Source organism: Lutjanus erythropterus, chromosome 2, assembly GCF_056507025.1.
Source record: "Lutjanus erythropterus isolate fLutEry1 chromosome 2, fLutEry1.hap2, whole genome shotgun sequence".
NCBI classification, from domain to species: Eukaryota; Metazoa; Chordata; class Actinopteri; order Lutjaniformes; family Lutjanidae; genus Lutjanus; species Lutjanus erythropterus.
Genome location: NC_139318.1, coordinates 47,871,244 through 47,943,332, shown reverse-complemented (window position 1 = coordinate 47,943,332; position 72,089 = coordinate 47,871,244). Strand labels below are relative to the sequence as shown.

Here is a 72,089-nt window from a genome sequence, read left to right as displayed (position 1 = left end):
CTGTTAGGTATTTTTGTCTTTTTACATGCTTTATTTTTTCTTGTTACATTTTACATTTGTCTTTTTTTGTCTTGGTGCTCACAATAAAAACATGTCAAACAAACAGATATGAATACATAATGTGAACCAAATGGGCGATGCTGGACGTAGGACATGGTCATAGGAACTTGCAAGATGTTGTCATCGAAACAAAGTCCACATGCAGCTTTTTTTTTTGTTTTTTTTGAATGGCACAGATGCTTCATCTCAGCGCTGTGGACACGAGCTGTGCAAGCAGCTTACTGCCGCCCATACTTAGGTTTATTTTTAAGCAGTGACGTCTGGTGGCTGTAATAATTCTGATAGGTACAACAAACAGGAATTTCACCCAGGTAGTCTGACTCACAGGATGCACGCTGCAGGTATAAAACCTGCCAGGTTTTCAGTCCCCAAGAAACAACAACAACCTCCAGGCTGCAACCTACACCCTGAAAATGACAAGTTAGCATCTGGGAGGCTAATGGTATGAATGTAAACTAGCTAACATCTGTTACCTTTTCTTTTGCAGAGCAGAGCTCACCTCCCACTGTTCCACCAAAACAAGTTCCCTCTCAACACTATTTTTCAGCAGCACCATCACTCTATCCTGGTCTTTGTGCCACCGAAGATGTTTGTGATTGGTTTTAAGAAATGCAAACAGAGCAGGTTACTGAAGTTATGTTCTGTATGTGAATGACAAATGTATTATACGCATTTTAAACCAAACCATGATGTTTTCCTAAACCTAACCAAGTAGTTCAGATGCTGCAAACATTTCACAATGTTAACCGTGTGTTTAATGTCGTGCTGCCGCTCTCCAGCAGTCGTAAATCTAAGTATGGGGTCATTGTAAATCAACCTATTGTGAGGATGTGTTTTTTTTTTTTTTTTTTTTTTTTTACCTGCTCATAACTCTGAAGCCTTTTGGATCATCTGTGTCATGTTCCTGTCACCATGCTCTCCTTTTCTTCAGGGTTATTTTTTCATTTAATACCCATTAAGATCCCCATATTACATGGAACCCAAGTGAGCTGAACTTGTGTGATAACACTCCCTCTCCCACTTTCTCCCGCTATCTCGCGGCCTGGTGTGTGTGTGTATGTGTGTGTCTGCACGACTGAACCTGTGTCGGGGAAGACGGTGCCAGGGAATGATGAGCATGCTGCCTCCCCTCTCAGCCTCCCTAATCCGCCCCAATCTAATTTAGATTAGCCCTGAACATTCCCCCAACATTCTCTGAGCTGTTGATATTACAAACATACCACACAACAGCCGGGTGTGTTCACACAGAATGTCAAGATGATCCAGGCTTCAGGGCTGGGGCGTGTTGTGTGTGGGCTTGTTTGTTCATGTCTGTCTGTCAGTTGTGTGGGTGTCTATAGAAATATGTGTGTGTTTACAGCATGTCTGTTTGTGTGAATTATTTTCTTTTGTGTCAGTATTTAGTGGACTGAACATCCACTGGCACCCTGAGGAGTTTCATCTTTTAAATGCATAAAATGTCATTTCTGCCATCAGGCATCTCTCATATTAAAACAATAACTAAAGTCACAGGCATGAAGGGGTGTGGGATCATGGGAGTTGTTGTCTTCATTGTTAAACGACCACCACTGCTGATGAAAATCTATCTGACATCACTCAGGCATCCAGCTCCTCTTTCATTCATTCATCACCATGTGTCACATTGAACTGGTCAGGGTGCACATGGTGGCGTGCTGCACATGCATGACGCACACGTGTTGTCTGAACACACTCAGACACAGACAGCACTGCAGGTTGTTAGTTGTTAAAAAAATGTAGTCTATGAATCAGTCAAAGCAAGATAACTAACGATTGCTTTCTGCTAGCCAAGAGCGATGCACAGCAGGGACAGCCAACAAGCTAACTGTAACCTAAAGTGGGGTTTTCTGGCTGGCTGTGACTTGGCTACACAGTGTGGATCTGGTCTTGAATGCTTCATTTTGTTGGCTGATCTGGAGCTTTAATCTGGCCTGGAAAGCTGAGCCCAAGCCTGACAAAATTTTGTCTGAAGCCGACCTGAACCAAACCCTCATTAGCCCGAATTATAACCTCATCTTCCCTCTACGCATCATGACTGAGGCGACACTTGGCTTATAGTGAACACACAAAATAATCATTAGACCAAACAGAAAAAATACAAAAATAAATAATTATGATAATAACACAGCCCAAACCTGCGGGATCAGACAGGTTCAGGTCAGTTCCGGCCTTATTTCTCACATATTTCACAGACTTCAAGCTCCAGGCTGTGCTCTGCTCCAGGAGTGATTTGAAAACAGCGAGCTGGTTATGAAATCAGTGGTCCAAATAAAATGTAGGAACATTACAGGTAGTAACATTATTCTAAATATAATTCATATAATTCAGCATTCAGTGTTTATTTCAGCACTCAGTATCATGTACGTCATGCTAATGGTTTCACCATTAACAATGATCCTTTGAAAGCTACACACAGAGCATCTGAACAATGAAACATGTGTGTGTTGTACATCAGTGTGACAGAGTGTTAAAAGTGGATGAGATCTTCTACTTTTAAAGTCTGAAATTAATTCAAAACATTTCCTCCTCCTCTTTGGTGCTGGCGCCCTAAAAACAGCCCTGAGATGTGTGACACACTCCACTTATTGGTGAATTATATCACTTGTTCACATAAAGTATATGTTTATCTTTTCCACTGCATGTTTGTGTGTGAGTGTGTGTGTTTCCATCAGGGCATCTCAGCCTGAATAATCTCTCCGCTGACCTTGCTGCTGACACAGAACAAACCATTCATAACTCTGTGTACTCATCGTATCTTTGTGACCACAAACACCTCTGCTCTCCTCCTTCTCCTCCTCCCAAACTTCCATCTACTCCCCGCCAGCTCCTCCCTACGTCTGTTTGATCTCCACCTCCCTGTTCCCTGTCACCTTGAGTAGAACGTGCAGAACAGTATTTGTTATGAAAACACAATCACATACCAGTCCAGCACGTTCCCACACATTTTTGGCGTTAAACAAAAACACACAGAGCCTTCCATCCTTGACATCCTGGACGTACGTGCCGATCACATGGCTGCTCTGGTCCAACATGTCCAATGTGCATGTAAATACTGCATGATAAGTTTTTTTTATTTTGCTCAGTCATTGATATTGGTATGGTACAATAAACATGTGAGTGACAGTCACCTACATCACAATAATTATTAAAGAAAGTACAACTAGAGCGCATTTCATGATGAGCTCACACACCCTTCAGGGGGCGTAACACACATTCTACTGGAAATGCCAATCGCTGTCCCTCTTTTGCTGCCTGTTTTTACAGGAAGAAATGTGAGTAATGAGCTCTCTGCCACCTGTTTCATGAAAACTTTAAAATGAGCACCCACAGGCAAAACCATGAATCAGCACTGATGTCCTTGGAAGAGTTTTTCAACTCTTAATTTTATCTAAAAAAAAAAAGAAGAACAGCTAACAAATAATGCTTAAAGAAAAAAGTAAAGCCTTGAGTCTAGGAGCAGATTGTCAGTGATTGACGTCACTCAGTCTGTTTATTCAGAGTTATATTGTGTACCGAGCGGCGGGCTCATATCTGTCATTCTCCTTTACTCCCCGATTGTCTGCATTTCCATTGTTTTCTCTGTTATATTGCTGCTTTCTTTTCCTTGTTTTTTGCTATCCTCCACCTCATCTCCCTCCCTGTCTTTTCATTTCCTCTCCCCTCCTCGTCTCTCCCCCTCCGCCTCTCTTATCCATGGCTGATTTGAAAGCCATATCGGCAAAATGTGACATATTATTATGGTTTAAGAAAAGATATCTGATCCCATAAATGATGACCGTACATCTTAGAAATTACAGATCATTGTGCTTTCCGTGTAGGGATTAATGTCAATAGACTTGCTCCCCTCGTCTTTTCTCCCTATCTCATTTCTTTTGCTTCCCTGTTCGACCCACCCCACTTCTCTCATAACCTCTCCTCTCTGCCATCTCATTTCCTCTCCTTTTCTTTTCTCTCTCTGTTGTACTCATCTTTTCTCTCAGTCTCTCTTTTCCCTGTTAAACACGTCTGAGCCTCTTCTCTCCTACTTCATCTACCAGAGTGAAAAAGAGATTATTCTAAAATATTAAAATGTGGTGTTTAATAATTATGTGTCTACCTATAACTGATGATCATTAAAATGAAATATGCACAGATTTGAAAAATAAAGATTCCTGACCGGAGCTTTTAAATTTTTTCCTTTATAAGATGTAAGTGCAACATTGTCCACCAAAGCATTTTTTTCCCAGCCGGAAACACCAGGCGCTCCTCTAATGACATCCTCATGTAAATACTAATTATGTGAATAGTATTTAGCATGTAGGAAAAAAATTCTTCACTTCTTGCACTCTACCCTGCTCGTCTCATCCTGACCACCCGAGACCAGAACGTGACACTCAGCTTCAAGCACTTTAGAAGTGCAGGAGTTTTTCAGCTGAGACACTTTGGTTACTATGAAATGGAAAAGCTGTGAAGGTACCAGTATTTGATGTGTTGCCAGTACATCATTTTGCATGTACTTTGTACTGAATGTACAAATGTTAGCACAAGGTACACAGGTACTTTTTTGGCCCTAACTGTGGATGAACAGAAGGCTGAAGCATGAAGGGAGAGAGAGGAAGGATCCACCAGAACAAGGAGAATGAGCAGAACACAGTTTGTGGTATTTGTCTTCCACCTCTACTGTGATTAGACGACCAGCTTGTTTTCATTCCCATTTCATTAAATTAAATACCTACATTTTGTCACCACTCCTCGGTGACTCATACAGACGTGCACTGTGTCTGTTAGTGGCTAGAAGAGACGCGCGGGGTCGTCGACGTATGAACAGAGAGAAAATCCATGTATGGAGGAGGTGTAGTGGATGGATGGCTCAAATAACTTTCACCCGGGAGACAAGGGTCACATCCCATATGATAACAAAATATCATTAAGTACATAACTTAGTGTGTCATGTGACTTTTGTCTTGTCACATGACGTATACAGCAAGTACTCATTGTAACCCCAAACATGTCTTTATCCAAACCTACCCCAAGTAGTTTCGGTGCCGAAACGACGCTGACAAAACGTTGGGAGGAAATTCCCAACTATGACTCTCAGTGCCTCGTCATACTGCTGCCATTTGTAGCATTGTGTTAATATGCACTGTTCCCATTGAACATGACTGAAAAAAAATACTGGGACCACAGGAAGAACGCTTTGATGAACAGAGTCCAAACCCTTCAGACTAGACCTTTAAATGCAAATTATATGTATAGAATCTGTAGTCGTCCATAAAGGATATTTATGGTGGAATATAGGAGTGAGTTTGCAGATTGCAAACATGTCATCCAGTGCAAAATGTGCTTGGTTTATTTATTTTGTGCTATTGTAGAAACAAGGTGTTGCAGCATTGCAACCTCTCTGATTATATACCACTGAAAAACACTAAGGCTGCAACTAATGATTATTTTCATAGTCGAGTAATTGGTTGATTATTTTCTTGATTAATTGCTTAACAGTTATTTGATTTAAAATGTCAGAAAGTGGTGAACAATATCAAGCAGTGTTTCCTAAAGCCTGCTATGATGTCCTCAAATGTCTTGTTCTCTTCACAACTTGAAGACATTCAGTTTCCTCTCAAAAAATACTCATTTATATATTTTAGCTATATAAAAAAATTACCCATAAATCTTGCACACTTTTACTTGTTGTTTCTCTGAGCACGGATCGAATTAGTCCTCCACCAAACTATCACTGCATGTGCAGCTTTCCTCATCCTCCTCTCTTTGTTGTTTCTGTTTTGACCTTTGCATTTCTCTTCAGGTTTCTTCAAATTCAAGGCTGGATAAATAACTTAGTAACCTATAATATATTTATACACAATAGAACTTTTCAGAGGAAAGGTTGGAAATTTCAGGCATTTATGTCGCAATTAAGCACAAAACATCTAACAGACAGGGTTGTACAAGAGCAACAACAGAGCAGCAGATAACAAAAGAGAAAATATGAGGCCTACATCATTTTTAAAAAGCGAGTAGTGGTGGATACAGTAGTGTTTGTAATAGTTTCAAAAAACAAGCACAGTATGTCCCTCGACAACTGCTGCTTTCTTGCTTGTATCGAACAAAGACGTCCTCCATGTGCAGCTGATAAGTGGGAATCAGTGTCTCAGACTTTGATTATACGCTGTTAGTCAAAGGAAGGCGGCGGAGGGGGAACAGAAGATATGCTGACGGGCAGGAATATGGAGACAGGCAGTGTCAAGATACTGTAGATGGTGTGTCAGCCTTTCTGTCAGCCTGTACGGTGGTTTGTAGAAGAGGGAAAATGTTGACTCTTTGTCTCTAGACGGGGCGACAGGCAGCGAGCGAGCAGGAGAGATGAAGCAGAGGCAGATGGTGAGGGAGCAGACACACACTTTTCTTTAAGTGTCTCTAAATGAGTTCTCAGTCCCCCAAACTGCAAGCTGAGGCTCAGGTAGGTGGTTGTGAAACACCTTGGTTGCATCGTGGGCTTGAACTGTGAGTCACTGCGATGCTGGCCACTACCTCCTCATGAACGTGTTAATAAAGACCCTTCAGTGGTATGTCAAGGCCTGAGCTGTGACTCATCGTTATGTCATTTTTTATCATGTACACATTAATGAAGATGTAAGTCAAGGATCAAGTCAAGTTGGTTACATCACAATCTGACCGCCAACGGAAGTGCTTTGTCTTCTGCTGACACTGACGCACTTACATTGAAATATGCACCAATGCAGGGAGAGGAAGGCACTTCTATCCAGTGGTGGAAAGACTTCTGAAAATCTGCTCTTGCAATATTTGTCCAATCACAGCAACTTTCCTGCAAATTTGACAAATCACTGTAGCGTCCCACGAATTCCACCAATCACAGAAGCTCCCCACGCAAATGTACCCAATGTTTGAGAATTTATTATTATTTGTTGTATTTTTAACTTGTCAGAGGTACTAAAAAGAAAAAACACAGCGTTTGTCACTGACATCAGTTCTCTGGGCATTTTTATATTATATAATTTTGTGCTCATTTGACTGAGTTTGAGCTCCAAAAAGATTTTTCTTCTTTATGAAAAACCTCCCAGGTGCACTTCTGCACTCTGCATCACCACTGCACACCTGTACCTGCTTGTGATCAGGTAGCATTAATGGCTAAAAGAATACAGATGACAAATTTAGGTATTAATTAGAATTGTCCTCTGTACTCCATTACATTTTAAAAGTAACTAAGTAGATTACAGAGTGAAATGCATACTTACATACAAGTAAAAGTACTGACTGGGAAATCTACCCATAAAAGTGTAAGAACCCAAAAAGAACATCATTATTTTGAAGCTTGAAGGATCTACGATATACTGCTAGAAACAACAGTGATTGTAGGCTGATCTCACTGGATGACATATAAAACAGCACACACATTTCATGAGTGATGTCTACACATTTTAAGATGTTCGTGTTATTTTACACCATTTCGTCTGGGGGATTCTATGATTTTTGGACGTAACAATAGACAGGCGACCTTTGTTGTCATGGTGATGTTTGTTGCGGTTAACGTTGGGAAACTGTTGCAGTTAGGTCAGGTTTATGATTTGATTCCATTGAGCATGGCTGTGTCACACTGTGGCTTCACCATAGCCACCAGAGCTGATCGTGGCCGTTCTACACAACTCTTGTAATTCCACCAGAAGCGTCTCTCCGCTCTGTGGTCTGCTTGATGGACGCCGTGTCGTACTGCATCTAGCAGACTGAGCAGGTAGGGAATCAGACACACTGTGATCTCAAAGTCCAGTGTTTGTTTGACTGATTCATCCACTCCACCTTCTCCAGCCCTTCATGTTTCTCCTGTGCCACTTACCCTTATGTGATGGGCTCATGTTGGTTCATGCACCCTCCTTTGATTTTCATCTGTAGTACACAAGGACCCCATTTACACTGGATGACTGCATGAGTCTTGGTGAACAAGATAGCTATCTGATCTCAAAAGGGTTTTTTGCAAAAAAGATTGACACAACACCCCTGTTTCCATCTGAATTTAAAGCAAATTTTAATGAAATTTCTGAGTAAATCTGCAAAACAAAATGCAAACACGTGCTTGTTGCTACTGTTAAGCAATTATTAGGAGTGATGATGATTTTCTGAGCAGTTTGGAATATATATAGTGTAATAGTGAATGTTCAATAATTTGTGCTTGTGTATGCTAATAATCATGAAGTAAATTATAATTTCAACATATTCTCCAGTATCTCCATCTCACACGGCTGCAAGTGTTTGAACATTTCACTCTACAAGTCATTGCAGATTTTGTGAGAACATGTAAAATGTGATTCTCACATGGTGGAACTGATTAGATCATGTGATTATCTTTTGTTTGTAATGGTCACGAGCGAAACGCTGCGGTAGAGCCGTCCCTCGGTGCATGAAGCATAGATGGTTACCAAACATTACACTTTCACGCTCAGCCTCCATCTTTTTTCTGCCAAACAAAACCTCTCTGTTACACTCTGTCCCTACAACACCTTTATCCCTCCGTCTCTTACTGATCTCTCCTACCTTGTGCATTCAGAAAATGTAGATTATTAAAAACAATGTTTGAGCAAAGTTATGTGACCGTGCAGCCAGCAGAGTTTTGCTCGGTGCTGTCTATATTTTTACATCTGGAACTAAAGATCCCTAATATTTAATCTCAGTTTGCACCAAACAGCAAAGTTTCTTCATCTCCATTGCAGTTGCAGTGATGTATAAGACTTCTCTGGTGTCCTACCTTTGCCTTTTAAGTTTTAAGTTAGTCATTGAGCTTCTAAACCAACCTTGGTGACAATGCCAAAAATAATTCATGAGCTTCTTCTGATCTGCCACTTCTGTTTTTAAGATTTGATTGAGTTTAAGGGCAGGTCATGGTCATGTTTAAAAGTAACTGTTACAGTTCAAGAAGCGTCAGGGTTGGACCCAAATGCAGACCACGCAGACAGAGGAGAGCAGTTCAAAAGATATTTAATAAACAAAAGATCAACAAAAGCTTACACAAATAATATAGGTGAAGTCTGGACAGGGAAAAAAACAAAAATCCTTACAAGAGAGAACCAAAAATCACAAGAAAACAGAATCCAAAATACACAAGGAAAAGCCAAAACGAACGAGTGAGTAAGAACCAGCAACCAAGGGGAAAAAGACACAGGGTTAAATACACGAGGGAAAGGGAGGATAACAAGACACAGGTGAGGGCAGTGAAGGACAGGTGAAAATAATCACTGATCCAAAAAGAGCGGGAAAACAGACAAAGACAGGAAGTAAAGACTAGACACATAAGGGAGAGCCAAGACTACCAAAATAAAACAGGAAATCACCAATAAAAACCAAAACTATGACAGAAACCAGTGTTGGGATGTGAAGCGCAGTCCCCAGTGTTAATAGCTGTGTCTCCAGAACGTATTTTTATGCGCAGTTTAAAATACTGCATCAGAAAAGGTTGACGGAAATCACAAAATTCCCAAAAGGAGTTCATGCTCATAATAGAAGATGGAAACACAATAAGTTCAGAAGCAGTGAATTTTTAAGTAACATCAGAGATTAGCTGTTTCTGCTGTCATGAATGTAGCAGATGTTAAAGAATATTACAACATGCTCAATTTAAAAAAAACACCATGGCATCTCTACATTTCTCTCTCCTAGAAGGCAACTGGTTTTGTTCCTTCTTCTTTAAGGTTTATTGGTGGTTGATTTGAACTCAGAACCTTCTTTCTGTGAGGAGAAAGTCAGAACCACTGAACGTCATCTGTTTGTTACTGCCATGCCTAACGTAGCCTATACCACTAACCTCTGATGAAATGCCAGCTTGTATAGCCTAGTTTACTTGCACCAGAGCAGTTGATGGAAACACATTTGTGTCAAATTGACTTGACAATTATATGGAAACACGGCTTTTGTCAGACACTATCCTCTCTAACCATCTCTCAGTGATGTTTTGTGTCACAGTGACAGGATTATGCTGCTTCCATCTTTACTTCTGGTCATTATTTGCACAACCACAAGAGTTCCCATGTCAGAAAATTATGAATATAGGTTGTTTAATGCACTGGAACAAAGTGGCAGATGCTGTCAGCTTTGTGTTTAAAAGAGTCTCATCTTTCTACTTTACCTATATTTCCCTCCTGATCTTTCTCTCTTCTAGCATCATCTTTCAGCTCTTTGTTTCTCTCCATCATTCTGTCCGTGAACATCTGTGTTCTGTGTTTTCTTGTTCATCTGCAGAGTATTTATATCAGGGCATTAGTATAATTGCCACATTTTTCTATCGGCTTGGTGAGGAATGCATTTGTCTCCCAGACAGATAGAGGAGTGATGGCAGAGACATGAACAGCTGTGGTAACATCGCCGCGTTTCAATAGAAACAGGTGCGACAGGGCTGTTGAGGCTTAACACCAGCGAGACACTGGATCCTGATTGTGAGTGGATATGTGGGGGACAATGAATGTGTGTGTCAGAATGCAGAGTGTGTGTGTGGCTGAGACAGAACAATCATGCTGCACATCTGCACAGCTTTTTTTTATCAACTTGTTTTAATAATTTGTTCACATGCACCAATAAAGGCCGCATTTATGGGTTCCCCTCAAGCAGAAACTGGTTTTGCATGTCACAAGTAAGTCTCAAGTCTTTGCACAGGCAAGTCCTAAGTCCTAAACTTTGAGTTTTGTGTCCTAAATAAGTCATAATGTAACAGTGAGTTTCCAGCCTCATCAACTTCCAAAGTTACTTACTTACTTACTTAAGCTAATATTGGCTAACTTTGTTTAAAATTTCATTTATATATGACTTTCATAAGAAAAATGCTTATTCAGCTGCACACATGGAAGATCTGTGTGACATATGTGATCTTGCATTCTGATATGATGTGTTATGTTAACAGCTCATGGCTCATGTAATGTGGTGGGCTGACCCTGTGAGATTTGTTTGAGTGATTATGATGCAGGCCTGACAGTTATCTGTGAGTAAATCAGCTGTGTACGTATGCTGGTGGAGCCAAATAACCACTGCCTGGCATCTGTGTGTCATTTGAGAACATGTCTTTATCAAATTAATTTGATAAAAAAAAGAATGCTGAATATGTAGGACTGTTTTTAAAGCCTTACACAAGACCCAGAAACACCTTCACATACTGTATGTCTTAAGGTGCTGTTGCATCTTTTTAGGTATATTTTGTTCAAACCAGTTGCTCAATGGTCTTGGCAGTCAAATCACTTTTCAATCTGCTTTCTGATGGATCACTGAATATTAAAATCAAGACCCATCCATCCATTTTCTTCCACTTATCCGAGGTCAGGTCACAGTGGCAGCAGGCTAAGCAGGGTATTCCAGATGTCCCTCTCCTCAGCAACACTTTTCAGCTCCTCCTGGGTGTTCCCAAAGCATTCCCAAGCCAGATGGAATATGTGATCTTCCAGTGAGTTCTGGGTCCACCCCAGGGTCTTCTCCTGGTTGTACGTGCCCATAAAACCCCCAAAGGAATTCCTGCAGGTGGCACTGTAATCAGCCTCAGCTGGCTCCTTTCGGTGCAAAGGAGCAATTTGTGGGATCAGTAAAGTTTATGTTATCTTGTAGGAGCTCCCTCCCAAGTCCAAGTCCAGACACCCTACAGAGGAAACTCACTTTAGCTGCTTGTATCCGCAGCCTCATTCTTTTTGCCACTACCAAAAGCTCATAACCAATGGTGAGGGTAAGCTGAAAGTTCATTGCAATGGTCTGGCACACCAATCCACAACTCCATCTTCCTGTCACTTGTGAAAAAGACCCCCAGGATACTTAAACTCCTTCACTTCTTTTTTTTTTTGTTTCTGGGACAGAATTGTTGCCTCAGACTTGGAGATGCTGATGCTGATGCTGACTCTACTCTACTGGCTGCTTCACACTCACAACAGAAGCACATCATCTGCAAAAATTGAAGACAGAATTCTGAGGTTCCAAAACCAGACACTCTCCTCACAGGATCAGGGGGGCAGCCCTGGTGGAGTCCAATGCCCACTGAGTTCAACTAGCACAATATGACAACCAACAAATCCCACACTCTTGTCTTGCAGGATTTCATTCATACACTGACTGCAGAGTCTAAAGACGATATGCACAGTGTGTAAGACATTAGTCCAGTCTTTACTCATTCCCAGGAGGTCACATCACTTTTTCATGTTGCTCAGCATCTCATAGACACACAAGTTACTCTGTGTGTCTGTACGAGACACATTTGACTTTCAGGTAACGTCAGTGTGAATGCGTCCATGTCACATGGCATAGTATAAAAACGAGTAACAGAGACTGTATGGAGGAGGTGGGGTGGATGGATGGGTCAAATAAACACAGGACTTTTACAAAAGAATGAGGCTTGTGTCCCACGTGACACCAAAAATCAGTGTTATATAAGTTTTAAGTTACATGATGTTACTTGTATCACACTGCCAGACCTTTTGAGGTGACATGAAATTAAACATGACTTACTTGTTGAGCAGCAACATTATCATTACCTAAATTACAATATATTGAGCTTCAGAGTTGTACAGTAATTGTAATTAGGTTAAGGTAAATTTTATTGTTACATCTAACCAGTTCTAGTATTTGGAGCACTGGGCAGCCACTGTGCAGTGCTCAGGGACTAAGTCCATTTCTAAGCCAGTGACTTGGTCAGAGGTGCTGACTGGAGAACTGACCCAGCTGAATCAGGAATCCCAGACCAGGAGTTGAACTCACAACCTTTTAGCTATCAGCTACTGTATGACCTCAGTGTGTTTCAGAGTCTCAGTTTTACCTCATACAGCTCCACTTCAAATGATCCTTGGTTATAGTAAACATCTTATTCAGGCTTAGAACAGGGTTCATGATACTGAGGGTAGCAAGAGACTCAACAAAAGCACAAAACAGTTGTGAAAGTGCAAACAAGAAGCTTCCCATCAGTGGATACAATCCCACAGTAAACCTCAAGAAGCAAAAGGTGCTTGACATGTTTGCAAAAGACACTGCTGTGTCATGCAAAAGAGATTTAGCATCAATACAGACAGACAACAGACAATCTTACAAACTGATTCACAGTTCATGTTTCAAGGCTGGAAATTTGCTTCTCTAAAAGCCTTTTAACTCAGATCAGTGGTGTCCACTTTCTGTCCTGTTAATTATCACCTGGATGGAAACACATTCATGTTTTTTGCCTCTGCCTACATGCATAGTACATCGTAAATATGTTTTTTATGCTAAATAGTTCAGCTTTTGTTTGCAGACCATGCACACACATATGTGTCTGCATGTGTGAGTGCAGTTTCCCCTCACAGCTCAGAAATCAAGATGTAAATTATGGTGCACTGTGAGCACAAACAGGAAACATGAGGAAGCCAGTGTTGCTCCCTACAATATATCAGCATATGAATCAGAATAATAGATGGATTGTAGTCGGAGCCATTTGGGAGAGTGCTAGAGTGCTCTGCAATCAATGGACTCTAATTATACCTGTAAAGGTTTGTCATTCACTGCAGCTCTGAGGCTGTTTATTGGCTGGTTATTTTGTTATATTTTTTCACTGTCATTTGTCTTTTTATGTCTCTTTTTCTGCTGTCTCATTCTGTCTGTCTGCATTGCATTCATATTCATGTTTGACGATTTTTCAATTATTTCAACGGTTGGTTTACCTAAATTAAATAATAAATAAATCTCCTGGTCAAGCCTTAGCTTTGCACACCTTCCATACTGGTCTTTTCCCAGTAACAAGACTAACAGACAGCCTGTCCCTTTTCACTAGATCTGACAGACTAACATCTAAGGAGAAAAGTGTAGTAGAGTCTATAATCCTCAAGCATGTTTCTGGAGCAGTAGTGCACCAGAAGTGATGTACCTGCACCAGCTCAGCCATGTTGGTATGTAGACTAATAATGTTGCAGCTGGGAGAAGAGATTCACTCAGCCATTAATCTTCCATTTATATTCATGTTGGACTGAGCTGATCAATATGAGGTTTCCCCTCCTGGTTCCACTCCACAGTATTCAGTTTTTGAGTGACAAGAAGTAAGAAGTGCAATGACACACCGCCATGTTTCCATCCACTTTATAGCACATGTTAAAGTATACCATTAGAAGAGGTAGGTGGAAACAGAAAAATCGGAAAAAAAAATGTACTTACATTCTTCCAAATTTGGCAATCTTGCAAGATACTTTCCACTTGTAGTGACAGCTGTATTTAAAAGACAGCAGTGTATGTGAGATTCTTTTAATTAATGTGTAACAGAAATGACAATCTTTTAAAGAATGGTTGAGTGGACTTCTCTGGTCTCTTTGTCTGAACATTTGTGCGCACAACGGAGCAAGCAGTTGATGGAAGCAGGAACTCACCTCGAGCCACAGCTGCAAGAGGATTCAAGTCAGACAGTCCTTGTGTTTAGTTCCCACACAGACAGTGTTGCTGCTGTGGTGCTGCTACTGCCAGCCTTTTCTTCGAAGAACATCTGTGAAGAAAAAAAGCTGGAACAAGACAGCAGTGTGATTTTTGGTTACCCTTGTTCAAAGAGGGAGAGACAAAGAGAGAAAAGAGTACTGCCCTTTACCTGTTTTTTTTTTTATATCTGTTTCATATTTGAGAGATACAGACATTGAAACTGTAGCGAACGGTCTCGTGTTGTGGGTACATCAATATATCAATATATCAATATATATAAACTGTTTATTTTTGCTGAAAAAATAGGTGAGACACTGAATCATTGTGTCTCTATTTACACCATGTTCCACCTCAAAAAATATTTGGTTCAAGTGCCACCATTATGACTGAGGTTAAACTACGGGAGCGTAGGCCTTCTATATTACAGAAAAGATTAAACTTATTTTAAATTGCAATCGCATAGGTGTTTTTATTTTAAATTTTCTAGTATTCTAAGAATATGGTTTTTGAAATTAATTGATTTCATTTTTAACATTTTAGGAGATTCCTCAGTGTACCAGTAGGGGGAGCTTGTGTGCCACCAGTGGTTCTGGTACCTGCAGCTGTTCGTGAGTCGAGCTGCTCAAGCAGACGGTGTCACTGTTCCAACCGCAGGGTTCCGACACTTTTTCTAAAGTCACATTCAAGCACTTTTCAAGTATTTGTCAAGGTGCATCTTCAAGCTTTTTACAGCTTCTTACATCTGTGATTCGCGACATATTTATACACGGAACTGTGGATATGATCAAAATGAATATTTCACATTAAATCAGATGTTAAGTAAGTAATAAGTATGTTTTGTGGTAGCATTCTCAAAGACAGGTGACAAATTAAATGAAAACAACAAAATTTCACAATTCAAAATGTGTGCAGTGCTAACTAATGATTATTTTCATTGTGGATTAATCTGTCAATAATTTTCTCAATTAATCAATTAGTTTTTACAAAATGACAGGAAAGGGTGAAAAATGTCCAAAAGTCCAAGATGACATCCTCAGATGTCTTATTTTGACCACAACTCAAAGACATTCAGTTTACTGTCAGAGGAGGAAAGAAACCAGAAAATATTTCATAGTCAAGAAGCTGAAATGAAATGAGAGAACCAAACCAATTAACTGATTATTAAAATAGTTGCCATTTAATTTAATAACCAATTCATAATTGCAGCTAAAACTGTTATCTAAAAGGCAAACTATTCAGTGAGGTTCAGTCAAATCCAGGTACTTTTCAAACCTTAAAAACATCACATTATAGTGTTCAAAGACTTGAAATGAAATGAAAAGCAGGAAGTTCTGTAATAACTGCATAACAGCAGCAAACAGGGCAAACATTTATTCTCATTTTCATATACTTGGATGGAAAGCTGGCTAGTACAAACTTCACATTGCACAAAGTTAATCAGCAGAAGACACCTTCTGTTTTCTCCCCTCTTCTTTTCTTAAAGCTTGTCTGACTTCACTGCACACTTGACATTTTCTGAGTCTTCTTCTGTGTCCACATGACGGTGTCAACCAGGCGAAGAGGCCTGGACACGGGGAGTACAGAGTGCAGAGCGTTGGCATGTAGGAGAGTAAGCCTCCTGCAGCTCTGATAAGAGGAGAGAAGAAGGTTCCAGAGGGTTTTCTGAAAGATTTACATGTGCAATACTAATCCAGGATTCAGTCATTGGTATTCATGCTGGTTCAAGCTAATCAACATGGGGTCTCTCTTTATCCTCTGCTTTTCTCTCCTCTAATTTGTTTTCTTCTCCTCCTTCCAGAACTGCAGGAGGAAGATGAGAAGCTTCTGTCTTTCTCTCCTCTTTTATTTTATCCCTTTGTGTTCCTCTCTGCCTCTCCTCTCACTGAAATGTTCGGTCATGGGACACCTGCGGTCTCTCCTGCCCATTACACTCTGCTTTGTGTGTGTGTGTGTGTGTGTGTGTGTGTGTGTGTGTGTGTGTGTGTGTGTGTGTGTGTGTGTGTGTGTGTGTGTGTGTGTGTGAGGAAGATAGAGCAATTAGATTAGAGCTGCCAGTGTGGGAGGAGCTTGAAAACAGAGGTGTGAACAAAATGTCTGTGTGAGTACATGTGTGTAACTGTGTGTGTTTGTGTTTGTGTGTGAGAACCTCAACACAAAAGATTGAGGTCCATTAATCTGCCTCTGTGCCACAGCAGGATCGTCTCTCTCTCTCACTCTCTCTCACACACACACACTGTCTTAACACCGCATCAAACCACTCAAGACAACAAACAAATATTAAAGAAGCTCAAGTTGCATGAAAGACACGATTCTGCAAAACATGACAGTAATATTGAGATATTGAGCTGTTTTTTTTCATATATGCTGATAATCTTGGATGTTGCAATGGCTCACATGTTAATAAATGTCTGTTTCTCATAGATTTTCAATAAAACAGTCCCTTGTTTGTCATAATCAATATATAATATTGACCAAACTGTTCTTTGCCTCATATAAGGACAAAATAAAAAAGGTTGCAAAAATGTTCCTGAAGAATAAAACCAATGGGAACGGTCCAAATGTTTCAAATATAATGAACAATATTTGTTTTTTAAATTAACATTGTTGCAATCAATAACCTTATTTTCTTTTTCCTTTTTGCATTTTACCAAAAGGTTCAACAAACACTTAAAAAATACATATATAGATTTTTCATTTCATCACTGCTTCATTAAGCCCTGACCATCTGGATTTAGTTTAGATTTAACTTGAAAGAATAAAAAAAGCACATTTTCTAAACTTTTCACTGGTTACACTAAAAATAGGTTAAAAAACAGGTAGGTACTGTGAAGCCTTGCAGCTCAACTGAATATCTGAATATAAGCTGATGAAATGAAAGGACTCGACTCGAGACTCCGTCAACACTGTTACCCGACTTTAACAACTGACTGCAGTTTTCTTCAAATTTCTTTAAATTCTCAACAGATGCATGAGCTCAGTAAACAGTTTCTTTATGACTTCATGGTCTCAATCACTAGTTTCAGCGAGGTATGCTTCAGGGCGGGGCTAACATTCGATTGATAGGTGATTCTTATCAAACTCACATCAAACTGTCAAACTAGACTGTACTGATCAAATATGGATCAATACCCTGTTATTGCCAATTTCTCCCTCAGATGTTGTCAGAAACATATTTTAGTGACTGTTTAGTTGTGACATGAGAAACTTTGTGACCAAGTCAGTCGGCATTTTGCTGCACTTCTTTTTAAATGTTGTGTTTTCACTGATTTCATACATCCTTTATAATCTATTTTTAACTTTAATTATTATTATCATCATCATCTCAGTGGGTTTTATTTTCCACCTTGTGTTATGCATTCCATTTTTATCTTTTTTTAAATTGTGTTTTCACCAGTATTGTGTAGTCGGTTTTGTCCACATGATGATGCATTCTACTCCACTTCTTATATTATCTTCTTTTTACATGTCTAAATTATATTTAATTATTTATGGCATTATATTCCTGTTTCCATGTTCACTCCATGCCTTTTTTATGTGAAGCACTTGGTTGTTCTGTGTTGTAAAGCATGTATTTCTTGTATGAAAGGTGCTATACAAATGAATAACAATAATAATAATAACCAACATCATCATCATCATTACTATTATTATTATAATTTCTTGCTGAATGGACAAGTCAAAACCAAGCACTGCCCAGCTCGCAGTACGTCACCCAGCAGCTCTACGGTCTCCATGGCAACCCACTGCCAAACTCTTTTAATTTAATTTAATTTAATTCAAACTAACCGTGATTTCACCATGTTACTTTAACTTAAATTATTTTTTTGTTTACATTATTTTGTCCATTATTTTGTATTGTTACATTTGTGGTGTGTTGTTTGCTGCCTCCTTAGGTTTTTTTCAGCACCAAAGGGGTTAAGAAAAAAACTGGCTATCCTCTTTCCTCTTCACCACTCAGCAACAACCCCCACCACCCCCACCCCCTCTCTACCACTAATGCAGCCCCCAACTCTCCTCCCCAGCCTGTTTCCCATGCATTCCTAGTGGCCTCAGAAACCCAATCTTCCCCTTTTGGTGTGTCCACAGATCCACAGTGTGGCCTTTCCGCCGTGCCAGCTGCCTTCCTCTCCTCCAGCCAAATGGAATGTTAAGCCCCACTTGTGGCTAGCTTTGTCCCCTGTCATGCAAGGCAAACAAAAGGCAAAGTGGCTTTTCATTGTATTAGGTATTCCAATACCCCCAAATCCTCCCTCTCACCCATTCTTCCTCTGCTCTCACAAAGAAACGTGCACGCTGACAAAGTGTGTGCGAGGAAAAGCCTGCACACACACACGTGCACGGGCCTGCGCGAATGTAGGACAGCAGGTGTTTGCACACACACAGGAGGGCCGGTCGACTTTTTTTCTGCACAAACACACACACAGACGGACACACAAAGGCATGAACATGTGTAAACAGGGTCAGATTCAGACACATATTCTGAGCGTTACCTGGCAGATGAAACTGTGTGGACTCAGGTCAGCCACTCCTCCTGTCTGAGTGATCTATTGTTGGAAACCTTCGTCTGGCAACTTTACAACAAACAGTCATTCCTCCCAGAGCACAAACACCAGCAGTAAATTTCTTTATCAAACCCCAGTGACAACCTGTATTTTATTTTTCATGTTGAGGCATCAGCGACTGAAATGAATCTGCTTTTATTCTTGATGATGTGATGGTTATTGTTTTCTGTAAAGTTTGACATGTTTCAGTTCAGACAGCAGCTGAAACAGTGAGTTAAAAAACCTGAATGTTGGCAGGTAAGACACACTTAAGACGCGAGTACTGCAAAGCTACAACACACTGACATTATGTATTTGACAAGGAAATACACAACTTAATGTTTTGGATTTACTGCCAAATTTATAAGAGGGCAAGAATGATGAAGAATTTGCCACAGCAGAACAAGAACAGAAGACTTACAAGTGGTTGCAGTAAGTCTGCGAGGACAGATCTAGTGAATGTCCAGCAAAAGAACATCTTTCTTATATTATGAGGGACTTTTTCTCTTCATGTCATGTTGGACGGTTCATAGAGTCAGGAGTCAAGGTTCATATTCAAGTTTACAGATGAGAAAATCAGGCATTAGTTCATCTGAGCAAGTAACTTAATACAAGTTCACTTACAGTTTACACTTATTGTTAAGCAGCGACCTCCGATTCCACAACTGTAAAGGAGGTGGGGTGTGTGGATGTGGTGGCGTGTGTTCTGTGTAGGGCTGGGGCAATGTGTCAATGTAATTGACATTATTGATTATGAAAATACAGGAATTTGAATAAAGTATGTCGATGAGTCCCTATGAGAAGATGCACCCAGTCAGAGCACGGATACACCTGCAGAACAAACAGCAGAGAGCTGGAGCTTGAGATCTGTGTCCAAACCCGACAGGACCCAATGGGACTCAACAGTTTCCAGTCAGGCCTTTTTTCTCACACATTACACCGAAAGTATTTAACTACTTTCATTTTTTCTTCAGTTTAGTTGTTGCCAGTTCCAATTCAAGTGGGTCTTATCCCTGTCACTGAAAACTCTGCTGTCCAGGTTTTGGACAAAATTTTGTCGGCATCAGGCCTCGATAGGCTCAACCTTTCAGGCACGATTAAAGCGCTACAGAGTGCCTCGCCAACATCATCTAAAGTGTAGATGATGGTGGCGAGGCACTTACAAAGTGGACCCGGCTTACCACAGCAGGACGACTGCTGCATACGAGTGCTGGAAGTGAAGTAACAAGTGACCTTTCCTCCTCCTGCAGCAGCAGCGAGACAGCAGAATTGTCCTCTTTACTTTCTGTCAGCAGCCAAAAATGATATATGAGGATTATCATGGAAGTCGTTCCTTCATAGAAGTCACTTAAGTTAGACTGTGTAGATGTTTCTACATCACTCCTGTGTTAAAAGTGATGTCTTTATCTCTGCCATTAACTTCACACCATATGTCACCTACTGGTGTTATTCTGCCGTTTCATACTTTCTGTTCACTTCATCAGCCACATATGAGTCAGATATGGATAAAACCAACGTCACAGACTGTCTGTGATTTGTTTCCGTTATTTTCTTTGGCCCACACTGATGCAAAAATACAGCCAGTGATCATCTTACCTGCATATGACTCCAGTGATGAAATAACTCCAGGTCATAACCAGTTTAAGTTTTAAGTCAAAATACTGATTGTCTGGTTCAGTGGAGAGTTTGAGAGTAATCAGATATTAAATTAAAATGCGTCACAGCTCCTTTTGAATTTGAGTTCCAGTATTTTTCTGATCAGACATCTGACAAATAGAGTCTGTTAAATATGGTGGAAAATGACAATTTTTGTTATATTAATTGAATATTTTAAAAAAATCATTAGATCAATCGATAACTTTAAAAAATAATTGTTGGATTAATCACTTAAAATATAGGTGCAGGCCAAGTTCCATGTAAAACCGAGTCAACATTGACCTGTTTTAAAGTTTTAAATGACTTTGGTATTGTTTTGTGGCTTCTATCATATGAACACAAACAAGTAGCTTTGGTGCCAAAGCCGAACCAAACTTCAGCTGTTTTACTTTGTTAACCACAGACTTATGTAACGTACTTAAGGTCTATTGTGTTTCTGTATGAGGATGTGCTGGATGATTCAGTTATTGTCAGCCTTCAGCAGGACGGTGATGTGGGCGATGGTCCAGCCTTGGACAATTTCATCAAATGGTGTGATGAGTCACACTTGCAACTCAGTGTCTCTGTGAAAAAAGAGATGCTCATCGACTTTCGCCAACCCCCCCCCCCACCGGTCTCGGCACCTACTTTAATCAGCTGTGGAGACAGTAAACTAATATAGGTACTTGGACACCTTCCTGGATGACTGAATGACTTTCGATGCCAACACTGAGTCTCTCAGACAGATTTCCACCAACCTGGCTCCTGTCTGGGACATCGCAACCACTTCTTTAAAATGGGTCGAACTGGATACGATGACTAATGATGACCGACCGTGACGCACCAGGCTCTCAAAACTCAGATTAAACTGTCAAACTACAGCATTGTCGATTTCTCACCTCAAATCTTTTCAGATGTTTACATTTTCATGAACTGTCCAGCTGTGAGATTCTGACCATATTTTCCTGCTTGAAAACAAAGTAGCTCTAAACTAGCATTTGTCACTAAGCTCTACTTCACGTTTCATTGCTTTGATTGGCTGAAGGTCACATTTTGCTCTGTTGTAGGTCCATCCAAGTGCACACCAGCTGATATTGCCCCTTGGAAATAGAAAATGAACTTTGATGGCAGGCTTGGCAACCTCTCATTAACAAAAATAAGCTGGGAATTTTTCAAACTTTGCCAAAAGACCAGCCTGATTAATCTTGGCCATATTTATCAAGTTAAATCCATTCAGAAGGCAGAGGCCACCCTGAGGGACCATCAACACTCTTCATGCAGAGGTTCAACTCCTGCCATCAGGGAGGAAGCACATTTTCCCTGGAGCATCCAGTCTCCTAAAAATTAGGTTTGTATATCACTAAATTGTTTTCATAATTACTTTTTGGTGACAAACATAATTCCTGTCTAGATTATGTTCACAGACATTACATTTCTCTCAAACTGTATTTGCAGTTGCAAATTAGTTGCAAATAAACGTGATTTCTAGGAGACAGGGCCGCCCTGGAGGACCAAATCAAACAGATATCTGAGATCATTTGTTCCCTCTGCTGTGGAGTTCCTGAACAAGCTGGAGGTGTATTTGCTACAATTGGACTCTTAGTGCTTTTATAGCTTATCATCATTATAAACTTTTAATTATGACATCTAGTGTGTCTTTATTATTTGCATTTATGTTCTTTATTAATTCTTGATGAATGATGTTGGTTGTGTTGACAACTGCTTGCAAACCCAACTGCTTCTCCAGGACAATAAAGGTTACCTAATCCAATCCAGTCAGACTATTAATATTAAATTTCAACCCATTTTTCTGCTCTGTGTCATACTTAAATATTAAAGGGCATCTAAAGTACCAGCCTGATATAGTATGCAAACCTAATTATATGTTAATGGATTATACCAAGATTTGTTTACATGTAATTTTCTGGTACATATCCAGATTTTAAAAGGAGGCTCTAAACATTGTGGACAAGTTATGCGTATAATTACATGTGTATAATACAGCTGGCCTCAAGAAATGACTAAAACTATAATCCAGTGTAAAAATGACTAAGACCAACAGCATAAAGAAAACGTAACATTTGCAATTTGGAACACAAAACAGTAAACTTTAAAAAGCCTACTGAGTAGGTTTATGTTTGTTTATGTTTCCAGCACAAGGGAGCATCATGGGAAATGTGGATGGCCTCTGCAGCACTTAAGTTCACTTATTCCCAGCTTGCTGGGAAATTAACAATGACTCCATCATTTTCCCTGTTTACTATGTTAGCGACATAGCTAATGGCCCTTTTCCACACACAGAGCTGGCCAGAATGATGGTGTGTTGACGGTGTGTCTTTTATGTGAAGACGAGCTCAAGGAGGCTGTAAAGTGGTGGACCAACCATTTGTATATGTCTCTGAGACTGTTACAACCCGACTCAAGGAATGCAACAAAAAGCGGGAGGCCACACAAGGGGTTAAAGGAAAAACAAGAATAATTTATTAACTTAAACTACCACAGAATGTAACACAACCCAAAAAGGAAGGGAGAGACAGAGTGAGCAGAGGGCCCAGCTTTTAAGCCCAGAGGCCCAGGTGAGCTCAATCGGCTGATTACCCTCCCATGTCAGCCAATGAGGAGCCTCTCCATTAGCACCTGGAGACAAGAGGGGAGGGGGAGGGGAGAAAGGGCAGACAGGAGGGAAAAACAAACGCCTTTCCTGACTGGCACGTAATAGAGACAGACATGCTATTTCCTTAAATTCCTCTTAAAAAATTCCCCCGTTGTTTCGTTATTTAAACACTTTTATTATTGGAGCAAAACAAACAGAAAATGTTTTCATTTGGCGGTTTCATCAGCAGAAATTTAACATGACTCCGGCACAGCTGAAAGCAAGTATGAAACAGTAAAATAAAGCAAACACCTTAAAGAACAAACAGTAACACAGGAGAGAAAGTACATTTCAATGCAGAAAGATTCAGTTAGAAGCTACAGAAGTACAGAGAGGTGAACATAAGGCGACTTTTAAAAACGTCTTTCTCTCTGCTCTCCTGCTCACACATGAGCTCAGTATCACAACAATCATTTCGAGGGGGAGAACAGGAAGCTCGTCTCGGGTTGACTGCGGTCGGTGAGACGTCACCGCATTCTGCTTGGAGGCGGGTTGGGCTTGATTTGACCCCGCTCCAGAAAATCCATCTGAGACACGACTTGACATGATAAAAATAGTAATGGAAATGCAAATCAGCAGGGCCAAAAGTGCCAGTGGAAAAGCCCCATCATATAGCCAGCTACAGTCTGTCAGTACAGTCAGTAACACAGCAGGTGGAAGGTGTGATGTTTAGATCTGCTTTAGTTACTGCGTTACACTACAAATACAAACTCAACACATTCTGTTTTCATTTCAAATTAAAAGCCCTCTGGTGTTTCAGTGGACAGATTTCCACTGAAAGATTTCACCAAGCAGCAAAGCATTTAAACATCAAGGCAACAGTGCGGGTGTGACCTCATTGACGTGCATCTCTTTTGTTGCCTTTAAAAGCAGTTCAGTAGTTGAACACACATCGGTCAGCTGCTAATGACTCATGAGTTTCTCTTGTTCAGCAAGAAAAGGCACACTGAACATTAGTGTGACCTAATAATCACACAAAACCAGTTTGAGCAGGAAGGTGTGGAAAGAAGATCTAATAATAAATATCAACAAGTGATTCTGACCTCACTACTGAATTCCTCAGTGAATGATTCTCCACTTGTCTTTTTGTTTTAAAATGTTTACTTGGACTCTCCTGTGTCATCTCTCTGGCTCTTCTTTCACTCGACAGAATGTAGTTGATGGCTATAAATTATGTTTTAAAACTGGACACAATCCATTTCACATGCATGCAGGTAGAATATTGACAATAAAATTGTTTACTGTCATTCAGGCATAAACATAGCAATTACAAAAAGCCCTGTTTTCTGTGTTTACACCTGCTGGGTTGTTTTGTCACACCTGGAGTGATAAACAATCCAGATATAAAGTTTCCACAGACCTGGACTTTCTCCTGTTTCATTGTTTGGAGCACAGTGGATTATTTGAATTTTTACCTACATCATCAACAGAAACAACAGAAGAAGTCAACTTGTCAAAAGTCAACATGAAATCATCTCTAAATACTCATCTGAATTAAGTACAAATTTAAAACACAAGGTAAAGAGTTGGACATTTGTTTAATGTGACTGTGGAACTAGATGTTGACATCAGAACATTTGACTACATTTCCATTCACACTAATTTTCCACTATTATCCTGAATATGACAGTATTGCAAAGTTGATACAGGTCGTGTAAACAGCATATTCAGTCTAAATATTCAGAATTAGGCCTTCCTCTGAGAGTAGCATTTTCTATTAAGTTCAGACATGGGATGTTCTGGTGTTATCTGGGTTTTAGAACCATTCTTTGGACATATATGGAACACATTCAGTGCATGGATCTGAGTTTTTACTGATGTTTGTGACACACAGTGTCTCACCTGTTTATGTTAAGATCTGTGTGTTGTAGGGCTGCACCTGTCTAAATGTTTTCCTAGTTGACTAGCCTTCATATATTATTTAAACATATATTTTGGGGACATGAAGTGAGCCTCCTGTTAAATGCTAACAGCAAAAGCGTTATGGATCCTGAATGTGTCAGAACAACAAACAAAGAGACTGAACATTTTCTTAATTTATTTCAGCACAGTATAACCTCCCACGAGTCCTGTTGCTCTGACAATGGGAATAAATAACTTGTCAACATGATGGATGATATACACTTACGAATTAACTCACCACCCGCTTCACTTTCCCTCTCCACACCCAAACCCATCACGCCATGTCAGAGTCCTGGTCAGAGCTGCTGTGAATCACATTGGTGTTGTTTTCCTGGGTGTCACACTGGCCTCCATTGATCAGGGAAGCTGTGCCAGCTTTGCTGGTTAGGTAAGGAAAAGGTCCATGTTGCAATTTCCTGGTACTTCTGTCCTGGGATGAACAACAACCAGCAGCTTCCAAATGGAGGTTGATTTTTTTTTTTTCTTTTTTCTGTGACTGATACATGAAAACATGGTTGACTGGGTCTCTTCTCACCAACTAATGGTTTAGTCAACTATTAGGGAGCAGCCTGACTGTATTGTTAACCCACTAGCCAATAGTTTGCTAGGTTTGGGTAGAGATGCATGCATGCATTTGGATAAACACAAATATTGCAGTGCTGATCTTTTCAAGGGGTGGTTGCATGTTGCAGGTACTCCTCTAGTAGCTCCTCTTGCATTAAATTTAATGTGCTGTCAAAGTCAAGTCATGTAGTAGACAAGAAGGTCTGCACATGGAGAGAAGGGCCAAACAATCACAGGACTTTCACTGAAGAGACCAGTGTATGTGTGGAAAATGTTATGTAACGCTAAGTGCTTATGTTTGTTTTCCACAACCGACCCACAGAGTTTTGTTTCCTGATCCTGACCACATAGTTTTCCTGCATTTCTTTTGAAAGTCTACCTGGTCATTGTACATTTACAATTTCTAATTTGACTGTGGACATGACATACTATGAAAATAAGATGACCACTAGCCTTTTTATTTGAATTTATTTTGTCCAAATCTTTTTTTAAATTCTCAAATGAAAGATTTGAAAATGCTGTAGTAATTAAAACATTATTGATAATTGAAAAATAACAAGTAGCTTCCTCATTACTGGAACAGATTAGTCATTAAAACACTTGCCAATAAATATGAATCACAGTCAGAGTGACATTTAATTATTGCTGTGCAGACGTCACTTAGTAGTTAAAACCAAATTGTCTGAGGGTATCTCTGATACTCAGCGCCTGTAAAGGTGTATTTGTGTGCTGCTGCTGGGTGCACCAACTAAGACTTGTGATCAAACAGATCATAGAGAGATTCTTAGGATTTGTTTTGTGCACCAGCTGCATGCAAAAGTAAGCAAACTGGTTGAATGATAGGGAAAAAAAAATCTATATCACAAATGTATAGATTGCTATCTGTGTCCATCTACCTCCTTCAGATGATGGGCTGCATTTATAAAGATCAGAGGTGCTGATGTGAGAGCATTAATAAAGTTCCCCAAGCACAGATCCCAGAGCTGTACTTGGTGAAATGAAACCCTGTGTGGTGACAGTGTGTTGATGCAAAGGCTCATTCATTTCTGGGAGTTGTCCCCTGTGGTCACACAGTGTTTACAGGGTTGGTGGGGCAGTGCATGGTTAGCAAAGACTGCGGTGTATTAATGTCAGTAGCTGTCTTTCATGTCTCCCTCTCATGGTGCTCTGTTAGGTTTGTAACATTAAATATTTGCATTATCTTGTTTTGCAATTAATTGCTGATCTAGATTAGATGATGAAGTCATTCTGTGTCAGGGGAGACAAACTTTAAAAACATGAAAGAATTCATATGTGAACCTGAACTGACTTCAATACTTTGATGTTTCCAAAGTGTGTCTGTATTTACAGTATCTGTAAATGTGTGTTCATTTATGGATTTATGTACTGATTACTGTATTGCAATTTATGTACATAGATATCAGGATTGTGTTTGCTGAGCTGTGTTTACGTGGAATTAAAGCCAACTTGAATTATAATATCTGAGTTTCTGGGCTTAATCCCCTCAGTCAATAAAGACTCCTCACACTCCTGTATTCATTTATCAGCTGTTAAAGATAAAAGATAAAAGTGGCACATCAACATTCACATTTTTGCGACAATTAATCTTTAAGACAACAGATATATACATATTTCCTAACGTTGGTTTACCTTGCGAAGCAGCTGGACACATGACATCATGTCAAAATGCGTCTCGTCGTGCTCTGAGCTACATATTTGTGTCCGCACCAGAGGAGGTGCGGACTACTGGCAGCTACGGCCGTGGTTTCATGTGCGCTGACAGCGAGAAGCGTCCATGGAAACAATTTGTCTCGAACAAACAATGGCGGCTCCTGAAGAAGTTAGTATAGATACTGTGATAACATCAGTTATATCAGACCTGGAGAGAATTTCTTCATTGAAAGAAGAGTAAAGAACGACACTGAAGCCTTTTATCAATGGAAAAGATTTTGCTGACTTCGGCTTCAGTTTAGTGAGTTCGTGTGATTGGTTGAAGTTAGTCTGCATTAAACATGACAGATAATTCATCCAATCACCTGCCAGTGGTTTAATTGAAAGCACCCGCACTTTTCTAAACAGTTTCTATGGTTCCCAGATGGTTCTGTTTAACAAACCACCTGGTGTGTCAGGTTGGCCAATAATGGGCGAGACCCTGACATTATGGATGTAAAATTTCCCCATTAGAGTTAGGTTATGGTTGCTAATGGTTTCCAGAGGTAATTCCTGCTGTTCCAGCATTTCTCTGTTCCCCACTTAGGTCGACATCCCTGATGAATGTCCGTTGTCACTTTCGGGCTCAACGTGCTCTGAGATCCAGTGAGAAAAGAGTGTGTCTCTGCAGAGAGATGCTGCATGCAGGTTTACACACAAGGCACAGCAGCGAAACTGTTTAATTCTGTTTCCTTTGGAGAGTTGTCTCAGTCCTGTCAAGTCTGTAACTACAGTTTTTAGAGATAAAACTAAAACTCTCCGATTATTATCATTATTATTATTATTATTATTATTATTATTAAATTATTAAAGAAACACTCAGACATCAATACATTTGATGTCAGATGTTATTTCAACATCTCACACCCACTCTACAATGTCCTGGTCAAGCACAAGAGCACTTTCAGTGAGAGACTGAGATGATGCTCCACAGAGCGTCACAGGAAATCATTCCATCCTGTGGTCATCAAACTGAACAACTCCTCCCTCTGAGTGGCCATTGGGCCACTTAACCCCTGACAACAACTAACCCCTTCATTTTGACTGACAATAATCTGACTACACTATTGACTACAATACTGACTACTATAGACTGACTACAATAATCCTGTGCAATAACTGATCAGTGCAATAATTAAATTTCTACCATACTGTCTACTCAATTGGCATATAATAATTCTATATAAATGTATATTTTTGTAGCATGATGCACATTTTGTTGATAAAACAAAGGTATATGCCTTATTTTCCCAAACAGTAATGTACTGTTATTATACATACTGTAATAGAATATAAGTAGAGATATAAAATAAGACATATAAGTATTATGATCTATTATTTCCATTTTGTCTCTGTGTATATTTGATAGATTGTACATATTTTTACACCCCCCTTTTATATTTTCTATATTTTTTCTCATAATTGCACTGAGCAATATATTTTTCTGTTCTTGAAAGGGACCATCTGTTATATGAACAATTTCCCCCCAGCGATCAATAGCACTCTTATCATGTTTCCTTGATTTCTGTTTACATATCATGGTCATTTTAGGATTTATGGCAGTGAATATATATGACAGATTTGTCTTTTAATAACTCATGAGCACTCTGAGTTTACCTCAGCTGTGTTCCTATTATCCATAAAAGGCAAGCTTAATAATAGTGTGACCTACTTATTACACAAAACCAGTTTGAACACAGGTGCCAGGAAGATAAATCTAATAAATACCAATAATTGACTCTCACCTAATTGATGAATTCTCCACTGAATGACTCGCCAGTGACGGTGACTCATTCACACACACAGACAATGACTTCCTCATTGTTTTAAAGCTATTATTCGCCTTCATGTTTGTCGTCTCCCTGGCTCTCTTGTTGGGCATGCTTTTTCACAGACCGTAAATTATGACCACAAATTTTGGAGAGCTCTGTTTAAAACTGGATTCAATCCACCTCACATACATTCAGGTGGAACTGATAATAAATATGTTTAATGCCATTCTGCACAACATTAGGAAGACAAGGTAGTGACTTTAAAAAGTCCCAGTTTTCGTCTACATCTATTGGATTGTTTTGTCACTAATCCCTAGGTAAGGTTTCCCCAGCCCTGGACTTTGATTGTTTGAAGCACAGTGGATTATTTGAACTTTTGCCACTCATTAACAGAAATAAACTCTTGCATGACATGAATCTCAGTTGTCTCCTGAAGTCAACCAAGAACTGCCTCTAGCTGTTGAGAACAGCCCACCCTGGGACCTTCTGCCTTTGGTGCACCATCGATGGTGCACTTTGTTGGGAGTTGATGTTGGTGTTGTTTGTTGCTGTAGGTGGTGCCAGGTGATGCTACTACCAGCAGGACTTGGTAATGGCACGAGAAGAAGACATTTTCTTTTAATTTGTTTATGGGTAACAAGTGTGCCAACACACACCCACAGATGATGACACAGTGTAACTATTTCCTTGTAATAAGTGTATGAATTTCAACACCTGCGGTCAGTGAAGGAAACATACCAACAAATTAAACACAATGTGGACCTTCATTGTGGTTTTTGTACTTCTGACAGGTAAGAACATCAAGATCTTATTTGTAATTGAACTCAAGTAAGAATGAAATGCTGAGAGAAGGAGTATTATTTGGATATCCAGTGTTTCCCCCATGTCTGTAGAAACTGATATATCATGTTGGGCTAAAGAGGATTCATTTCCAGGTTAATTCACACACCTGTGAGCAGGGCTTGACATGAGCACAGTCAGTCAGAGAGTCTACTCTCTCTCTGCTCTCTCTCTGGCCCTGTCTTACACTGATGCAAAGCGCAAGTTGAAAGCGTGAGGATGGATTTATTTTATTCAAGATCCAAATGCACCTTTGCCATCTTGCACAAGGGGTTCAGGGGTATCCTGTCCTGTCCCGCCCCTTGAACCCGGAGCACACAGTGGGATTTATGTATCAGCTGTGCCCAAGTGCCCTGATTAATTCATGGGTAAATTTAGACTGAACATGCACTAAACCAATCAGAAGGTCAGTTGTCATCACCTTTAAGAAGTAGGTGCACCAGGAGCACACACGCTGGTGGCATGACAGCAGATTTACCAGACAGCAGGACGTTTCCAAAGCAGCTTCATGTGTAAATAGTTTATTTTAAATTAACACCTGCAAAAAACAATACATGAACTGTAATAGTTATGCAGATGTGGAACTGGTGATGTTTTACACTGAAACATCTGCTGCTGTATTTTCTCTCCTGCGATCCCACTGAGGAGTAACAATGCCGTTGAGAGGCCATCCGATCCAGACGAAGCCACATCTCAATCCAGCTGAATACCCACCTGAGCAGGTTAAAGGGGAGCTTCCTGTTCAGCCGTGCTCCATCTCCTTCTTCTCTTTCTCCTCATCTCCATTTCCTCCTCCCATCCTTGCTCCTCCATCCTGCTAACACTGCTGTGGGTGGAGGAAACAGAATCATAAAGTGTTTCTGAAGTTTGATAACCCTGTGCCCAAAATTAACAAAGAGCATCAGATTCTGACAGAAGCAGACAAACCTTTTTCTCCCCCCTGTTGCTCAACTATAGACTGTTGTTGCATTATGTTGTATTATGTTTAATAATCCGTTTAACCACATGTTTTTTGCAGCTGGACGCAAAACACAGGAATATGACAGTGCTTTGAAAGGAATGTTATTTGGTATTTGTCCAACAAACCAAGTCATATCTCAGATAAAAAGGTAAGTTGCACATGAAGATGAAAATCTTTAACTCCGGCATGATTCTCCACATTTAAATAATTATTCATTACAATCATATTACACATTACACATTACACAATCACACATTAGGTGTGATGTCATGCACATGTACACATATGTGTTCCTCGTAACATTAAGTGTGCATGTCCCCTGCCCCCGGCCTGAAACACTGTCAGAGAGGCCTTGGGTCTGGAGCGCTGTCTGCCCGGCTGCGGTGAAGATCCCAGGGGCTGCAGCATGAGCAGCCCTGCTCTGTGCCTGGACTGTGTGCCTGGATCGCAGCACTGTCTGCCCCACCTGCAGTCTAACTCCCAGGGGTTGCAGTGTGAGCAGCCTCCCTGTGTCCCACCTGCTGTGAAGGTCTGGGGGCTGCAGTAACACCAGCCCCGCTCTGTGCCCCGGATCTTTGGCTGGGTCATGATCCTCTCTGGTCTGCAGCTGAGCACTAATGTTTTAATGTTTGATAACACTGTCTTCTTCTCCTACTCAATTCCAGTGGTTCCCTTCTTCTTAAAGTGACAATATTTTGTCAGATGACGCATCACAGCGTCCCATGTTGCCTCGCAGTGAAAACAGACACAATCGAGATATCTTGTGATTGGTTGGGAACAAATTAAGTGACATTTATGATCAGTAATGCAACAAAGTTGGATTTAACCCTGCATACTCTGTGGTGTAAAACCAACAATGCTCAGCTCACCATTTTCATCAGCTGTATTAATCAACCATTTCAAAGTGACAGAAGAGTTGCTGGATTTGTGTCCAATGTATGGACAACTAATGTATAAAACTGTATAAAAACTGCAGTTTGCATTTTATGGGTTTTGTATGATGGGAAGATGTTAGTAATGGAAACAAAAAGTACATTCTCTAAATTATTGCACTTTTTCACCCCCCTGTAACATGACAGCACCATCAGTGGCCTCAAGCCAATTTGACTTTGAGACATTTAATCGTTTTGATTTATGTCAAAGCTCCTACAGTCCCACTGTCAAAGATCGCCGATGGAAGATTGAATGCAAGCCTTTCGACTCTACCACACAATGCTCCTGGTCAGCTGACTTCAGTCTACATGAGCAAGAAATGAGCTTCAACTGCCCGCCCAATCATGTGGTCACTGGTGTCTACAGCGATTACATAAGTGGAGACAGAAGGTTAGTAGTTTGTTTAAATTATGCATCAAAATGTTAATGCATGTCATGATTTATGAACACACAAGTTTCTATTGGGATTAAGCTCACAGGTTTTGTTGTTGTTAGTGGTCTGGTTCCTGTGCTCTTACTCTACGTGGCTCAGTCTGATGCTGTTCCTGAAATGCTGATTCTGGACTTTGTGGATCACTAAAGAGACTGCACCTTTGTCAGGCTGGTCTAGCTAGGTTTGTTCTGGCTGATATTGCTGGTTGGCTTCTGAATCAGCTCATCATCATCATGGCTGTGTGTGGACATGTGCCTGTCAGCGTACTCACAGTTGTAAGACAACATGTGACAGCTGAAGCAGGATCATAAGAACGAGGATGAGGTAATCCTGGGGTTTTCATCTGTGGCTTCTTCTCAGGCCATGCTGCCACTGATTTGGACCATCTATCCAGGTCCAAAATCCATCTGTCACTTTCATGACAGCATTTCCAGCAGGAATGATGCTGTTTTTTATTGCACACACAGTCATATGATGGTCATGTGTCATTACTTATTGGTTAAATGTTAAACTCTCATACTTAGAAATGCACAATGGTTTGCTTTATCTGATCTTGTTTCAGGTGGAGTTTCTATTGCTGCTCAGCTCAGAATTTGATCACATTTGAATGTTTGGAAACCCCAATGGTCAACTACTGGAAGGAAGACTTCAACTGGCACGTTCCTGGGGGCAACTTCCTGACAGGCGTCCATACTCACAACAAGAGTAAAGGGTAAGAAGGATTTCTGCAAGTCTACTGTGAGCCGGTGGCCTGCAGGGCCCCAGTCTGACCCTCCATGGGGCCGAAGCATTTGGGATTTTTTACAGATACTTGACATTTAGGGATAATGTGATTTTAATGCTTTTAAAAACTGGTGCTTTTGTATGTTCCACTAGCATTGCTGATCTGAAATGTGGATATTTGTCTGCAGAAGTAACAGTTCAGAGATCTTAGTGGCTGCAGGCATTCAGGGACACTCACAGGCACTGGTGAATATTTGAGTTTAGTTAGATTTGATTCATCCTCCACACAATCAAACACGATGTAGTATTACTAAACAAAGCAGGCTTCAAGAAAGCAACCATGCCACTGTCAATTTGTGCCTCTTTCATATAAACACATTCATCTGTAAAAAAGCCAGCAGCAGTTCATGAGTGTCTGGGATGGAGAGATTCTGCATGGACAGCTGATCTGGGTGACATCAAAGATTGTCCAAAGTTAGGGTGGCAACTATCACCCCATACCACCCCTCTGGATCCACCCCTGCATAAAGTCGATGCACTCATCAGTATCAGTTTGTGTGAAATACATGTTGTGTTGTATTTGTACGTGTACATTGTTTGCGTATTGTTTGGCCAACTCTTAAGAGCAGTGGGCAACCACTGTGCTGTGCCTTAAGCCAGGGCACCAACAACATACGTGTTTTTGATCATGGGGGAAAACAAACAGCTGGAGGAAACCCATGCAGACATGTCGAGAGCATGCAAACTTCTGGCTCAAACTGGGACTTCTTGCTGTAAGGTGACAGCAGTACCAGTCTGCTCCTAAACCAAGGATCATAATGAGATTTATAACGTAGTGCTGTAGGGCTTCTTTTAAATAAAGTCAGTGAAAAAGACCTCGGGTTTTTAATTTCATCACATAATGACATTTTGTTTTTTGACAGAGATCATCGCTGGAGTTTCAGTTACTGCAGAGGAACAATACAAGGTGACGAGTTTCATTGGACTTCATTGCTTGTGATAGACAGCAATTAATGTATGAAAAAGATTAACATGCTTTTCATTGATATTTTTTAACTAAATATTTTTCAATCTCTCTTTTAGACCCCCTGAGAGACAATCCACAAATCTGTACTGATGTTGCTGGCCGAACCACAAGGGATGCAGGAATCTTTGACAACCAGCTGTTTTCTAATCCTGGAGACGTGCTTGACTTGACTTTAATTTTACTTTACGTGGTAATTTTTTCTTTTCTTTTCATGCGCCTTTTCATTTCTGCTCCTTCACGACATTTCAGGTTTCAGGTGATTGTACTTCACTTAGTGTTTTTTCATGCCACGTTCTACTTGTACCTCTCTACATTTCAGAGGGAATTATTGTACTTTTTACTTCACTATTTTTATGTGTTATTTAGGTATAGTTTGTAATTTAGAGTAGTAAGTAACGAGTTTTTCAACACTGAAGAAAAAGGCCACAAAAGTGCTTGTAGTGACTGTCAAAGACCCAGAGGACTCTGTTTCAGTGTTCCTCTGTGATGTCATTCAGAGTCTGTGCAGTAGTGACCAGCGTTGGAGCCGTGGTATCGAGGTCCCGCCCACACAGCCAGCCGGCTCACTAACAAGCAGAGCTCATCTGTCAATCATGGCATAAAACCCTGTTTTTATATCATTAAAAAAATCAAACTGATCAAACTTTATTTGATCCATACTCAGGTGCTGTACTTTGGCCCATGTCTGTTAACATTGGGAGGCAGGATTTATGACTTGTACTGCGCTCAGCCACCAGGGGGCAACTGATATATTTTGGTTTTACCTTCAGGCAGCTGTGATCCTGTCCATTTCTAATATGTTGTTGCATCATACATTATGTAGCCACTCCCACTGAGTACTCCCTCTTAGAGCCTTGCTAACTTTTTAGCATTTTTCAAAATGATTCAGAGGGCAGAGTTAGACTCAGCAGCTCAGCTTTGCCTCCAGTTTTTCCTGGCGGCCACTCCTGGTATTGCAGCAAAAAAATCACCAATTACATTTATCCATCTATAGCAGTTTTTTAGCTACATTTTTCCCTGCTTTGCCTCAAGATTGTGGGGTCGCTGCACCCCCAACTTCTACTTTGACCACCGTAGATGGCGCCTGTGCTGACATAGCTGGTGTGATCTAGTGCTGGGAGTTTTTTCTTAATAATATTATACAGTGGTTCTGGTAAATACTCTGATAGCTATGAGAAATATGTTGGAATTATTAAGTAAGTCATCAGATATGAAAGGTGTGTAGAAGAAGAAATTTCTTCTTAATTTGTTAATTAGTGAAAACAGCTCAGCTGTTTGTTAAGAGGCAGTAATATTCGTGTTCATTTGTGCGTGTGTGCTGGCATGTTTCCATGAGGACGTAACGTCACTACTTCCTCATCATAAACATTATGAACTGTAGAACCTGCAGTCAGTGAAGGCTACACACCAAGACATCAAACACAATGTGGACCTTCATTGTGGTTTTCATCCTTCTGACAGGTAAGAACATCAAGATCTTATTTGTAATCGACACTAAAGGAAGAATGAAGTGTTTAGAGCAGGGCTCGACATGAACACCCGCCCACCGGCCAGATGTGGGTAGATTTCTGCAACAGTCCCTTTCAGTAACCACTTTGGCTGGTGGCTTCTGGCTGGAGAATAAACCTATTTCAATACAGAATGGTGAGATTTTTTTCTTGATTAACACAGATTTAACAGCAGAAATAAACATGTAAAGAGTCAGTCTGCTCTCTCTGCTCTCTTCCTGCTCTCTGTCCCCCTTCCACTTTCCCTCTGTGTCTTTTCCTGCTGCAGGGGGGCGGGGCTACTGAGTTCCACCACACACAGTGACCAGCAGCGTGACTTCAGCGCAGAGCTCACAGCGGAAGAAATGAAACAGACTTTAGGATATTTTTTCAGCAATGCCAATATTCATTAGCCATGAGTGCAAAAAACCTGACAGACAGTATGATCACATTACTAAACACTTCTTGAACAAGCAGAACACAAACTTTGTCTTTAGTAACTGGCTGCTGTCTCTTAATCCAGTCCCAGTCTGTTTCAGCCATACAGAGCTTGTTATGATAAAGTGCTGAATATGAGGCCTGGAGATGGTCTTCGTGTGAGAGAGCTGTCAATCAAAGACAACTGACAGATTCCCTCACATTATACACAGATATTAACCAGTCCCTCCAGGATTTCATGGGCTGTTTTTGGGATTGTTGCAGCCTAAAATCTCTGACTTCACATTAGTATTTCTAAAAAAAAAATGCAATAAAATTGCAGGAGCAAGTGAAAGCTGCAGAAGAAAGTTGCAATTGTTATATATGAAATTAATTATAATCAAAAGGCAACTTGTTCCAGGGAGAACAAAACTGCCCTGTCCTCTGACTGTTATACATAACCTCACCAAAAAGTCTCACAAGTAACTATCAGTAACTATGACAAAATAAAAAGAACATGGAAAAAAAACTAGTGACTAATAAATCATTTTAAGTCATAAGTCATTTTATACTGTTTGACAATACAACAGTGTGGTGATGCAAGTTGATATAATATACTTTTAATTCAATACATGTCAATTGTATTAAAGGATTATGATTATGTTTAATATAAGACTTGAGTCTTGATCACCTCATATGTAAACTAGACAAACATTTCCCTGATCATTTCTGTGAACACATGTAGGTGTACTGTGAGGCCTCATGAACACTTTTGGTGGCAACAGACAGAAACATGCACCAAAAAAACATTACATGCAAAAAAATGTGTCCTTTCCAGATGTGCTTCACCTCCACGACTACAACTCCAACCAATGAGAAACACTGATACATGTGTGTAAAGATACGACTGAACCTTACCTAAAAGATCCTGCCAGCAGGACTCGCTGATGTTGCTCAACTTTAGACAGTTTGTACGATGCTGATGATGATGCTGATGATTAATCCATTTAACCACATGTTGTTTGCAGCTGGACACAGAGCGCAGGAATATGACAGTGCTTTGAAAGGAATGCTGTTTCGTTTTTGTCCAACAAACCACGCTGTCTATCAGATAAAAAGGTAAGTTGCATCTAAACATGAAACTCTATAACTTCTGCAGGATTCTTCACATTTAAATATTTATCATTTAATATCATACAGTAACACTGTATATTTCACTGGTATTTCTGATCCTTCCATTAAACCAGGAGTGTTAAACAAATAAGTTCCTATAGTTTTTCACAAAAAATTTGAACTACCCTTCCTGGATAAAACTGAAGTAAAAACACAATACTATAAAAATCAAAATGAAGTGTATGTATGTATTTCTGAAAGGTTGCATGTTGCAATCTGCTGATATTCTAAGACCTGAAAAGAATATTTCTCTGTGGGAACACACAGTGGAACAGCAGATTAACAACTTTGTAAGTTACATTTATGATCAGTTACACATTAAAGATTAATTGATCACTGCATTCTGCTACAATACTCAGCTCACCATTTTCATCAGCTGTATTAATCAACCATTTCAAAGTGACAGAAGAGTTGCTGGATTTGTGTCCAATGTATGGACAACTAATGTATAAAACTGTATAAAAACTGCAGTTTGCATTTTATGGGTTTAGTATGATGGGAAGATGTTAGTAATGGAGACAAAAAGTACATTCTCTAAATTATTGCACTTTTTCACCCCCCTGTAACATGACAGCACCATCAGTGGCCTCAAGCCAATTTGACTTTGAGACATTTAATCGTTTTGATTTATGTCAAAGCTCCTACAGTCCCACTGTCAACGATCGCCGATGGAAGATTGAATGCAAGCCTTTCGACTCTACCACACAATGCTCCTGGTCAGCTGACTTCAGTCTACATGAGCAAGAAATGAGCTTCAACTGCCCGCCCAATCATGTGGTCACTGGTGTCTACAGCGATTACATAAGTGGAGACAGAAGGTTAGTAGTTTGTTTAAATTATGCATCAAAATGTTAATGCATGTCATGATTTATGAACACACAAGTTTCTATTGGGATTAAGCTAACGGGTTTTGTTATTGTTAGTGGTCTGGTTCCTTTGCTCTTACTCTACGTGGCTCAGTCTAATGCTGTTCCTGAAATGCTGATTCTGGACTTTGTGGATCACTAAAGAGACTGCACCTTTGTCAGGCTGGTCTAGCTAGGTTTGTTCTGGCTGATATTGCTGGTTGGCTTCTGAATCAGCTCATCATCATCATGGCTGTGTGTGGACATGTGCCTGTCAGCGTACTCACAGTTGTAAGACAACATGTGACAGCTGAAGCAGGATCATAAGAACGAGGATGAGGTAATCCTGGGGTTTTCATCTATGGCTTCTTCTCAGGCCATGCTGCCACTGATTTGGACCTTCTATCTAGGTCCAAAATCCATCTGTCACTTTCATGACAGCATTTCCAGCAGGAATGATGCTGTTTTTTATTGCAAATGGTTTTCCTGCTCTTCACAGTCATATGATGGTCATGTGTCATTACTTATTGGTTAAATGTTAAACTCTCATACTTAGAAATGCACAATGGTTTGCTTTATCTGATCTTGTTTCAGGTGGAGTTTCTATTGCTGCTCAGCTCAGAATTTGATCACATTTGAATGTTTGGAAACCCCAATGGTCAACTACTGGAAGGAAGACTTCAACTGGCACGTTCCTGGGGGCAACTTCCTGACAGGCGTCCATACTCACAACAAGAGTAAAGGGTAAGAAGGATTTCTGCAAGTCTACTGTGAGCCGGTGGCCTGCAGGGCCCCAGTCTGACCCTCCATGGGGCCGAAGCACCGGGGATTTTATAGAGTGACGTTCGACACTCAATGCCTCAAACTATGACGAGCCAATGTTACCTAGAAACCTTAGCTAGCTAGTCAGTCACAATCCATTATCAGTAAGAGAGATACTTTGTGACATTTAAGGATAATGTCAAGGAAGCACACTGATTGGCTCACACCACCTCTGGCGTGAACACAAACAGCTTGGAGCCTGGCAAGATGGATACTTGAGTGATCTTGTGAATCCAGCTGCTTTGAAAGGTAAAGAAATCAGGCCACCTGGAGGAAACCCATGCAGACATGTTGAGAGCATGCAAACTTCTGGCTCAAACTGGGACTTCTTGCTGTAAGGTGACAGCAGTACCAGTCTGCTCCTAAACCAAGGATCATAATGAGATTTATAACGTAGTGCTGTAGGGCTTCTTTTAAATAAAGTCAGTGAAAAAGACCTCGGGTTTTTAATTTCATCACATAATGACATTTTGTTTTTTGACAGAGATCATCGCTGGAGTTTCAGTTACTGCAGAGGAACAATACAAGGTGACGAGTTTCATTGGACTTCATTGCTTGTGATAGACAGCAATTAATGTATGAAAAAGATTAACATGCTTTTCATTGATATTTTTTAACTAAATATTTTTCAATCTCTCTTTTAGACCCCCTGAGAGACAATCCACAAATCTGTACTGATGTTGCTGGCCGAACCACAAGGGATGCAGGAATCTTTGACAACCAGCTGTTTTCTAATCCTGGAGACGTGCTTGACTTGACTTTAATTGTACTTTACGTGGTAATTTTTTCTTTTCTTTTCATGCGCCTTTTCATTTGTGCTCCTTCACGACATTTCAGGTTTCAGGTGATTGTACTTCACTTAGTGTTTTTTCATGCCACGTTCTACTTGTACCTCTCTACATTTCAGAGGGAATTATTGTACTTTTTACTTCACTATTTTTATGTGTTATTTAGGTATAGTTTGTAGTTTCGAGTAGTAGGTAACGAGTTTTTCAACACTGAAGAAAAAGGCCACAAAAGTGCTTGTAGTGACTGTCAAAGACCCAGAGGACTCTGTTTCAGTGTTCCTCTGTGATGTCATTCAGAGTCTGTGCAGTAGTGACCAGCGTTGGAGCCGTGGTATCGAGGTCCCGCCCACACAGCCAGCCGGCTCACTAACAAGCAGAGCTCATCTGTCAATCATGGCATAAAACCCTGTTTTTATATCATTAAAAAAAATCAAACTGATCAAACTTTATTTGATCCATACTCAGGTGCTGTACTTTGGCCCATGTCTGTTAACATTGGGAGGCAGGATTTATGACTTGTACTGCGCTCAGCCACCAGGGGGCGACTGATATATTTTGGTTTTACCTTCAGGCAGCTGTGATCCTGTCCATTTCTAATATGTTGTTGCATCATACATTATGTAGCCACTCCCACTGAGTACTCCCTCTTAGAGCCTTGCTAACTTTTTAGCATTTTTCAAAATGATTCAGAGGGCAGAGTTAGACTCAGCAGCTCAGCTTTGCCTCCAGTTTTTCCTGGCGGTCACTCCTGGTATTGCAGCAAAAAAATCACCAATTACATTTATCCATCTATAGCAGTTTTTTAGCTACATTTTTCCCTGCTTTGCCTCAAGATTGTGGGGTCGCTGCACCCCCAACTTTTACTTTGACCACCGTAGATGGCGCCTGTGCTGACATAGCTGGTGTGATCTAGTGTTGGGAGTTTTTTCTTAATAATATTATACAGTGGTTCTGGTAAATAATCTGATAGTTATGAGAAATATGTTGGAATTATTAAGTAAGTCATCAGATATGAAAGGTGTGTAGAAGCAGAAATTTCTTCTTAATTTGTTAATTAGTGAAAACACAGCTCAGCTGTTTGTTAAGAGGCAGTAATATTCGTGTTCATTTGTGGGTGTGTGCTGGCATGTTTCCATGAGGACGTAACGTCACTACTTCCTCATCATAAACATTATGAACTGTAGAACCTGCAGTCAGTGAAGGCTACACACCAAGACATCAAACACAATGTGGACTTTCATTGTGGTTTTCATCCTTCTGACAGGTAAGAGCATCAAGATCTTATTTGTAATCGACACTAAAGGAAGAATGAAGTGTTTAGAGAACAAATATTTTGTGGATATTCACGGTTTCTCCTTCATATATGTGGGAGTGACGACCTGTCTTAACTCTTTAGAAACTCATATATTGTTTTGTGCTACAGAGGATTAATTCAGGGTTAATTCACTCACCTGTGAGCAGGGCTTGACATGAGAACCCACACACTGGACAAATGCAGGTAGATTTCTGCAATCGTACCTCTAAAAAAAACACTTTGGCAGGTGGCTCATGACTCAGCAGTAAACCTGTGTCAGTACAGGATCGTGACGTGTAAAGTCAGTAGTAGTCAACCTGCTCTCTTTGTCCCTCCCTCTCTGTGTCTCTGCCTGTTGCAGGAGGGCGGGGCTTCTGAGCTCCACCACATACAGTGAACAACAGCACAACTTCAGAGCAGCGTCACAGTGGAGGGAATGAAACAGACTGTAGTTTATATTGTACAACAATAATATTCATTTGCCATTCATATAACAAACAGTGTGATCAAGTTATCAAACACTTGATGCTGAACAAGCAGAACACAAAGTCCACCTGCTGAAACTTACTGTCTGTTTCAGCCACATGAAGCTTCCTATGATAAAGTGCTGAAAGTGAGGCCAGGAGGTGGTCTTTATTCAAGAGAGCTGTCAATCAAAGACAACTGACAGATTCCCTCATAGAGACATTAACATATCACATTATGTGGATACAATTCAAAGAAGAAACATCAGAAATGTAAATTATAATTTTATAACTGAATACGTCATCATACATTTACACTGTTTGGAAATACAACAGTGTGGTGAAGTTAAACATTAAGTTGATTTATATATTTTTAATTCAGTTTCATATTCGATATAAGTGTATTTTCCTAACTCTTGATACAGCTCATATGTCAGTTCACTGTATTCCTCACTGAGCACAAATGTGTCTCATGAGCTCTTTTGGTGGCAGCAGACACAGAAAACTCACAAAAAAAACAAAAACACAATTGCATGCAAACAAATGTGTGCTTTCCAGCTTGTGCCTGTGAATTAATCAGGGCATTTAGGACGGCTGATAGGTGTACCCTGCTGTGTGGTGCAGGACAGGGCAGGATACACCTACGTCCCTGGTGCAAAGGGCCCATAATGTTGATGATGCTGATTATTAATCCATTTAACCACATGTTGTTTGCAGCTGGACACAGAGCGCAGGAATATGATAATTATTTCAGAGGTTGGTTGAATCGTGTTTGTCCAGCAGACCATGCTGTATCTCAGATAAAAAGGTAAGTTGCACATGAAGATTAAACTCTATAACTTATATTGCACTCTTTGCCCCCCATGACATGACAGCACCATCAGTGGCCTCAAGCCAATTTGACTTTGAGACATTTAATCATTTTGATTTATGTCAAAGCTCCTACAGTCCCACTGTCAACGATCGCCGATGGAAGATTGAATGCAAGCCTTTCGACTCTACCACACAATGCTCCTGGTCAGCTCACTTAATTCTTCACACACAACAATTCAGGTACAACTGCCCGCCCAATCACGTGATTACTGGTGTCTACAGCGATTACATAAGTGGAGAGAGAAGGTTGGTAGCAAATTTTCCTGCTTCCTGCTCTTTACAGTCATATCACAGTCAAGTGTCATCACTTGTTTAAAAGTTAAACTCAACGTTTTTTCAGATAAGGCATGTTTAAAGATACATAATGTTTTGGTTGATTGGATCTTGTTTCAGGTGGAGTTTCTATTGCTGCTCAGCTCAGAAATTGATCACATTTGAATGTCAGGAAACCCCAATGGTCAACTACTGGAAGGAAGACTTCAACTGGCACGTTCCTGGGGGCAACTTCCTGACAGGCTTCCACATCCACGACAAGAATAACGGGTAAGAAGGATTTAGGTGAGATTTAAGGAACTTTTTTTTAAATGTACTTTTCAAGGTGTTCTTTAAACTACAATTACTGTGGTGTGCCTCAGTAGGAAACACAGGAAAGCTCACGAACGACATCTGTTGATTCCACTGTGAATGTGCTGTATGTCTGAGATCAGCGTTCATTATGTGTGAAGTGATGTTCAACACTTGATGCTTCAAACCACAACAAGCTAACGTTACCTAGATAACTTTAGCTAGCTAGTCAAACAGTCACCATCCATGGTCAGTAACACAAATCACTTTGTGACATTTAAGGATAATGTCAAGGAGGAAAGTCTCCAAAATGTTTTAAATGACCATCCTTGAGGTGAAGTTGATTAAGAACAGACTGTGAGCGTGACTGAACCTGTCAACACTGTGACAGCACAGCTTCAGGCGGACGAAGCGTTCTCTGCAACGCCGCTAGAAAAAGATTAGATTTGATTACAGTGGATGAGATCAGATTAGCCTTTATGTCTCCCTTAGGAGAAATTTGTCTTCAACATTCGAGAGTACATAGATAAACAACCTCACACGTGTACAATTAAACTACAGTATCACCAACAGAACAGTACACCCAACAGTACTGCACAGCGCCCTAAAGCTAAGTGTTGTACAGATGCCCTACCATGCCTGGGTGGAACCAAGGTATTACAGTATACCAGGGTATTTATAAATCTCACAGGTATGACTTTTCTACTGTCATTGTGAAATTATCTGAAATATAGAAGCTGCAACTGTTTTTTAACTGATGGCAAAGAATACATTACATACATGTAGAACAATAGTGAATTTAAAGAAGCATTATTTGGAGGTAAAATAATGAACATTTCTGCTCTGTAGGTTTTCTAGCTAATCAATGACTGACTTGATATGGAATAATGAAAATATTGCCATGTACTTTAGTTTGAAATTATTTGTTCCAACTACAAAAGCCATTTATTAGCCTCATGATACATCCATAAATCTGCCCAATGATGTGTTGGTATCTGCAGTAACAAAGTCTCAACCGGTCCTTTAGCAAGAACATGTGGAATAAAGGTGTTTATGTCCTATCTTTTCCTTATTTTATATAAATACTAATCCCAGCAAAACTTGTCTAAAATGATTGTCATAACATTTATAGCATAGTCCAGTAGGGATTTTTTTCCACATAATGACGTTTTGTGTGTTTTTGTTTTTTTTAAATAGAGATTATCGCTGGAGTTTCAGTTACTGCAGAGGAACAACACAAGGTGAACAGTTTTATTGTACTTATTACCTTTTGCAGCTAGATATTAAATGTGAGACAGATTAACATTTTTTGCATGAATGTTACTTAACTGAATCTTTTTCAATCTCTTTTGCAGACCTCCAGACAGTCAGCTCAGACATCATGGTAGTAAGAAGAGAAGGAGACGTTTCTGTCCAGACAAATGAACCTGTAAGAATCTTTGACCTGGTCTCAGTTCCTGCGAGTCTACTTGACTTGACTTTAATCGTAATTTACACACTGATTTTTTGTTTTATTTTTATGCGCCTTTTTACTTCAACACCCTCACGAAATTTCAGATTTCACATACTTTTACTTCACTTAGTATTTTTTCATGTCGTGTTCTACGTGTTCCTCACTACATTTCAGAGGGAATTACTGTACTTTTTACTTCACTATTTTTATCTGTTAATTAAGTTTAGTGCCTAGTTACTTAATAATTTTTCCACAGGAACAACACTGTGCCTGACTCTGTGTGTCCCCAGTGTTTCTCTGCAGACATGGAGAGTCTGACAGCAGCTGGTTAGTGGTTGCTCGGATCTAACTGTTAGCTGTTGGTGCAACACTGAGCGGTGTTACCTCCTGTGTCACACACTACGTAGCCACGAGGCCACACCTCCTACAGTGTTTTTTCTGTCCACCTTTTCCCCACCCCCCCCTCTTAGCCCCTTGCTTACCTTTTAGCATCTATCAAAATCCTGCAGTGGTTGAGGTTAGGTTTGCAGATCGATAGGTTATTTCTATATGCTGTAGATGTGTTGTGTCTGACCATAGATTATTTATCTGTGAAGGCTTAAAGACTGTCATGCACTGATTATTCTTTCATTCTCCTTGATCAGGTTGTATTAAACCAGTTTCAGTGTCAGACGTATTGGAGTGTATTATCTCTCCTTTTGATGTACGGGCAAAAAGATCAAATCTACGACTTTCTACCTCCTAAAACTAACATTAGCCACTAAGGTTATGATGGCTGCATATTTTCTTACTGGGATGTAGTCACATGACCAATGGGTCCAAAAGGCCCAGGAGTTGCTGGATAAAACATTTCAGGTAATGTTACAAAGTGACCATGTTGGTGATGTATGGTACGAGATGATTCACTGAGCGGTTTCACACAAAACTAAACTAAACTATGACAAACTTGTGAAAAACTGTTGCCTTCTTGCTTTGTAAAATTGCTTTTTAAATTGACAAACATATGTGTGATTCATGGGAGAATTGATTTTAAAATACTGCTGCTGGTTTACAAAGAACTGAGCGGTTTAGGGACAAAAATGCATTTCTGACCTTCTGCTGCATCATGAACCGTCCAGACTTCTCAGGTCGACTTTCTGTCTTCAGGTCTGACGGCTGAAAACTTTTCTGTTTGTCTTACATCAAACCAAATATGAGGCTTTTGATCAATATCTCAAACTGCACTGTATCTTTTGCTTTCCTGTTTATTTTCCATTTAACCATTTTAATTGTGTTGAAATGTTTTTTTTTATTCCTTTTTCTTCCTTTCACATTTTGTCTTGATGCTCTTGGTATTTTTCATGTTTTATGTGAAGAACTTTGAATTGCGTCGATGTTGAAATGTGTAATACAAATAAACCTGCTGAACAAAAACTTATTTCACCGCTGACCACTCTTCATTTTTTTAGTATATTAAGTAAAGTCCCATGAGGCACAATGGAAGGAGCGTAACTTTGTCTCTCTATTCAGTAGGCTGTTGCTGATTTACACTTAAATTTGATTTTGGGGTATGACTAAACATCTGCAAGGCATTCCTGTCACCATAATTGAATTTTGTGTTTCGTGCTCATTAGTGACCAAACAACCAGCTTAACATCATCATCCCAGCAAACACTGAAACATTTAAACACCACAGAAACACAACAACATTGTTTCTGATCCCAACCAGTGATCGTTACTGTCAAACCAGAGACACAGAGTTCTGACATTTAATAATCTTAGACTGAAGAACTCTTATGTACACCAGTCAATCCTAAAGCTTGATCCCAGATCAAACGTATGTTAGGAGGCCTTGAATATCATCTTCTATGTTTGCAACATCAATTATCACCTGTTCTTGACAATTTGGACAAATGTCCCTGTTAATGTCTTAACTTGGACATCAAGCTTTTGTCAACTCTGTTAGCCTGTTACAAGGTTTAATAACAAAGAATTTGATATTTAAAAAAAGAACATTTTCCAGCAACTATAAAGTCATACAAAAGTCTTCTGTTTTAACGTCCAATGAAGACGTCATGTGAAGGTTTGAAAATTAAATTCAAAACAACACAAGAAGAAGAGGCACAAACCTGAAAGATGAAACTAGCAGGGAAAATGGAGAGAGGAGGGGGGAAATGGGAAAAAGAAAGAAATACATCAAAGTGGGAGTAATGAAGCTTGTCCAATCCTGAAGAGCCACATAAGAAAACAGAGATGTGTTGGGGCTGCGGGGGGGCTGCGGGGGGGGGGTTATGATGAAGTTGTGAGTGATGAAGGGAGAGGAGAAAGAGGAGAAGAGTCAAGCTGGGCAGCAGGTGGATGGTATTACTTTACCATTGTTAAAGTCACTCTCTCTCCTCTCCGTTTTCTTTCGCTCTATTATCTCCATCTCTTCCCCTCCCCCCCCTCGCCCCACCCTCCTCTCCTCTCTCCGTGTCCTGTGAAGCGAAACCTGGCCCTAAATGGGAACAGAGGTAGCAGTGATCACGCTGGTCTTCTCCAGCAGGGCCCCTTCCTCAGCTCATTAAGCCCACAGCAGAGCTCTACTTACCTACCTGGGATATAGCAGGCTTTGGAGAAAGAGAGGGATGAGGAGGGTGAGTTGAGGGGATGCAGAGGGCTGTCGGGGAAGGGGGGAGGGGAAGAGAGAAATAAAACAGAGAGTCTGTAGATGAGAGAGATTATAGCCAGTAAATCAGTGTGGTTCTCTGATTGTGATCCTTTAAACTCGCACAGAACAGTAACAGTTTATGTTTGTAGGCCTGAGATGTGATGATGGCAGATACACTTTCAGTCATCAGTCCTCCAGGATTTTGGGGGGATTATTGTGGCCTAAAATGCCTGATTTCATGGCAGCTTTTCAAAAAGAGTTGTGATGCATGTTGCAATGTTTTTGGGCACACTTAAAAAACGACAACTGTTGTACCAACACACAAATTAATTAAGTTATTTGAAATCAAGTTAACAAGTTATATGAATAATTTGCTTCAAGATTTGCTTTAAAAGTTTGCTTTAAAGGGATAGTTCACCCAAAACTGAGAATTCAGTGATTATCTACCTGCCGTCATGCTAATTGAAGGTTGGATTTAGTTTTATTTAGTCCACACACACTCTTGGAGTTTCACAGGAAAACAGTGTTGCAGAATCTCTCAAACAATGGAAGTGAATGGTGACCAGTTTTCAAATGAAAAAAAAAAAACAGAATAAAAACATAAAATGCCTCCATACTGCTCGTCTGGTGTAATACAAGTCCCCTAAAGCCCCGAAAATCCACATTTTTAAACTGAATCTTCACTGTAGATCTTCAGCTTGGAGCCACGTTCACGTGCACACTGGTGTGACGGTGTGCAAATGGCATGTCAGGACTTTTGGAGATGAGCTAATTTCATTCAGAGATTTTACGAAAACTTAAACAACACAGTTTAACAAATTCGGGTGGACTATTTTATATCTAACATAATCCATTATTTGATCACAAAATGTAATTTTGTCTCACGTTAAACTTCTTCTTTCTGAATGACCCAAGAAAAAAGAATCTGGAAAAGATGTGGATGTCATGACATCAGACATACAATACAGACAAACAGGAAGTGTAGCAGCTGGTCCTCACTGGTCCACCACATATTTGCAAAAGTCAAGGTCACTTAAACATTTTTAAAACCTCTGATGCAAAAGACTTTGTGTCCTTGTCTTCTTTCACAGTAAACAGAACTGCCTCTTCAACTGTACGACTATAGATGTGGATTCACTCCAGTAGAACTGGTTATTTTTGAGGCTTGTAAAAACAAACCTACAGTTCACTGTATACATGACAATACATTATTGACTGTTATCGTCATATAGAAGCATGTCAGCAAGGTGCTATTATAGACAATGTGTTTGGGAGGCTTTAAATGGTTCTCAAAATTGTTCTTTAATAGTAAGATGATAATGTATACAAAGAAATTTCAAAAATAAAAGGAAAAACAAACAGAAAAAGAAAAAAGTGGTCAAGAGGAAACGATAGGCAGAAGAAAAATGTGAAAGAAGAAGAGAGGAAACGAGAGGACTGGGCTTTGAAGCAAAACCACGGTATAGTGAGAAGGAAAGATTACTCCTCTGTAATGCTGTGCTCAATGAGGGAGAACCCGATGAGAATAAATTTAAGTCCTGGAGATGAGAGCTTTACACGCCGCAACATTCTCCAAATCACTTCACATCACTCAGACCTACACTTAGACATAAACCCTAATCTCCACAAGACAGCCTCTGTTCTCCGTATTTCTCTCCTGTTCTCACTCTTTTCTCCGTCTCTTCTCATTTCCTGTCTGCTCTCAACTTTCATATTTCAGACCTTCAGCTGAGGCAGGTGTTGATGCAGGACCCTGACATCTGTACTGATGATTCCACTGGTCATTATTAATGTCCATCACCAACATTCAGTGTCCACACAGGAAATAGTGTGTATGTAGAGATACTGAAAGTGAGGATGTTGAGATCAGTGTGGGGACTGGGAATTAAAAAAATAAATGATAGGCTATTATTTATTGCTCTCATACTCTGAGAAACAGCTGTTCAATGTATTTACTCTGTAATTTCCGCTATATATTGTACTTTTTATTGTTAATGGCGGGGTCCCCCAGTCCTATACTATCTATATCTATGATTTATCTATAAGGATTGACAGGAAACGATGCAGCATGTAATCCAGTGATACTGTTTGCAATCTAATGTGATTGTATCACATCGTTCCTCACAGAGCACTGTGTGATGGGGATGAGGATGCCTCAGAGGGGTCTATAAGGGTTTAGGAGACACAGCAGAGCTGACTGATCTCCTCCAACCATCCTCTGTCCTCCAGCGATCAGATGATCTATCAAATAAACATTCTTCTCTGCTGTCATTCAACTGAAGCACTTGAAGCATTTAAAATCTGGTTTGACCTGCTCGTCTCATGTCATTGTCTTCAGTTGGTCGTCTGAGACGACTGCGGCCTCATGTCTCAAACATACTCCAGATTTACTGCCCTTCTGACCGCGTTCATTCACACGCAGCCTTGACATTTGCACGGCACAGCCGTTAATATACATGTGGCACGTGTTGCTGCACAAGGACACACACAAGTGTTAGTCCTGCACGCTCAGGCCTGTAAACACGTAGAACAGAGTTCAGTAAACCTCCCATCATAAAGTAACAAGCTGACAAGGCCGTATTCACACAGAATATTAAATATGTTTTAATTTGGAGCAAAGGAAACAGATTTACTCTTTCTCTCCGTGTTACATTGTAATCTGAAAAGCCTTTTATTTCCCACAGTTTCCTTCCAGCACTTTGTACTGACGCCATAATACGCTACACGCACCCATTTGTTCTCATGTTGGCTGCTGGCACCTGTGGCCAGCTGTGAAACCCAAACCTGGCTTGTTTTTCTGAGAAGACCTGGCTGCTGAATCCCAAACATTCTCAAACCTCCAAACAGATGATTGGCTCCCCCAGGGGGTATCCGTGGTGGGAAGGCAACAGAAAGGTGATTGGTTAGAGGGGAGAGAAGAGGAGGAATTGATTGATTAGATGCCACAAAGGAAAGTGAGAAAGAAAGAAAAGAGAGATTAGTTAGAATTCTCTTTGGGAAACGATGAAAGGAGAAAAGAGAGATTTAGAAAGAGGAGTGAAGAGAGAGTGCTCGCGGTAATGAAGGGTTTTAGGTCAAAGCGTTGCATCCCCGCGGAGGAGGGCAGACAGGAAAAAAACAAAGAATTTAAAGTGATAAAGGGAAAGTCCGCCGTAATGAAAGGCTCCAGGTTATGTGAATGCTCATATAGTGAGAAGGAGGTATTGAAATGAAAGGTCCAGGGTCACTCCGTCTGAAGGACTTTATAGAGAGATGAGACTAAAAGACTAAAAGACAGACACAGCGATAAAAGTCCAGGCAAACAACGCCGCTCCCTTGACCTTGACTGTGGAATGTGCGGCCCCCGCCTTTGTGTTCAGGGTCAGACACCAAACTCACGACTCTGACTCCCACAGGTCTGTGTGACCTGAGCGGGTCTGGGTCAAAGATCAAAACACAACCCAAAAGACAACAGACGCACTGCTGGTAAACTGAGGAATCGATGTCTTCTCCACATGTGTCGACATATTCGACATATTCGTTACTCAAGTAGAAGTACAGATACTTGTGTAAAAGTAGAAGTACTTGTTTACTACAGTAAAAGTGAAAAAGTACAGGCTCTGAAATGCACTCAAAGTACAAAAGTCTACTTCTGTGCAAAGTGAACTGAACCTCACCTTTCTCCAGGAGTCTCCCTCTCTGTCGGTTTCGTCTTATGTCTTTTATTTTGTCTTGTTAAATCTGTTACGTCATGTTGCATCACTTTTGTGTTGTTACATCTTTTGAGTCGTTTTCGTCTGGTTACATCTTTTAGATCATTTTCCTCTTGTTTCCTTGGTTGTCACGTCTTGTACATCATTTTTGTCTTGTTACATTTCCATATCATTTTGTCTTGCTATGTATTTTTCATCTTCATGCATCATTTTTCATCATTTTATATCAGTTTCTTTTTATTTAATTTTTATCTCAAGTCTTTACATAATTTTCATCTTATGTCATTTATGTCTTGCTATGTCTTTTTGGTCTTACCTCATTACATCTTTTTCATCTTCTTACTTAATTTTTGTCTTTTGTTTTTTACATTTATTTAATCTTGTTAAAAGATTCTTATCTTGTTATCTTGTTGCGACTTCGTCTCATTATGTAGTTTTCGTTTTATGTTGTTTTCTTCTTTTACATCGTTTTCATCACATTGTGTTGTGCCTGATATGCATTGATGGACACAAAGGATCCATCTTTTCTGTCTGTTCAGCTGTGATGTCAGAAGGCGGCACGCATTGATCCAAAACTGTAAAATTCTCTACTTTGCCTCAGATAGTATTTGTACTTAATTACTTCTCATCTCTGCTTGGGATGAACAGTGAGTTTTATCACAGAGATAAGAGGCTTCCTTTTATTCTCTGTACTTGTTTTTGTCTGTTTTTGATCGAAGGCTCTGCTCAATGACATCCTCTTGTTATGGACTTCATCTTTTCTCAGTGTCTCCTTTATGTCTCATGTCTCCCATCCACCTGCTCCTTTCTCTCTCTTATCATCATTTGGAGAAACTGAAAAATACATATACATCTGCATCAATGCAACAGCATGACAGGTTGTAAACTTTACAAACCGAGTCTCTAAATCACCACAAACCACAAAACTAACAGTGATGGAAGCAGAGAAGAGTGATAGAAATGGAGCGCAGCTGACGCGCCATCAGACTCTTCACCAGAGCGCACCGCGGAGCGCAGGACAGCCGACGCGCCGTCAGACACTTCACCAGAGCTCACCGCGGAGCGCAGGACAGCCGACTCGCTGTCAGACGCTTCCCCAGAGCGCACCGCGGAGCGCAGGACAGCTGGTGACTGTTTCTGTCTCTGATAGGCTCAGATTGTCTTGTTAGTGTCTGACAAGATTATGGAAAGAATCACTGCAGTCAGACAAATTTTTTAAAGAGGAAGAGGCGTTTGGTTTAACCAGAAACAGCTGATTTATTGATCTCAACAAAATCACGATTGTCAGCTTCATTCAGACTCAACAGAAATTAAATAAAACTCAACAAAAACATCTTGGTTTGTCTTTTCACCGTTCCAACAATCACCAACTCTGGTTTGGTCAAAATAAACACTTCATTCACGGTGTGATGGAGCGCAGAGTGTGCAGGGCTGCTACTTACTTTCACTAACTGTGAAAGTCTGATGTTTTTATATCACAGATGATGGAAAAAAAAGTCTTACTGATAAAACACACTTGTTGGCTGATGGAGGAGTTTAATGTGGTGCACTGAACTGAAAAAACAGAACTGTGGAGTATCTGTGTTCTCCAGCCAGATCTGATTCAACTGAAAAAAACAAAAACAAAAAAACAAAACTCTAAATCGGGGACAGGCCTGATTCAAGGATTGTGGAATTTTTAATGAGATAGAAGGTGGAGATTTTTTGCAGAATTAAAAAAAACATATCAGGCACGATTATTATTGTTCCAAGCAGATCATTTGTATGTGTCTTAAAACATGTCTGGAGGGGATCTTTAACGATAAGCATTAACATCAGCTGAAATATTAAAAGCAGATTTTGACACAGGATCTCAAGGTTATGTAAGAAATGCAGCAGCCTGAGGGCTCTCATCTTTTCCTTTTTAATTGTGTATTTGTGGCTCGTATTACCAAATAAATGTGTAATTATTAAAACCAAGTGATTTTCACACACACACCTCAGAGCCTTGCCGGTCCCCTTCTTGGGCCTGTTAGCGATCCATCCGTCCAGCCTCGAGGGCCGTCTAAACTCTGTATGTCCCCTCCTCCTCCTCCTCCTCCTCCTCCTCCTCTTCATCCATCCTTCTCCTTCTTCTCGACAGGAACGTGCCAGACACGCTGGTTGTTGCTGCGGTGGGAGTGTTTATTTGCGTCTTCTTCCACTTGACATTTGTTGACCTTGAGAGAAATAAAAGCTTGTATTTTGGGGGTTTTTTTGTGTGAAAGTTAATTGTCCGTGGACTCAGCAGCGCTGCTGCCCAGTTGGCATCCAGGGCTGCAGCACCATTGTGTAATAAAATGGAATTATGCCCTTAATCATTGCCCTCTCTCCTGCTCCTGCTCTCATTCACTCTCCGTCTTTATCTCCCTCCTTCCACGCCCGCTCTTCATTTTTTTCCTTTCTTTTTGAAGTCATTATAGGATCCTGGGACAGTTTTATGACATTTATTCTGCCTGGCACTCCTCTCCCTCCCTCTCTCTCCTTTCTCTCATCATCCCTCTCTCTTTCTGTTAATTACCCTTGCAGTCTTATCTGTCGACACCCTTCAAACTTGCGGTTCCCTGTCATGAATCAAGTGCCTCCTCCTCCTCCTCCTCCTCCTCCTCCTCCTCCTGCTCCACCCATATCAGCCAAACAATTAACCAACCGGCTCGCTCTAATTAAGCTGCACACAAAGATACATGAAAACTCCACCTTTTTTCTTTGATGGAGGCCAAGTCATCACTTCCTGCTGGGTTCATGTGGTCATATGTTCCCGTCAGTCAGAGACACAGACATCCTCCTTAATAATAAAAAAAGAAAAACTCTTTCTATATCCATGTCTGTAATGCAAACGACAAGTGTTACTACCATCCACACACTCATCTCGACCTTATAAGTCATTATAAAATGTGTTATAATGTGGAAAGTTTATTGTTATAAAGAATTATGATTTTTTCAGAATACTTTTTATGTATTTACATATTTCTTCCAAACACATACTTTGCTCACTGTGCTTTAAACTCAATTATATCAAGACAAAGAACATGCAGAAACAAAGGCATCCTGTATTTTAAGTGAGAAGAAAAAAAACAAGAAAAAGAAAAAAAAGAGAAAAAACCCCAAGCAATAAAAAATGAAAGAAATACATCAACACACAATACATAACAGCAACATTACACAATATTATTATTGTCATTATTACTACCATCATCACTGTGAAAACCATCAACATCAACAATAATAATGAAAATAGTCACCATTATGACTGTTAATGAGTGCTTATAACTATAATCATACAGATGCATTATAGACCTGGGTGTCATAGAAATGTGCACCATCATTTTTCTTTCTGACCCAAATCCTGATGTTGTAAAACTCCTCTGACCTTCTTATTTTACATGACTGGTTGAATAATAACCATTTAACTTTCAGTGTCAACAACACAGAATGTATGTTTTTCTACTTTGCAAGTCAAACACAAAGCATCACAGAAACCTACAAATATCTTGGAGTATTCCTCGATTCAATATCACGAGGAAGCTCAACTGTATGTTTCTAACAAGATCAGACCATGTCTCACTCATACTGTCTCTGAGACACGTCTGTCTGCAATAATTCTTTCAACAATATCTTACTGTCTCCCGATCTGCTTCCTCACCACAAAGGAAATTAGCGAACCAACTCACCGCTGCACCGCACTCTCATCATCACTCTGACGCTATGACTTTTCAGAACTACACAAATAATCAGGTTATTAAATTTTATTGTCAGATTCAAAACAATAACGTGTCCATGTCTCCAACACTAGTTATTGTGTATTTCTTACAGTGATTTGTATTGTGCAGCCTGTACCTACCATTTTTATGATGTAAAGCACCTGCACTGAAACCTGGTCACTCTATAAGACAGTTACTGTGTATTTCATATTGTATTTTGTACTGTGCAGCGTGTTCCTACTGCTTTCATTATGTTTGGCACCTGCATTTACTGTAGTCTGTATTCCACTTTAAATTTTATTCATTGCGTCTACTTGTTATGTGCAGGACTACAGATGGAAATTAGTGTCTCACTAAATCTGGTGCAGCCATGTTTTCATTTCCTGTAAATGATCAATATGATTGGACTCTGTCCTTTTATAAACCAATGAACTAAACTAAACTAAATTAAACTAAACTTAACGCTCACTTCTGTTGTTCCAAGACAACATAAGAACAAAACACATCCAATTCATTTATCCCAGTACCACCTTATAAAACTAGCTGTGGTCAAAGGTAATTTTTTTCACACTTACAACAAACTCTGACATAAAATCCCAGATTATATTATAACAATAATCTGTTACACATTTTAAACTGGTATATAAACGTTATCAGATGGAAGGACACATTTGAAACCACAGATTTAACTCAAAATATCTGCACCTTTCATTTAACTCCTCTCCTCTCTGAATGTCCCTGTTCCTGTTTGTCTTTTTGTTTTTCTGTCTCTGTGATGTGATTTTGTCTTTTATGTGCTGCAGAACAGAAACCTGCTGTAAATCAGTTTAATTGTAACCGATTTTATTATGTTACTTTTCTTGTAGAATAACAAATGAAATGAAATGTCCTGCTGTCAGCAAGAATTTTGTTTTTGCTTCCATTTGAAATAGAGGAGAAGAAGAAGAGAAAGTAAAGTTGAAACAACAGATTAACACAACAGGACGTCATGCCTGTCCTCACAAATGACGGTGCACAAACACAATGTGTTTAAGAAGGTGTATGCTCTATTACCTTTTGCTGTGAATTCAATTTGTGTGCCTGTTTCTTGCTGGAGTGAAACAGTGAAGGCTTAATAATACTGATCGATAATGATATTGATTGAGCTGCTGATGAGTTGCCCCTGAGCAAGGTACTTAACTTAATGTCCGGCTAATTTCTGTGCGGCGGTGCAGTCTCTCTCTCTCTCTCTCTCTCTCTCTCTCTCTCTCTCTCTCTCTCTCTCTCTCTCTCTCTCTCTCTCTCTCTCTCTCTCTCTCTCTCTCTCACACACACACGCACAGCCTCACTGCCAGCTACACACACTCACACTTCAACCCAGCGTTGCAGCTCTCGCAGCAGGGTGGGTGTTAACGAGAAATGACAAGAAGCGTCCCGAGCGCCCGAGCACATGCAGCTAACCTTCAGAAGGAGCCGGGCCCTTTATGATTGATGACTTTAATACAAAGGAAGCAATAAAGCAGAACTAAATACAAAATTAGCTGTAATGGTATGGTACATTATTACACTTCATTATTGCTTTCCAAAGTGGCAGATGACCCATATAATACAGAAAACTTTTTCTTTTTTTCACTCTATTTATGTAACACTAATGTTGTGTTTGTGGCGCTGGAGACGATGGATTCTTATCTGTTCTGTCAAGCTTCTTAAATCACAAATACGTTTATCTGGGTTTCTGTTATTGGACTTTTAGCTCAGGAATTATACAACATGACCTCACACAATCTGCAACACACACTCTTTCAACTGATTAGTCTCATAAGTATGTCATTTATAACATGTCAAAACTCTTAAGGGGACAGTTCACCCTAAAATCAAAATTTATACATTTTTGCCCTGGCCTGCAATACAATTTATCCATCAATACAATTTGCAGAGTTGCAGAGGTTTGGATATATCATCCGTAGAGATGTCTGCCTTCTCTCTAATATAATGGAACTAAATGGCAGTGGTGAAAAATGTCATTCACTGTTTCATGTAATAGTTAAAGAGTTAAACTGTAAAATAAACAGTAAAATAAAGAGACTGTAAATGAAAGCTTCAAAAACCGTGCAATCATGGCTTCAAACAGGAACTACTACGAAGAGGAGTGCAGATCAAGAGGAGATATTTAGAGCAGCTGTGTTGAAAATGAAGTGGATGACAGTGAACCGAGCACAAGTGATAGTGTCGAAGAAGCAGCAGTAAAGTGTTTGTAGCACCAGCTAGCTTACAGCACAAAACAGTAAGGCGGTACTTGTAGAGCTGGATGATTTGTGAGATTCTAAATCTAAATCTTAAACACCCACACAAAATCATCAGTTTATTTGACGACCTCTCGCCCTGGAATTTGGCCTTCATGCCCTCAAAACTTGACAACACCAAAGGCCAAGTGGCTCTGACCGTGAGACGGATATCTCAGAACTTGAGCAAAGAAAAGAGAGACAGAAACAAGAATCTGCTGTAACTGGATAAATCAACTCTTTAACATTAAACGTTTGTTTTGGTCGAAGCTTCAGAAGTCAATGATCAGTTCACTGTCATAAAGGCAGATGAGCTAATGCAGCACCTGTTTCCCTCTTTCGTCTCTTTCTCTCTGTGTTTGCTGCATCCCTCGCTCTCAGACGCACACACACGCCGACACACACACTCACTCAACAAGGGCAATGCAGAGGAAGCAATTGGGTGTGGAAGAAGATAGTTTTTTGTAATTATTTCTCCGCGCCGTGGTCGACATGGAAAATATCACCCACATGAACAGAAGCAATCAGTTTCCTCCTCAAGGTGTCGGATACACTTATTACGTTGCACCGAGGACGATTTGAAATGCATAATCCTTCTCCCACACGCTGCCTCGTCTGCGTTTATTTAATAATTTCCCCCCAATAACTGCATGAATATCATTAAAAATGTCACAGTGATGGTTTGTGAAGGAATGCAGAAATCCCCGAACTACCTGCAGTCTGACGTTTTTATTATTTGTTAGTGGCGAGGAGGGGAGCTGATTGACTGGTGGGGTTGACACAATGATTGAATAAAATGGGAAATGGAACGTGACGGAAATGCAAGGGCAGAAGCGGAGGGAGCTTTCTGCTCACAGGACGAGGTTTTCCTTCTCTGAAGTTTGTCTGGAAGGGACGCTGGCGGCTCCAGCTGCTGTTTGCTCTGCTCATCTCTGTGCATTTGGGGTTAATTGTGAGAAAGCGGGGCGTGTTACCGGATGGCTGCCAGTTTAAACCCCTGAACAGACCTGGGAAATCAGGGCTGGGAGAGGAAGTGAGATCGCATTGTTGCAGCTCACTGTTAGATGTTAAATGAGGGAGCCAAAGTGCTTAGAGAGTGTCTGCATGTGCATAAGTCTCTCCCACCCTGCATCAGCTCCCCTCGGCTGTTATTAAAATGAGTTACTTGTCAACTCTGTGAGTGTGTGGTGAGCTTGTCTGAGCAGGTGTATCTTGAAGAAGTGTCTGCAAATGTGAATGCTAACGGGTAAAAGTGAAAATCAGCGCAGCTGACACCAGACTGCTCTCTTTTCATTGTTCATGAGCCCTGCAAGCTACATCTGTAAAACATCACGACTCCTGTATCTTATAATGTCATTTTACTGGATATAAAGGTAACCAGTATCAACAACTCCTAGGCAACAAACCAAGACTTAACTAATCTGTTGTTGGCCACATTTTGGTGCATATGTCTGCATGGTCACTGGCAGGGTAATAGGTGTCCCACAGACGTCCTTGGTGGTTATCTTTGACCAGCAGTGTCTCCACAAGGCCAGGTCTGTATCAGACTGCAAAAACCACCCTCTCCATGATGATTTTGTGACCCTTCCCTCAGCTCATAGATTTAGAGTTGAAATGCAGTCGGACTAAAAACTCCTTTCTCTCCTTTATCAGCCACGTGCCGCCTGCTGCAGTCCCACCAGGAAGTTGCAATCACAAAAATTAACACAAATTCGAACAATCTCCGTGAATTCTGCACAACCTGAAATTTTGTCCAAACCCTGCAACAATGTGACCAATCCTCATAGCTTCCCACAACTGCTAACAATCACAGCAGTCACCAGATATGGCATGATTCAATGTTTAACTATTTGCTTTCTTTTCTCTTGGTACTGAAAAGAACACAAGGTTTGTCATTGTTATTGACATTTATCAATGCTTTGTGTACTTTTGTATTTTGAGTTTGAGCTCCAAAAAGATTTTTCTTCTTTGTGGAATACCCCCCCTCCCCTCAGGTGCACTTCTTCATTTACAAATAAAACAGATTTTGTTAGAATTTTTGTAATCCTGAGGCTTTTTGGCAAGGTCAGTCAGGGCACTCAGCACAAAATATGTTTTTCATCTCTCTGAAACAAGTTGCTTTTGATTTTTGATGAGTTACTGAATTACAGAAAAAAAATTATAACTTCTTTTTGCAATTTTCACTCGGTCCTAGAGTTTCATTTCAAATAATGCCTAAAAACAACACAACATGCATCGCAATATTTTAGAAAAGCTGCTGTGAAATCAGCCATTTTAGGCCGCAACAATCCCAAAAAAGACCAGAGAAAGAGTCATCCTGTCATGCCTGTGTAGGACTTCTTGGACTGTTGGTAAAGGTAAATTTCAGTCTGTGTTCAACCTGAGTTGTTACGGGAAGGGGTCAAGGGGAGGTCTCACCTCTGTCTCAGAGATAGAGGACATGATACATGCCATAACAGCTGATGTTTCACTGTCAGGGACTGTAACAGAGGATGTTCCCCTGGACAGCAACTTACGTAAACCTGCATGTGAAAATACGACCAAAAAACCTTAAAGCTTAAACCCAACAGGTTTGGGTCAGGTTGGACCTTATTTCTCACAAATTTCATGGGCTTATGTCGGGTTTGGGCTGAAACATGCTCACAAGTGACAGTTTCAGGTTGGGTTTGGACCAAATTTTGCTGGGCTTGGGCCTTGTCAGACCTTATTATTATGGTCATTCTATCATCTTGCTTCTCTGCAGGAGTGGGTGACGAGCCTCTGTGTTCTTTCTGTCCACTTCAGTCCACTTGGATTGAAGGAAGGAAGTCACCTGTGGCCCCACAGAGTTGGCGTCCTGCTCGTTGAGTTTGGCTCTGTTCAGCGTTGGCACCGCCCAAGCATATGACTGGAGTTAAGTCTCCAGGCCCTTTACCATGATGCCCTTTATCCCTGATGTACTGCTCCAAATGAGCCACCCAGCTCTCCAAAAAGATGGCCTTCTTATTGTTTTCAATGTTTTGCAGCTTTAGGGCTTTGACTTCTTCAACCAAGTCCACGATGGTTTTCTGCCGTAGTCTGACAGCAGAAATCTCCATCAGAAAGAAGAGTGGCCTTTTAATATCATGGACTCCAAATTCTTTTTTGGTGCCGTGGCATTTTGGTGTTGTAACACCAGCTGGTAGCCTTAGCGAAGGTAGCTAGTTAGCTAGCCAGCTTTGCATAGTTTAACCAGCCAAGTTAATGTCTGTAATGTGAATTAATTACTTAATTAGCTTAAATCCAGTGCACTGACCAAGCTGCTGTATTTGATGTGTTGGGAGTGAGAACAGGCAACATCACGTGTCAATGATTCAGAGTTTCAGTGATTTGTTGTAAAGCTCCCTGGTGGCCTGTAATGTACTAAATATGTAAACTGTTCTAAATAAATAAAGTACAGTGTTCTAAATGGAGAAGTCTGGATTTAACATCCCATTCATTGTGATTTCTTTATTAAGTTTATACAGTTAGGTGAACCCAGGACACTTGGTTACAACACCATTACACATGTACACATCTCAATGAAAACTGAGATTAAAAACTTTGCAAATCTCTGCTGGTTGCATGACATTAGTTAAATTAAACTGATTTTTTTTTTTTCCTTTTAAAGTACAAATTTCTACATTTTTTTAGTGTAATGTTGCAGCATATTAATGGATGGGTGGATCTTTTTTCCCTGAGGAGAGGTTAACTTTTTTCATGGTGGAGGTTTACTTTCAGGGAGAACAATGTGCAGAGACCACTATAAAAACTAAACCAATTTCTGGGAGCAGCAGTTTCTCAATTTGGCATTTTGTTTTAACACCAACCAGGTGTGTATCTGAGCAGGCAGTTTGGTTTGTCTGCTTTTGTGAGTCCACTTTTTCTGCTTCCTGCCCACATGGACACCAGTGATAAGAGAAAGACCGAGCCCTTAAAATCTGTTTTTTTCTTCTTCTTTTTTTTAGGTGTCACTCTGCCCTTTGCTCCTCTCTGCTCCTCTCAGTTTGTGACTCCATCTTGTCTGACTGACACTCGTCTGTTTTTTGCTCCTTTATCTCAAACTTGGAACATAATAAACGACATTATAACTCCGTCCCTCATCATCATTCTTCAGTAATGTACTTACATTTGCATTGTTATCTGCAGCACTTCATTATAAGGGCACCTGCAATTATAGTGATTCATGATTGTTTACACATTGTAGCTTATTATAATCTTTCTATAACCTCCTCGCATCAGCTGCAGCATTTTAATCCACATACCTTACATTTCTGAACGTTAGGCTTTAGAAAAAAGTCAGATCATCACTGCAACGTCAAATATTTAGACTCTGCTCCTAGCTAAAAAACGTGAAGTTGAACATGTAGTAACTAAATCTGTCCATATAAAAAATATTTTTTTCAGCAGATATCTCATTTAGCACAAATGAGGGACCAGAGCAGTTCAGTGTTTGTGTGTGTGGTATTTATCCAGTTTGGGAAATCTCACCTCACATCTCTAGGAAGCATTAATATTAGCTGAACGTTGGCTGTTGACTCAGCAGGGACTAGAAATCATCTCTGTTGCTGCTTGTTATTAAGGATCAGGCTATTTGCTGGAGTAGTAAACTAAGCTTCATCGCATAGCAATTTTTTTTTTTTTTTTTTTTTTGAAGACCAAGTTGTCCCACAAAATGAATATATTTTAATTATATCTTTCATTTTGTTAATAACTGTTGCATATCACAATATTACACCCGAGGGTGAACTTTACCATCATTATTAGTACAACAGTGATGTCGTCAGTAAGCATCACCGAAGTTAAAGCACAGCCTCTCGTGTAATATTGCTTAAATCAGCAGTTCACTTCACCAGGGGTGGACAATTATTTTTCATGCGGGGCCACATGAGAGATCGATCAGGCTTCTGTGGGTCAGACACAAATAATAATCAGCTTCGTGGGTGAACTGAAACTGGGCGGAGCTTCACTGCCACCTGCTAAAACATCTACCAGCTTCTTCATTCATTTGTGTTCAATTTCAATCCACTCAACACAAACAATATTTTAATTGTATTTGCTTTTGTTTTTCCTCCATTCCTCAGGAGGTTAAAAATACACCATAATCTCTGTCAATGACAAGCCGGCCGTCTTTCCTCCAGTCGCATGAAAATGCACCAAAGTGCTCGATGTTCCATACTCAACTCAACAACGTAAGTGTCGGTGTAAAAAAAAGATTAAAACTGCTGAGCATTTATTTAACATTAAAAATGATATGATAAAAAAATACAGATAACAAACACCACATGCAAAGTTACCCCGGAGGAGATGGGAGGAAAGTGGATCGGAAGAACAAACCGTTCTCAGTCATTTAGGATTTTCTCCAAGAGCGTCCATGAAACGAAGAGAAAAATTGTTCAGAATGAATATATTTCAGTTCCATCCTCTTTACACTGTGTCCCAGTGCATTTTAGAATATATATTTTATTTGTGAACAGATCTGAAGATTTTACTGAAGATTTTTTTAGGCTCTTCATGGCCTCCCTCCCTGCTGTATCTCTGACCTCTGACCTCTCACACCTGCACGTACTCTGAGATCGTCGGGCAGAAGTCTTCTGTCTGGTCCAGCAGCCAGGGGACGGAGAGTTTGCAACCAGGGGCCCGAGGCTCTGGAACAATCTGCCCGAGAAAATCAGGTCAGCTGAGTCAGTGATCTCCTCCAGGTCCCTTCTTAAAACACACTTTTATCAGAGAGCCTTTTCCTGATTTTACCTGAGTACTAATGTTTCTTTGAACTGTCTTTTATTTCCTTAAAAAATCTTCTTTAATCTATCTTCTTGTTTTTTTATGTTTTCTTTTAAAACCTGGTGATTTCATTGTCTGTTCTATTTTGCAGCCTTTGAGAAGCATCTTGTCATGTCAATTTTGAAAAGTGTTCTATAAAGATAATTATTCAGTTTTTTTTCTTCATTGCTTTCTTATTTTCTTTTTACTTTTATCAAAAAAAAACATAGAAAAGTCAGCTTTTTAATGAGCTAAATGAAGATGAACAGGTTCCATCTTGCTCTCCAGATGTCGAGGTCACAGTGTGAATCTGCTGACTGTAGAGCTGCCAATTAATTTTATTTAATTTTCACAAGTTATTTGAAATTATAACTTCTTATAACTTCTGTATCATCGTTTTTTGTTTTTTTTTTAACCAAAGTTTGTCAGTACTTTCAATATAAAGCAGTTTGGTTGGATTTAGGCACCAAAACTACTTTGTTAAGTTTAGGGAAAGGTCATGATTTGGGTGAAAACAAAACTAAAAACTAAAACAATCAACATTTACTGGTTTCATATGTGAACTGAATCCCAACACAGACTTATTCTCTCTTTATACCATAATCATCTTTATTACTTTGAAAATGGTGCTGTTACAAATTGTCATTTCCATGTACACAAACATATTTATTACATTTTAATTGATATGATACTGATTTATTTGACACATATTAAAAATAACATGCAAGGGAGACCAAAGGGCATCATGGGTCTTCCCCAGTTATAAATTTGAGCAAATCAAAATGCAATTACAATTAATGATTACAATTTTGAGTCTAAATATTTATCTTAAGTCCCTTTTTTTTATAGTAAAGGTCTCACACAAAGAGGAAATATGAAAATAAAAGAAGAAAAATGAAACAAATAAAAATGCAATACATGGAAAAATGATAGACAACATAAGTAATGGAAGGGAAAATTATATATACACAGAATAAGAACAACAACACAACAAAATTGTCTGAGATGTGTTTTAACACGAGGAATGTGAAGATGACAAGACTGTCTGCTTTTATAGGGACGACAATCTGAATTAAAATGAAAGTAATTCCTAAAAAATGTAGATAAGCTATCCCTCTTATGAACAGCTTTGTAAACAAACTCACATATTAGTCTGTTGTCAAGTATGGATAAAATATTCAGCTTATGAAACAGTGGAAGAGAAGCTTTCCTGGACTTAGAAAATGTTGAAGCTCTAATGATAGAAAATTACAGATGGATATGGATATACTGAAATAAAGTGTAAGAAAAATCTCAGGGTTAATCATGTTACCCATTTTATGGATGATTCCAAAGTTTTTCAAGTTTTTAATCTACTAGAGCTCCTAAAAAACAGGCTCTAGAGACTTGTTTTAGAGGAACACTGTCAGTAAAACTTCTAAAGTTAGTTTTCTTATATTCCTTTATTATTCCCAAAATGGGTAAATTTACACTGTTACAGCAGCAAAGTGGAGAGCAAAAAATAGAGAAGCATCAATAAAATATATATATATAAATAATAATATATAAAAAATATGAACAATTTAAACAGATTAAATCTAAAAATAAAAGAATTACATTATAAATGGCAACAGTATATAGAACAGCATTACACCATTGCAGAGGGAATATTTATATCATGCAAAGAATGATGATAATACACCTGAAAATGAAAAATTCACCTGTGTGAAATAGTACACGGTATGAAGTGACGTTACACCTGAAAATAAGTTCAAATATAAATATCAATATTGCACAATTAGTCATCTGCACTATCATGTAGAGGCACTGAAACACATCTGTATCATCTGCAAATAAGATCAAATACAGTTTTAGGGACAAACACTAAATCATTTAAATAAATAAGAAAAAGAATGGGGCTGAGATAAAACATGTCAGTGAACTTTAGGACCGCTGTTTTTTGGATTTTTGTTACTGTTGGACAGACCTAGGCTAGCAGTTTCCCATCACTTCCAGTCTTCGTGCTAAGCTAAGCTAACCCACTGCTGTCTGTTGCTTGATTTTTACAGTACAGATGTTACAGTGGTATCCTTTTTTTCACATATATAAGTGGACAACAGTATTTCCCAAAATGTAAAATCACTTACTGAACCTTGTTTTAGTTGCCTGAATCATACCAGAACAATGGCGGCAGAATGACTCTTTTCTCCACTTTTTAGAAAAACTGAAAGTCATCTCATTTAAAAAGAAATCCTTCAAGCTGCACCAAAGAGAACTCAGTCCTGTGAAACTGTTTTTTAATGAAGTCTCCACTACAACATCACAGATCATGGGCACTCTCAGTTTTGTAATTCATCCCCGCTCCTTCTCTTGGCCACTCTTAAATTTTTTTGTCCTCATCTAAACAGGACACAATTCTTCAAACCGATAACCTTCTCTCCTCCCTCCTTCGGCGACTCATTTGTTGCAGGTCTTTTATAATGCCAGCCTGTTTGGAATGAGTGCTCACTTGTCTGGGTAATTTAGTGCCTCTGTTAAGCTATGTTTAGTTGCACCCTGTTATATACGGGGCAGTTTACTCACTCACTTCATAAAACTTATGTGGTGGAATAATGACCTGAGCATTCCTGATGCCACTAATTCATGCTAAGCACCTGGTGTCATTAAGGGACGGTTGGAACAGGAGGCCTAAAGGTGGATTTATACTTCTGTGTGACAGACCTGCCATACATGCCTCTGGTGTAGCAATTTATCTGTAGTTAACTGATGAATTTCACCTGTTCATAGGCTTTATCTGACTATAAACCTCAAAGTAATTGTCTTTATATTCTTTCATTTGACTTTCTGATACAGAGCGATGATGGCAGGTTTGTCTTATCCAGCTAATCATTAATTATCCAGCTGTGAAAAATGTTGGATAAAGTCTTTAGTGTCTCCAAACAGAGCTGCGTCAAGTCAGACAAATGTCCTCAAGTGATGTCACTCAAGTCAGCGTTGGCTGGGGCTAAAAAAAAAATCTGTTGATCTGAAGTTGAGGCCTGAATATACTCTGACTGGACGTGTACACGGACATCATGGACATGTAATTGGTCTTGGGGACGGACAGGAAATAGATGGAAAATGTATGGAAAATCTGCGCTGTTGTATCATGGTTCCCTCTGACTGCAGACATCTACACTGGACACTGTGCTTTGCTTTATAACACAACTTATCTCCAGGCAATGCCACCAGGCTAAACAGTGCATTAATTCTCCTCTTCTCTCTGCACAATCCTGCATCAGGCAACACACATTACACATGAACCAATGATAGAAAGAAACACACAAGCAAACAAACACACACTGAGCCTGCTGATCACTCAGTAATTGGAATCCATGTAGCAATCACGTAACCGCCAACTGCTTCAGTGGAGCTACAAACTCTGCACCGCCGCTTCCTTCAGCAGGTCCAGATGTCGGTAGTTACTCTTGTATCCTTCACTACACTTAAATGCTTTCTTGGTCTGACAGTATTGATACGACTCTAGATGGAGTAAATAAAAGCAAATCATCGAATATGTTCCATTTTTGAATGTATTTCATACTGCTGCAATGTAGTAATTCATTAATAATGCTCAGATCAGTGGCTGATCTCTTCCTGTGAACTGACACAGATACAGACAGTTTAACAAACTTAGCCTCTCTGTCATCTGTCCATCACCAAAGATTCCTATTAGTGCTGGATTTAGACCTGTGAGTTATGAGGGAACCATCAAGGTTCAATTTATTCATTCAGAAAAAAAAACATGTATATTATAGTCAACCAACACTGATTAGCAAGACACAAATGCAAATATGGCAGCTTGGTCTGTGGTCCAACGCTTCAAACTGAAGTCATGTTTCCACCAAAACAAGCTGAAACTTTTAGACCCAGGAACTGCTTTTCAAGGAACTAAAAGGTTCCTTCAGCTCCATGCTGTCCACCAGCATGTTGTTCACCATCCAGCTGTTCTGCATCTGCAGATTTTCTTTTTTTGGGATCAACTTTGTATTGAGTTTGTCACATGGAAGTCATACACAAGGTATGAAGGACAAGGGTTTTAATTCCTGAAGTGTTTAACGCAATGCATTTGTAGGCTTCTTGCATCCTGTCAGAGTGACGCACTATATCTGTACTATTGTTCCACACAAGTTCAAGAACCTGTTCCTTGAGGTCACGGGTCCAAGACTAAATCAGCCCCAAAGATTTGGTAGAGATTTTAAAAAAAAAGTGAATAATATAAAATGCTGAGCGTTCCTAACCAATCACAAATGTTCAGCACTGCAACCAAATTTCCTGAACTTTTGAAAAGTACTAAAAGCGGGAACTTTTTGGAATGTAAATGTCTCTGGAACATGGAATTTAGAACCTGGTCGCGGCAGTGGAAACACACTCTCCAAAAGCTCTTAGTCCCTGCAAGTTCCTGTGGTGGAAATGAGGCTTATGGTGCTGTAGGTACGTCAGTTTTGTACATGCAGGGCTCTGTGATCAAATAAGCAAAAGCAGGTATGCAACATGCAGGTAGACTTTCAAAATAAAATCACAAAAACTATTTGGGTAGGTTACGGAAAAGTCTATTTAAAGAAGAAAAGTAAATTATCTCAAGTAAAGATTATAGGTAAACATAAGACTTTGAATTTAAGGCTTAAAATTAAAACTTAAAAATTTTGAAGTCCTTGAAACTTTAATTTGTCTCAAATATTACAGCGTACCTTGACTTTGGCAGCACATCAAAACACAACGCTTGAGGGGCGCCTCCAGAAATGACATCAGAGGGGTTCCTACAGCGTCATAGTTTGAAGCGCAGCAGCAATGACCAGCTGCTTATCCAGATCGAAAGCTTCATATGTTGAAGAGACCATAAATCCCCTGAGGCAAATCTGAATTTTTCAACTGAAGAGTTGTTTCGCTCATTCTAGTCATGCTCTCCATTATACACACAAACCCACTTAGCACCAACTAAGCCCCCTTTTACACACTAATAACCCCGAGCACATCATACCAGTATCATTATGCTCAAAGCGTTCACCAAAAGGCTGAGCTGATGAATGCAAAAATAACTGTCAGGGCTGATAATTACCCTGTATAACCAATAAATTTAAGGCTGATTAGAAAATGACAGCGAATAAGTCAGCAATTTAGCAGTGTGACGGTGCAGCGTGCCCTCAAGCAACAAAAATTTCGAGCCATCTCCCACTGATCGTCCTAAAATATTTTGCCCACGCAGCATAGTTTCCACCCCCACCCCCCACCTCCACCCACCCCCCGTGTGTTCTGACAAAAGGCAGAGCCGTGAAGCAGCTCCGACTCGCCTGGCTGCCGCTGGTGGCTGTCGGGAGGTTGAGAGGGATTAAACTCACAAGCTACTTAAGTGCTGTCAAGGCACAAAATTGGACAGAGCACCCGGCTGAATAATTACAGAATAACAAGGGAAAGGGGGTCTTTGTTTTGCCAGGGGAGAAAAATAATTGATTCAGCAGGGGAGGGGCGGCGGACATTTTTTTTTTCCATTTCTTTTTTTCCTTCAACGCACCAGAGGACATGCAAGGTCTCCCGCAGTGGCACTTGGCGTCCGAGGGAACTTCCAACCTACTAGAACGAAGAGCAGGGAGAGCTTGAGAAAATGTAATTAATTGGATCAGATTAAAATTAATGAAGTAATTAAGGAGCTGCCTGCCCTAGTTCTTCCAGTGTGGAACTGTAGAAACGTAGCAGCAGGAGTAGTAGCAGTGGCACCGAGGAGAGACACAGGGAGGGAGGGAAAAGAGTGACTTCGACTTAGAAGAGTGCAGGAAATGCTAATGAGGAGACAGAGGAACGCTAAAAATAAACAGCACGAGGAAATGAAAGTGGTAATCTGTGGGATACCGCACTTCAATTTATTCTCTACATCTTTGGTGGTGAGCGCTCATTGCTCTGGTGTCGCTACAGTTTTCCTCTTTTCTTTGTCTGCTCCGCCAAATTGGCCGCCGCCATGCTGACTATCAACTTCTGTTAATTTCCAACAAGCTGCCAGTTCTGCAGGATGGAATAAACGATCCAAATGATTTCTCTTAGTAAAGGTCCACCTGACAACAGCTTTAAAAACCTTCTATTGAACGGTGGATAAGATGTAGAACTTGTGTCATACTAGCTAAGAAGACAGTTTGTCAAACATGTTATTAATCACCCAGTCAAAACTGAAACATTAAAAAATCTTTAAATATATAAAATTAGGTGTCAGAATAATGAAAACATTAATAGTTTTGTCCACTCCACTAAGTGTTAAACATCAATACAACCTTAAAAAAAACAAAAGAAAAAACACCAGAGACATGTCTGAGCCACCAGAGCCAGAGGACGGTGACAGGATGGTATTTGTTTTTGTCTGTCAGGTTGAAGTGAGCTGAAGTGAACTGCTGGGCTGATAGTGTTGCGTGACCGTGGCTCTGACACGTCACTGAGCCATGTTTCAGATCCTGAACTTTGAACACCACAAACACAGTGTCATCTAGTTTCATCATCTTCGGCTGATATCTCCAAAACTCACACCAAAACTATCGAGATGGATAAATAGCACTACAGCCCAGAGGAAAAAGATGAATTTTTGATAACTGGGTGATCTTTCCCTCTAAACTCACTGCTCTGCATGATTTAGATGTTTTTCTGCTCCAGCACACCTGATTCAGATGAGCAGGTTGTTATCAGACTTCTGCAGGGGCTTGATGAGGAGCTCAGGTGAATCAGGTGTGTTTGTTGGAGGAAGAAAACATGTAAAAACCTGCAGCAGTGTGCTCCCAGGACCAGGACTGGGAAACTCTGCATTACGAGGCGCAGCTTCCCCTCACTAATATGGTAGCCATGTTTACACATTGGTCCAATGAACAGCAGCGGCCGATGTGATAACTACATTTACACTGCATGTCTATGGTGAGCAGCATGTTGTTTTCTGAAGGGGTTTGCAGGAAACATAGGAGACAGAAGTGGATGATTTGTTGTTGGCTGAGGAATACTGTTTATTAATGGCTGCAAATCTAAAAGCTTTGCAATGTTGGTTTTCATTTTACTGCTATTACAACTACTCTTAAGATTTTTATTTCAGGATCCATCTAACACCAACCTAAAAACTAAACCTTAAATCAGCATGAAGGTGAGTAGATATGACTGAATTTTCATCTTTGAGTGAACTATCCCTTTAATGGGAAATGGAAACACTTTGTTCCGTATAAGTTCTGAGATCATCTGTTTCCGCTCTGAGAGAAGAGGTCAGCGTCGAATGACCCATTAAAGAATAATTTAACGGGTGTTAATAACTTGCCTATTTGAAAAAAAAAAAAAAAAATCCTGAAGAAATCTCTTCATATTTATCTTGTAGATTCTGTTTCTTCTTCTTTGAGCTTGTTTTGTTTTTGCGGCATTTCAAAAGTTTTCTGTAAATTCAGTTGACAGTTATATAAACACACAATTAATGATGTTGACTAGAGCAGTTTGTCCCAAATTTTTTTCATGAGAAACTGATTTTTGAAATGACAGACCATCGAGACCCAAGTCACAACGGGCCTAATCAGATTTTATTTATCAAGGACAGTTTAAATGTACGTCAGGTCAGGGTTAGAGACGAGTGTCAGCAGATTTATGAGACCACAGCTTGACAAAAGATCTGCACGCTGTCCTGATGTCTCCTGTAACTCGACAGAGAAATGTTTGAATCTAACAGAACTTCGTCAGGCGTCGTCAAATAAAACATCACAAAGCAGAACAAGAAATATATAAATTCACAAACACATTCATCACGACGGAGAATAAGTCAGACAGAGTTATCCAGCTCAGCTCTGATTGGTCCAGTCTGATCATGCAGATCACAACCCCTGAGTGATGAATGTGTTTGTGTCTATGTATATTTCTTCTGATGGTTATTTGCTTGACGAAGATCTCAGTTGGAGCCAAACTTCTCTCCGTTAAATTAAATGTTCTGGCAGATGTCAGTGCAGTGTGCAGATATTTGGTCTGTCTTTCGCCTTCAGTTTGTTTTTTTGATCCAGTAACTGTAGAAGTTTTTTGGATGAGCACCGTGTGAGCCTAATGATACATCATTTTCTATAAACACTGAGTTTTCATTCTCCATGTGTAGAAATAAACTATACTTGCCAAACTTCCTGATTTTCCCAGGAGACTCCTGTTTTCTCCATCTTTCTTCCTTTTCATGCAGTTTGATGTACGAGCTACTTTCTTTCTGCAGAATCTACGAGAACTACTTTCTAATAGAAAGAAAGTAGTTCTTACATGAAACTGCTACTGGGTCATGATTTTTGGGAGGAGATGCTGTTTTTTACTTTTTCAAATGTAGTTTTTGTTTCTTAGAGCATCACATGATATCTGCTCATATCTCCAAAAGTCTGCAACTCACACAAACTGTCTAGAAGGATAAACATCACTACAGTCCTGGGGAAAATATGTAGTTTTTGATTTTAGGATGACCTGTCCTTATAGTCATAAACTACAGATTAACTTTCAGTACTTTAGTTAACTTTTTGCAGTTTATTTCTATGGATGCTGAGGAATCAAGATCACTCATCAGCGTATCTTGTTTTTGATGCTGAAACTGGTGAACAGAAGGACAGGATTTCACTTGATTCCCAAAAGGGGAATCTCACAAAGACATTGTCAAAGAAACCAAACCCCACTGATTAACTCGGCTGTAGACGATCACGACACAACAATAATCAACAATCTTAAGTGTTGTTGATCATAAAATTAAATGACAGGTACTATGATATCTGCTGGAGTTAACCAGCCAGCACAACTGCAATTAGACAACCGCAACACTTACAATTATGTTACAAGTCACAATTATATGACCACAAATATATCTCACCTGTAGAGAGACAAAGAGGACAGCCAGTTTGTGTTGTGTATAAATAAAACTTTGTTAGTATCATTATGGCAGTGATTCCCAGAGGGACCACCCCTGCTACAAATACACCTAATGAAAGTCATCAGAACACTCATCAGATCAAAGTCTGGACCGAATGTTATAATTATGTTCTCATGCTCTGACTGGTCTGGTGTCAGTGTGTCCTGGGAGCAGAGGGAGAGTCGCAGAGACTGACGCGTCTGTGCTGACAACGAGGGACGAAAGGCAAGATGGAAGTAGAACAAAAGAAGAAGAGATAATGATGCTGTATGTATACAGTGATGGTGACTTAAAAGTTTGCCACTGTAGTACTGTGGTATGTTGAAGACTGTGCTCTGTGACAATGTTCCCCGCTCTGCTTATTTCAGTGCTTTTGATTGCAAGTTTCGCACACTGTTTTGCACACCGTCACAACACACACACTCAGTCCAGACAGTGTGCACGTGAACGTGGCTCCAAACTAAAGATCTACAGCGAAGGTTCAGGCTAAAAACACGGTGTCAATTATTTTAGTCAGCTTGGCATGTCGGGGCTTTAGGAGACTTGGATTTTACACCAGACGAACAGCATGGAGGCATTTATTTTTTCATTCTGTTTTTTTCCATTTGAAAACTGGTCACCATTCACTTCCATTGTTTGGGAGATTCTGCAACACTGTTTTCCTGTAAAACTCCAGCAGAGTTTTGTGAACTAAAACACTAAACCCGACCTTCAGTCAGCCTGAGGGTGAACTAAACAAGTACTGCAATACAGAAGACGAGTGAAGATGTGCTTGCAATTATGTTTTTAAATGTCCTTATCTCGAGATCAAGA

At 40.0% G+C, this 72,089-nt stretch overlaps 1 protein-coding gene across 1 annotated transcript; it reads left to right on the top strand.

Annotated features, from left to right (window-relative positions):
* The first annotated feature begins 30,906 nt into the window (after positions 1-30,906).
* On the top strand, positions 30,907-42,670 carry LOC146332356 (uncharacterized). Its single transcript, XM_084742616.1, has 12 exons — positions 30,907-31,177; positions 32,173-32,352; positions 32,958-33,107; positions 34,042-34,085; positions 34,202-34,521; positions 37,014-37,168; positions 37,861-38,040; positions 38,662-38,811; positions 39,374-39,417; positions 39,534-40,941; positions 42,153-42,243; positions 42,375-42,670. The coding sequence occupies exons 1-10, from the start codon at positions 31,050-31,052 to the stop codon at positions 39,854-39,856; spliced, it is 1,674 nt and encodes a 557-aa protein (XP_084598742.1). The 5' UTR covers positions 30,907-31,049; the 3' UTR covers positions 39,857-40,941; positions 42,153-42,243; positions 42,375-42,670.
* Positions 42,671-72,089: the final 29,419 nt, after the last annotated feature.

Bases quoted from the DNA above. Each gene is read 5' to 3' on its own strand.
- LOC146332356 (XM_084742616.1), top strand. From the start codon at position 31,050: ATGTTTAATAATCCGTTTAACCACATGTTTTTTGCAGCTGGACGCAAA. The intron at 32,353-32,957 runs GTTAGTAGTTTG...ATCTTGTTTCAG, and splicing joins TACATAAGTGGAGACAGAAG to GTGGAGTTTCTATTGCTGCT. The intron at 37,169-37,860 runs GTAAGTTGCATC...TTTATGTCAAAG, and splicing joins GCTGTCTATCAGATAAAAAG to CTCCTACAGTCCCACTGTCA.